Source organism: Solanum dulcamara, chromosome 4 (genome assembly GCF_947179165.1).
Source record: "Solanum dulcamara chromosome 4, daSolDulc1.2, whole genome shotgun sequence".
Lineage (NCBI taxonomy): Eukaryota > Viridiplantae > Streptophyta > Magnoliopsida > Solanales > Solanaceae > Solanum > Solanum dulcamara.
In genome coordinates this window covers 65,708,485-65,780,573 of record NC_077240.1, presented here as the reverse complement: position 1 = coordinate 65,780,573, position 72,089 = coordinate 65,708,485, and the positions used below count along the sequence as shown (strand labels likewise).

Here is a 72,089-nt window from a genome sequence, read left to right as displayed (position 1 = left end):
ATGGTTACTTATTGTATACTTTTACATTGTTCAACTGTTAGTAAACAAAGCATACTTTCAAGTACCTGCCTTTTTTTCCTAAAAAGTATTTGTTTATGATTGAATTTTATGAAAGCCTTTTCCAGTAGGTCAACTATCTTTTTATCTCTCTCGACTTCATTGATGCCATATGATATGGAGGTATCAAATCATTACCAAAATCTACTCCTCATACATACGATAATCATGGAAAATTCATAGGAAGCATATTATCTTATTTTTTCTCTAAAGGTACTTTTCCAACTAGGTGTAATATTTATCGCATGACTTACCATAGATAAGAGAATATGACATTTCTTCAACCATAGATAGGAAGCGCAACAATTTTCTTCACTGGTCGCTAAGCCGTTAAAATAAAAGATAAATATTACCCATTTCTCTAACTCCCTATATATTATTCTTCTTATTTTACAACAAATTGGGTTTATTGGTTATTTCAAACAACTATCTTCTCGAGATAATAAGTCATGAATCAAGTCCAGGGCCTAGATGTGACACGGTGAATGAGACACCCAGAAGTACCTTACCCAAACCTCTCAGCATTCATTAAGCATTTCATTGGTAATGATAAATAAATCAAGCAGAAACATAAGGGATATAGGGACTAAGGGGGTTCACAATAATAAGAGTTAAATACAATATAATATTTTTTACTATGTCCAACAATACCTTCTACATTAATACTTGGCGGAAGCTAAGACATGTCCCTATCTCACTCTCAAGATTAAGTCCAAAATACCAAACTTAATTAAAATATCTAAATATGACGTAAGCTAGATAAGATAGAAGTGTCGTTCCCAGAGCATGGGAACTCACCAAAGTGGTATCCTTCAACGATCAACTTAGCCACGGGGAGGAGAGTGTGGAGAGACGCTCGTCTCTACATGGTGATATCATGTAGGCAAAAGTATGTTTTAGTACTTTGAATGTACTAAGTATGTGAGTATCCTATGAAATAAAGAACATAAGAGAGAGACAAGTATAGTCAATATGCATAAGTGAATGCATGTATGATAAATCATCATGTGTATCCTTAAAACATTCATTTTGTGAAGAAGCGACCATAACCTACATTTAAGACCATGCAAGCTATTACATGAAATACAATATATCCCCCAACGTTGGTATGGGGAGACTACTTGCCAGGTAGAACTCTGATCAACTTTGAACATTCTTTAACCTTTTAATGTCTATTCGTGGATCCACTAGCCTAAAATAGCCGACAAAGGCCCCTATGGTGTCATATAGTTAATGCAACATGAGACTTTATATAAGGACACCTTCGATCGAGCCCCTATCAACATGCTATATTCGGTGCTAGGTCAAGTCCCATAGAATAACATTTAAATATTAATATAACATAAGCATTATATAACTTTAACATTAAAACATCAATCGGTGGAATAGCTCATTAAAACCTTTCATTTGATTCAATCCGAAAATTGTCCTTGCACATTGAAACCTTACTTTGGATAAGAAGCCCTTCATCAATCAACCATTTCATAAAGACTCCCTTCCATAAGCATTTACTTCATAACATTCATTTGGTGTTAAACTTCATTTCAAATTTGGTTTATCATAAGAAACTAGGTGGGTTCATTTCGTAAAAACCTGTCAATGCCTTTAAAGAATTTTTGCATGCATGAGGGTAATGGAAATGCATAAAATACACATTCTTAAGGCAACCCACCATATATGTCTGAAAACTCTTTTCAAGCCTTCATGTAGGCACTTTAATAACATCATAACTTCATGAAATCAAGAGTCAATATCTATCAAAATATATATAAAGAAACTTCAAATATATCATAATCTAGGCATTTAATGTTATCATGTAAAAGCCCATAAGATTTTATCATTTTGAATTGAAATGCTAGGTTGAGAAAATATTTGGGCACCATGGGTGGAAGGACCCATGGATAAAAACCCACATACCTTGAGGGAAACTAAATCCCTAAGAATACTTGAGGAAGAAATGAGACTTGAATGCCTTGAATTTGAAAACTCTACCCTTGACTTGAAGACCTTGGAAGAACTTGAGATGGGAGGATTTGTGTTGGAGAGGTTAGAGTGAAAGAAATTAGGGATTTGAAGGGTCTAGGGTCTTTAGATATGAATTTTTGCCCTCAAAACGACACCACTTTAGGTTAAAATGCAGAAAAAGATAAAAATGTCCCTTCAAAGATCTAGCCAGAAGAGACTTCACGGGGGACTTTCACAGTCCGTGGTGCTCACCATGGTCCATGGTGAGGTTCCGTGATAAGGGACTTAGAGAAATTCAGAAAAGGGCCTTGGAGGGTAGTCTCTCAAGTTTCTTCATGGACACCTTGACGGTCCATAAAATGCATCACAGCCTATGTAGGGTGACCGTGGTGTAGGTCCTGTTGGAGGGCTACTGTAGTGGCCACCATCGACCACTACACAATCTGTGCAAGTCTCCACGGCCCGTGGTGGTCGCCCATGGTTCTTGCCTTGGGAAAATTCCTGAGGACTTTGGGGAGGTCTCACCACAGAGGGCTTCAGGGCTCGTGATGATCACCATAGTCTGTGGTCCTCCATCGTGGTTCGTCCTCTAAAGACTGAGCCTCTGAATCTCTACCACAATTGCACACCATAGTCTGTGGTGCCTACCACGGTCCGTGAAGGCTTCTATGGTCAGCTTCTGGTGCCAGTTTTCTAAAATTATCTGAGAATTCATTCTCGGTTCCTTAGTTTAGGACCTTTCACATTTCCAGGGTCTTACACAATAGAAAGTAATCAGAAAAGAAAATAACCCATTCATACACAACAACGTATCAAATTGACCATATAAATACAATCTTATTAGTTATGTTACCCTTTCTCTCAACTCAAACTTGAAAAGCTTTGCATACATGTCCTGCAAAAATATATTTCCCTCAAGAATAGCAACTAGTAAAAGTATTACCCAATGTCTTAAGCATTCATATTTTCCAACTCTTTGACTCGTACTAAAATTCTTATAAAAGGATTTCTTAACTTTTGTCCTTCTCGGATAACTGATTGACTGGTCACTTATCACATTACATATTTCAAATATTAAGCAATATCAACTACCTCGGAGTAGATTAAATTCTTAATATGTAGGGTTGTTTATGAGCTAATATTTCGTTAGATAATAAGAGGGGAGAATATCTAGCTTGTCCAGAGAAATCTGAGGTTGTATATCGGCGCAATCTAACATATAAACAAATTTCATAAACTCCATACACTTTTAATTGTAAAGAAAGCTATGATCCGTAAATATTAGTGAATTGTCTCACGGCAATTTGTGTTGCTCCTGTCAGCATTCTTAATAATACTATATCGTATCATGTATTGACAAATGTCATCCTTATAAAAACTTTTATCTCCATGAAGCTCACAATGGGATGTTCCAGATCTCCTAATGCTTTAAGCATTTTCACCCAATAATATTTAATAATTCTCTGGAAGTATCAAATGTGAAGTTTTTGTAGTTTCAACCTTAGGACTTCTCAAGGATACATCCTTGTTCTCGACAATCTAAATCCATATAGGTTCCTCCGGCTGGTATTGGGACCCATTATGTTGTCAGGTTCTATCCAAATTGTCCATCAAGCAATTCTACGACTCTTTGTATGGAGAAAAATGTCTGAACAATAGCATTTTTGTCACTAACATCAGTGCTACTTTCACTATGGGTTGTATTACATGCCTTGTTATGAGTGCAACTCTTTTATAGTGGAATAATAGACCCTTTTATGTCCCTTCCTGCTACTTGTCTGATGACATTAGTTAAAAGAGACGATTACATGAAAAAGGCGACATTTAATGCCCCTTGAATCTCTGACCTATTCCTTCTATCACATCATCAAGTTTAAATCATATGGTAATAAGATGAACAAGTTAGATTCAAGTAATAGAATCCTTATCGATACACACGTATGGAGGAATAAGAAAGAAAGAAAATACACATCCTATCATGTCCTCGCAAAATCACGATTATAGAAATGACTGGCAACATAACCATAATTGAGATTCTACTACTAACGTGTGCTTCATAACTCACAGGAATAACATAAGCTCTGATATTGATTTTTTCACAACCCAATTTTAAGATTGTGATCGGCGCTAAAGGGGAGAATCCTAAAGCAAGCCTTAACAGAAATCTACAAAAAATTGGGCAGAGTTTTCTTTGCTTTTAGGACTATCCAAATTTTTTCTGTCTCGGAAATCCACAACACAACCTATAATATCTCCAATTCAGGACACAATATCCATCAATAATCTAATTTCCACGCAATAATACCAATTCATTTCTAAATATGAAAAGAAGTTTAAAACTAGTCACATGACTACAATACGAAGAAAATACTCATGATACTAATAGAGAAAATGATTAATGGAGTGACTCTAAGAGTTTTAAAACAAAAGAATAATAGCAATTCAATAAACTTCATGCCAACATGAACTAATGCGGGGCTCACCAGATGTTGTCAACTCTCATGGTCTAACTAAAGAAATCCTTGCTAATGTCACTTGCATTCTCTATAAAAATATTATCGAGGAGTGAGACGCCAGCTCAGTGAGTAATAATTTTTAACCACAACAATTTTAATGAGTGAAAAGTCTGAAAAAATCCTAGTATGATAATCAAAATCATGAAATATATAACCTTTTAGAAAAATGGTAACCATAATCAACCGTGTCTTTTTCATGTAGACAAAAATAATTTAACCATTTAGAAGTAAATCAATATGCACTTTCATAGTAAATCTTATATTTGGGAGGTTTCCAAGAATGAATCATGTAATCAGTGTGACCTCTCATAAATGAGTCAAATAGTCATTTCAGTAGATCCCTCGAGGGATATTGATAATGGTAAACTAGTTCTACCTTCTCACTAATGAGGGCTATATCGGTAATCTATAAATACAAAGTGCACCAGGTCTAATGAACCCGTTGTTAGCTACGGAATCCATAAAGATTTACTCTCATTTATACTTTTTCTTTTTAAATAATAAAAGCATTTCCAAAACAGTATAAGGCATTGAGTTCTTATTGAATCATATTATATAAAACGTTAACGAAAAACGCTTGTCAAAATACTATTTCTCAAGCAAATGTTAAATCTTTTTAATAATGGTATTTATTTCGCAATTATTAATAAAACATATCTTATAAAAGTGTGTTCATCTCAAATAACTATTTTGGTATCCTATCAAGTAAAATACTTATCCCACATGCAAATTCAAAATATTTGATAACACATTCACTTTATAAACCATGTATAAATTATGAAAGTTATAAAAAAAATACAAATTGTGGTAAGATTACTACTCATATTACACCTAGTGAAATAGCAAACTCCTCTCTTCAAGCAATCTATAATCACATCATATTGATCTTATGTCAGTCTCATTGTTTAGGCTAATTTAATAATAGCTAGTTAAATACCCAATTGTCGGAGTTAAGATTTGGCTCTCGTATGTCTGTCTTATTTATTTACCTAATAGTCCTTCAATTTAAGTAACAACGAGTCACAATTCTCTATATCCACATCTTTCTTTCACTCAACAAATTCTTGGCTATCCATTACAGTTAAGCACCAACTCAATTTTAGAATCACAATGAAACTCAACTAGTGGTACTAGAAGTATACTTGACATTAGTAGAATAAAAATCTAGTTTTATCCATGAGTATTCTCATATCTAAATTATTTGAAATTCATATTCGAGTTATCAATATCACTTTAACCTAACTATGATAATACATTTATAGACATATCAAAGAAATAAAATACCTTGAAATCCATATTTGTAATAGCAAGAGTTCCACTTCTTCTTCTCCATTCAATTATTATTTTCTCTTTTTTGAATCATCTTCGTGCTCCTTTATTGGAAGAGACGCAAAGAACACGTGAATTTTTTTCAAAAGTTGCTGGAAAAAATCTTTAACCCCAAAAATATCTTTAGCCTATTTAATTTTTTCCCTTATTACGTTTCTAATGGGCTAAGGCCCACCTATATTTCATTTTTTTTGTTTTTTTTGGTCTAATGACTAAAATATCCTTATTTAAATAAGGGATATTAAAAGGTGGTAGTTCGTGTGTTTAGGTCGAGGTCGGACATGATCCATTCTATGCTTCTACAGGCAGGCCAACAGACGAGACTCCAGGTATTCTTATATTTATGTGATTTCAATTTCTATCCTTTATTGGTTATCTTGTGTGGATTTGGGGTTTTCATACCCATATGTGCCTATATTACTTGTTATTCATCTTTTGATTGTTGTTTATCCTTATTTAAGAATATGTGTATGTGTTTTACCTCCTGTAGTTGATTTCTTTTAGTAGTGGATCGACTAGGTCGGGTTTCTATGTTTGGGAGTAGTGGTTGAGTAACTCCTCATATCCTCTAGGCTTTGTGGATTTTGTTATGATTCAATAGGTGGGCTAGTTGACCTCCCCTTTTGCCACCCTTACCATATTATTTTGTTGTGATGATGATCCTTGTTTGATAGGTGGCTAGACCAGCTTTAATCGATTTGAAATTTGTTATGATGTTGGACATAATCAGTTTAGAAGGTTACCTTCTTTGCATGCCGTCCTTTTGGATTAGTAGTTGAGAGATTGTTGGCTGTCGGAGTTGTGTGAAGGATAGTATGGCATTTTGTGGTGCTTACCGTTGTAGTCGTGATAAGTTGGCCAATACTTTCTTTTGCCTAAGTCTTATTCTCAGTTCCTGAGGTTGCAGAGTTGATATTTGTTTGACTGGTCTATTTGGTTGTCTCTTTCTGGTGGTTCTGGTGCTTGATTATGGCTATCCAGGAGTTGAAATCCTCAGTGGATGTGTTGATAGCTCCTAAAGTATGGTTGTTATTTGGAATAGAAGTGGTGGTGTTCATTGACGACTTCAGTCTTTAGCCTCTATTCGAAAATGAAAATTTACTTCGAAGGTTCATCTATAGGATAAGGGTTAAAGTAATTTATGGAATCAACAGTTATTTACTTGTTTTAGGGTACGAGGTTCTATTTTGTCACTATAGTAAACTTGTGGTGTTCATTGTTGGGAGTGGGTACCTTTTTGGGTTATTATCGACCGATTGACTACCGACTCAGTTTTCCTTGAATTGGGGTGATTGGCTCAGATTTGCAGTAGAAAAGTGATTTGTGGGCATATAATATTATTTTCTAGAAGTTTCCTTGGTAGAAGAAGGTCACTAGAGCTTGGCTCATGGCTCAATGTAGCTTCATCGTTCGCGGGACAATCGTCTTTTGGAGTAGTGTATTTATTTTCAAAAAGTTGTGTTTTAACTTGGATTGTTGGTTTGAGGAGTTGAGATTGGGTTTTGGGCTTTGCCCTAGGTTGAGTTTCTTATATTAGCGGTTGTCATTCCTCGATGTCAGGTGGAGCATGTAATTCTTTTGAAGTTTGTGCTATGTTGGCTTATAGAAGGGATTTATATGATACTAAATATGCTCAGTATGGCTAAAGTCTGGTAAGATGATCCTAATGACTAGATGATATTAGAGTTGGAGCTTAAAGCAGGTATTTTTATTTGTGAGTTGGGTTGCATCTATCATTGTCCTGTGTTTTCTAATTCGGTGGTTTCGATATGGAATTGTATACCTCAGATAAATTTGGTACTTTCGGACAAATTCAATTCAGTTGGGTTAGAGTTGAAAAGGAATTGGAGGAGTATTTGGAGTATTGAAATGGAATTGAGAATTTTCTCTCAACTTGAGTTCTGAGTTGGCATTGTCCGCTCTAAGGAGTGACTAGAGGTTTGGGGGAGCATCAGGGCCTAGTACCCTCGTATTTTCTTGCCTTCAAGCATTTTCAATCAATTGACTTTCGAGGACGAAAGTTCTTTCAATAGTCGATGTTGTAATGACCCTCCAAGTCATTTTCCCTATTTTGTAGTATTTTAGTATTTAGAGCTTTCCTGTAGCAATTTTAAGTCATTTATGACTTGTTGGGACTGATGCCACCTAGTCATTCATTTGGATTCTATGCAAGTTTTTATGTTTTGGATCTCTTAGAGTTTGAAAGGTTGACTTTGGCCAAAACATCAAGTGAACGACCTCAAAATGCAATTATGATGATTCTCTTAACTCTAAAACATCAAGTTTGGTATGGAAGAACCTTTAGTTTGGTACCCGAGGCTTTTTGTGTGAGTTTGAACACTTAGACGAGATGTTGGAAAGCTTAAAGGCCTAGAGTTGACTTTAGTCAATATTTAATAAATTAGTTGTCGTATAAGAATTCTGTCAGCACCATTAGCTTTGGAATGTAGAATTTGGTCTAGTAGGACCTTTGGTTTGGGTCTCGCGATTTTCTTTTTTATTTTAGGCACTGAGTTGCTATCTTTGTAATAGTTAAAGTCTTGACTTCAGTCAAAATGTTTAGTACACAATCTTTGATTGTTGTTTCATTAATTGAATTGAGTCTGAAATATCGTTTACAATCAAATTTTATATATGGTTTGTGTTCAAGGAGTCTTGAATGAATCTGGAGCGCCTAATCGAATATCGAAGCCTTAAATGGTTTTTTTGCTTCGCTGGTGCCTAGCATTTTGTTCATAGCTATCATGAACATTGATGTTGCGATAGTGATGAAAAAATATTAAAAACTCATTTTTTTCTTCATCGCGGTTGCAACCCACTATGCTCGCAATTGCGATGAATAATTTTCTGGCCTTTTAAGACAAGTCCCCTACGATTTTTAGCCTTTCTTCCCATTTTCAAAATGCAATTGTGAGAGATTCAGACCTTCGATTGAGGTGATTTTAGTAGATTGGTTCATAATCTTTCATGGCTACGTATTGGAGTATCTGGAGAAGTATGGAAAATGTGTATTTGAGGTAATTTATGTGCGGAAGGGGCTGCCCAAGCACTTAAATTGGTGCTTTAATGGTGATTTTCTTGCATGGGCTATTTTAGCTCATTTCCGACCTCGAATTGTGCCCATTTTTAGGTCACAAGTTCTTTTAGTTAATTAGAACCTTTTGACAAAGTCAATTTTACGATTCCCAACACGGGTCTCATAATCTCATTTTAGACTCGATTTTGAGTTTGTCACTATTTATTGCAATTATGGTGTCAAAACATTCATATTAATGTCGTGATATATATTTGATAGTATGGCGATGAGTAAATGTGATTCAGAAAGGAAAAGCTTCAGTCAAGTAGATTGGGAGCGCGCGTGTTCGGCTTCAAGGTAGGACACGGTCTACCCTTCTTGATTGTGCTCTACTAGATAATGTGTAGTAAGATTTGCATGTAAGTTGGGACCGTATTTGTCAGTTTTTTTGACTCCTTCCCTATGTTTCATTTGTCAATTCTCATAGGATCTTTCGCGTAGCCTTGAGTGGTAAGATCCTTAGCGTAGGCTAGTAGAACCTTGTTGTTAGCATGGTTGGTGTAGTAATCCTATTTCGAGTTTATGCTTGAGGCCTTAGTCAAGATTATGACTTACGTGCCTTAGAATGCGTTTTAACACCCTTGTAGCTATGTGTCGCTTCATGTGTTAATTGCTTCAATTTGATATCCTTCACTAGTGCTAGAGCCTTAGTTACTTGTGATGTGATACGTTGGCTTAGTTGTGTTTGGTTGTTGGTTAAGGAGTAAGTGTGGGTGATGCATTGATCCTTCAGTTATCTCCCATATTGATTATGCAACTTCTCTTTGATTCCTTCTTTTTTTAGTATTGGAAGCATTTTATGCTGTTATTGTGGTATATTGTAGGGCCTGAGTCCTAGGTCGATGAACAGTAGGATTCTAGGTCAGGTTTTTATGCTCCGAGAGTAGAATAGTGTTAGTAATAAACACCTGATTCATTGGATGCTATTATTTGGATGTTGGTGATGTCATACATTACATCGACACTTGATTTTCACATGTCTATGGTATGATCCCAATTCATGCATTGGATTTTCACTACTATTTTTGAGAAAGACTGATTTCACTCTTCTAATCTTTAAAACTGGTTTTAACGGGAGTTGTACCATCTGGACTACTTGATAAACTTATCTTTGAGACAAATGAGACAGAAAGTACGTGCTTAATTTTTACTTGATTAGTCATCACATCGTCATTATTTTCTGCATTGGTTTGGCTATATGTATCTCTAGAATCAGGATAGAGCATATCCCAGAGGATCGATTATATAAGTCCTAGCTCAGGACCAGGCAGTATATACAGACTTTCTGTGTCCCCTATGGGTCCTTATGGTCATATGACAAACTGAATCGGAAGATTCTGGGGTTTCTCAAGATCAAGTTCCTCTTCATCACGTCGTCATCATTTTCTGCATTGGTTTGGCTATATGTATCTTGAGAATCAGGATAGAGCATATCCCAGAGGATCGATTATATAAGTCCTAGCTCGGGACCAGGCAGTATATATAGACTTTCTGTGTCCCCTATGGGTCCCTATGGCCATATGAAAAACTGAATCAGAAGATTCTGGGGTTCTTCAAGATCAAGTTCCTCTTCAAATCACAAAGTCAAAACCTATCAAGGCATATGGGTCTTTATCCATGGTCTCTTCCACTCATGGAGCCCAAAACTTTTTTCAACTAAATCTTTTGATTTCAAGTAAGAACTTCCTAAAGGTTATTCTAAATTCTATTTAATAGCATGAATCGTGATTAAAACATTGATTATTGGTCTATTTTGATGCAATATGGTTTCAAATGCATAGATTAAAGATTGGCAAGTATTTTCCCTACTTAGTTCCTTAAAGGTTTTTAAGATTCATGGTGGGTTATTTAAAGCTTGATTTCAATTGATGTATTTTATAGTGTTTATGCATGATTTTAATTACCTACATGTTGGAGAATTGAATTGACTTGAACCCACCTAGTTTCACTCTAATTTCATTAAAGCATGATTTGAAGGTTATGGACTCCGTTTACATATTTAAGAAAGCTAATGACTATGATTATGGGAGTCTTGAATGAAATGATGAATGTTGGTGAGAGGCTTTCTCACCTAAGCTAATAGATTCTTAATGCGATAAGGACAATTCATGCATACTTGAATCACTAAAGGTTTTAAGGAGCTATTTTTTCAGATGATGATTTTATGTCCTAAATTATACGTATGACTATGTTACTATGATATACTATTAGTGGGATTTGGCTTAGCACCAAATGAGTCTTGAGGTGGGGTTCGGTTTGGAAATCCTAGTAGCAACCTCTTATTTCATTAACTATGTGCCAACATAGGATCCCTTGTAAGCTAGGTTAGTGATCCACAAATGGCCATTAAATGATAAAAAAATAAATGTTGATAGAGTTCTACCTTGGCAAATAGTCTCCCATTCCAATGTAGGAGTTTACGTTGAATTTCATATTATAGCTCACATGTTCTTAATGTTGGTTATAGTCATCTCCCACAAACGAATATTTTAAATATTATTTAATTGATATCTCATGCATGCATGCACTTATGTACTTTACTTTATAATTTTCTTATTGTTTTCCATTATATTGCCTACATACTTAGTACATTCAAAGGACTAACGCATACTCCTTGCCTACATGATATCACCATGTAGGGATCGGTGCTCCTCTTCATTCCCCTCCACCTGGATAGTTGGGATCATTGAAGGCTACTATTTAGTGAGTTCTTATTTTTTTAGAACAATATTCTTTTCATTTCTAACTTGTGTTATGTTGAGATCTTTAGATGTCTATCATGGTATTTCATTTCTATTTTGTTGAGGGTAAGCTAGGACATGTCTTAGCCCCCACCAAGTCTAAGACTAGAGGTATTTTTGGACAAATGTAAGGTGAATCTTGACTATTGAAAGGCTAAATAAATGTTAAGAGGCTTGGGTGGGGTATCTTCAGGTCCCTCATTCGCCATGTCATGTCTAGGCCCTTGACTTGGGTCATGACAAATTTGGTATTAGAACCAAGATTTTGAATGGTCCTTGAGTCCAACATACCAAGTCAAATAGGGTTTTCTTCATGGTTGTGAAATACGCCACAATTATGAATAAGAGACTATGACGTGTTTAGAAAACTTTTTCTTCTTTCATAATTCATGTCGTGCCCTAGAGATGTTCTAAGACTTCCTCTAACTAACAAATCATTTCATGTTCTCTAAATAATACCTCAAATAAGGGTACCTCCACCTAGAGCAATAAATGTTAATGAGGACCAAGATCCTTCAGTTCCTAAGGCTCCACGTGATGAGGAAGGAGTTACACATGCGAAGTTCTAGAATATCATCACCTTATTGGCCCAAGCAGTAGCCAACAAGCAAATCAAGGCATTTCTCCTCCTACGTCTCAAGTGCCTACCTACGTTTCTAGGATTCGAGACTTCAAGAGGATGAATCCAACCAAACTTTATGGGTTCAAGGTAGATGAGGACCCAATGGAGTTCATTGAGGAAGTTTATCAGATTGTGGCTATTATAGGAGTACCTCCAAATGAAAAGTCCGAGTTAACGGCCTATTAACTCAAGGTCATAGCAAGGGTTTGGTATGAGCAATGGGTTATTAAGAGGGGTGAAGATGTGGGACCCATAGAATAGGAAGAGTTTAAGGATGCCCTCTCCCAACTTATGACATATGTAGAACAAATTAAGGATGAGAAATTGAGGGAGTGGTCAAGAGGTTTTAGGAATGCTAGAGTTGATGGTGGATGGTTCACTCACCAAAAGTCCGGTTATAGTAGTGGTGGAAAGGGCCAAGGTGGGCAAAGCTTTATGGGGAAAAATCCATCAATACTTATCCTCCAAGGTTCAATAAAGACAAAAGTGACAATCCAATGGTTCCAAGGGAGAATGTGGGTGCTCAAGCTTTTCCTTCTTGCAAGAAGTTAGGAAGACTCAGAAAGGGGAATGCTTAGCCGGCTCCAATGCATGCTTCAAGTGTGATAAACTGGGTCACCAAGTTAGAGATTGTAGAAGTGGTGATAGTAGGATTCAAGGCAAAATTGCTCATGGTGGATAAGCTCAAGGGAGTGGCCAATGCACCAACCGCTTTTAGGCTTTGAATGGGAGGCAAAAAGTTGAGGAAACGCCCGATGTCTTATCGGAATGTTAAAGGTTTTTGATTTTGATATGTATGCATTATTAGACATGGGTGTCAATTTGTTTTTGGTTACTCCATTCCTTGCTAATAGGTTTGATGCATTACCCGAAATGTTATTAGAACCCTATTTGGTGTCTACCCCTGTTTGTGAGTCAGTTATTGCTAGAAAGGTCTATACGGATTTTCCCGTGTCTATCTTCCACAAAATTGTTCTTTGTGATCTTGTTGAGCTTGACATGGTAGATTTTCATGTTATTCTTTGGATGGATTGGTTGCATGCCTCATATGTTTCTATAGATTGTAGAACTCGTAGAGGCAAGTTTCAATTCCAAAGTGAGCCCATTCTCGAATAGAAGGGTCATGATTCAGTAGTTAAGGAAGGCATGTAAATTGATTTTTAAGGAGTGGTATTTATCATATTATGAGGGTTAGAGATGTCAACTCCAAAAGTCCTTATGTTGAGTCGGTCTCTGTGGTTAATGAGTTTTCTACTGTCTTTCCCGACAACTTCCCCGATGTCCCTCATGAAAGGAGAGTTGATTTGGGTATTAATTTTCTCCCCGATACCCAACCTATATCTACTCCTCCCTACCAGATGACCCCAATGGAATTAAAGGAGTTAAAGGGGAAATTAAAGGACTTATTGGAAAAGAGATTCATAATGCCAAGTATTTCACCATGGGGTGCTCCCATGTTATTTGTGAGAAAGAAAGATGGTCGCTTTGGATGTGCATATATTACCATCAATGGAACAAAGTGACCATTAAGAACAAGTATCCAATCCCTAGGATAGATGACCTATTTGAAAAATTGTAAGGAGCAAGTTATTTCTCAAAGATTGATCTCCGGTCTGGCTCCCATCAACTAAGGGTAATGGAGTGTGACATTCCCACGATGGCATTTCGAATAAGGTATGGTCACTTCGAGTTTTTGGTGATTTTGTTTGGATTAACAAATGCACCGGCGATGTTTATGAAACTTAGGAATAGGGTGTTCAAACCGTACCTTGACACATTTGTGGTGGTATTCATTGACGACATCTTGACTTAGTCTCAGGGTGAGGAAGAACATAAGTGTCATTTGAAAATTGTGTTTCAAACCTTGAGGGATAGGCAATTATTTACCAAGTTTAGTAAGTGTGAATTTTGGTTGAAAGAAGTGGCATTCCTTGGTCATGTAGTGTCCGGTAGGGAATCAAGGTTGATCCTAAGAAGATGGAGGCGGTAAGAAATTGGCCTTCTCCTTCAGACATTAGGTGTTTTTGGGTATACTCGGGTATTATAGAAGGTTTGTCGAAGGTGTCTCTTCCATTTCATCTCCTTTGATGAAATTGACCGAAAAGAAGGCAAAGTTCCTATGGATAGATGATTATGAAAAGAGTTTCCAAACTTTGAAAGATTGACTTACCTACACTCCTATTTTGACTCTACCGAAAGGAATAGAAGGGTTCGTTGTATATTGTGATGCTTTGAGGGTCGGTTTGGATTTTGTTTTTATGCAAAATGGAAAGGTTATAGACTATGCTTCTAGGAAATTAAAGGTACACCAGCGTAACTACCTTATCCATGATCTTGAGTTAGCGGTCATTTTGTTTACACGAAGTGTTGTATTATTCATTCCACAGGACCTTGGTTAAAGGTTTCTCTAAATATTTGGAGGCACTACCTCTATGGGATACATATAGATGTATTTACCGATCACAAAAGTCTCTAATATGTGATCACCAAAAAATACCTCAACCTAAGGTAAAGGAGGTGGCTTGAACTACTCAAAGATTATGACATGAATATGCATTATCATCCGGATAAGGCCAATTTCGTTGATGATGCACTTAGTAGGGTGTCAATGGGGAGTATGGATCATGTTGATGAAGGGAAGAGGGAGTTGGTAAAGGATGTTCACCGGTTGGCTAGATTAAGGGTGAAGTTGAGCAGTTCCAATGATGGTGGTGTGCTAGTGCAAAATGGGTTCGAATCGTCTTTGGTAGTGTATGTTAAGTCAAAGAAAGACCTTGATCTGTCATTGGTGGAGTTAAAGAAATTGATGGGAGAGAAGAAAGTAGAAGTTTTTTCAAACTAGGGACGTGGCTTCCATTGAAGTAAGGTAACGAAATGAGCATACAAAAGAAACGACTTGCGAAGCCGAAGAAGAAATGGAAAAGAAATATCCGTACCTATCCCCTATGCCTACAGGTAATCTACCTTCTTAAACTGATTATATGGGTTAATAAGAGGCCTATGGATGACACCCAATACAGAGAAATCTTGAAGCACTCGTAAGACCTTATGAGACTAGTTTACATTCAAGGACGAATGTTCTAAAGGGTGGAAGGATGTTATACCGCGTACCTTTGTACTTTGGAACGTCTTCTTAAGCTTCTTAAAGGTTGCCCTGTGACCCAGATTATCTATAACATTATCAAATAACTCTAAGGAAGGGAGGACGTGATGCCCCATAAGAGTGAAGGTTGAAAATAGGGCTATAAGGATTTGAAATGAGTTGGGAGCCAAAATAACAAGTCGTGGGACTTGACTTACTTGTGTAAGCTACCAACTTGGACATCTTACATACTTAAGCTACTAGTGTACATGTTGAGCTTGCGTAGCAAGGATTCCATAGGTTCTTAAAGTTAGACGAGAGTACAAACCCACAGAAAAGGCGGAAAGAAGCGTAGCACCTACTCGGAAGCAAGTAGGTGACACACCTACTTGGGGTGTGTCCCACATAGCCATGTGGCAACCTAGGAAGGGATGCATAGATATGGTGGCCCAATGAGAGTTTGACACGTGTCACCCTTAGGGGCTGACACATGTTACTTCTAAGGGAGGATATATATGTACATAAGATGACTAAGTCATCACTTTGGTTTCTTTTAACTTGGAAAAATAAGAGAGAGTTGAGAGAAACTTAAGGGAAAGAAGAAGAAGAGAGATACGGGTTTGAGGGGCTACCAAGGTAAGGCCCGATTTCACTCCGTGAATTAATTATTTAAGATATACTATGGTGATATGAAGGTGTTTAATAACAAAAAATTTCTATTAGGGGCAGCAAAAATGTGACACAAATAGTCCACTAAGTTTCAGCACGTTAAGAGGACTTCTGAGGCAAAGTTTGGCAAGTATCGGACAAGGTAAGGTCTTCCATTTCAAAGTGGAGTTAATAATAATTTTATGGAGTGTATTATATGTGTTAAATGAAGTTGAAATTAGGAAAAATGTATAAATATGTTGGACGTTGTAAGCGAACAAAATTGTAGTTGTTCTAGTCGAGTTAAAATTATTAAGTTTGTATAGCGTTGTTGTGATTGTGGCGTTTTCTTTGGAGATGGTTTTATGGAATATTGCAGGGATGGAACATGGGTCAAAATAGGTGTGGTTACTTCTGTTTTCAGCCACCAAACCCTCCGTTCCGCGTGGTTAAAGATTTTATGAATTAACGATTGAAAACTTTGTTTTGGTATCGTAGTTTTAAGCAAGTCGTTTGGAGTTTGTATTGCATAATATTGAAGTGGTTTACTTGTATACGAGATGATTATTGTTGTTTTTGGTTGGCTTTAGTGGTTGAGGATGTAATTGGAAATTTGGATAGGGCAAGTTATAGGGGAAGTGCTGCCCGATTTTCGTTAACTTCTTAGCCGATTAATAAACTACTTGAGAAAGGCACCTAGGGAAATGATTCTTATGGATGCTTAGTGATGGTTTGAGAAGCTATAAAGTTGAAGGTTATTAATGTTAGTATTACCTTTGTGTTAAATAGGTTCAGAAGGCAACAAACCAAGAGTGGTTATGATTACTTGATAAAAGGTATGTAAAGCTTATCTCTTCCTTTCTTTTGGCATGTCTTCAAGTTAAGTAATGATTGATATGATCTTGAGGTTAAATCTACTTATAAGTGCCAAGCGTAAATCAAAGTCCTTATTTACTCCTTGATGAAAGCACTCTTACAGTAATTGAACTAGGGCTTCTCAAGCCTTCCAAACGTTAGGAAGTAATGAGTATGTAAAGTTATCCTTTCTTTTTCCTGGCGTGTCTTAGTCTTAAGTATGATGTGAATATGAAATGTTGGGACAAATCTATTCATGAAGCTTTAAATAGGATTTACGACTCCTACCTACTTTTTGAAGTGAGAGCTCCTATGCTAATTGAGTTAGTGTCTCTTACTGTCTCCTAGATGATGAAAAGCAGAGGGTATGTAAGGCTTAACTCTTCTTTTCTCTTGGAATGTCTTAGCCATAAGTGGATGGTATATGTAATGTGGGGACAATTCCATTCATAGAACCCCGAGTATGGTTCATAAATCTTATTCACTTCTTGATATTAGAACTCCTACGATAGTTGAGTTATTAGCTTGTAAGCCTTTTACGTGATGAAAAGTATTACACGTGAAGCCTATCCCTCCCTTCTCTTTAAATGGTTTAATGTAAGTGAAACAATATGTGATATGAGTTAGATATAGTTCCATTTATAGATTCTGGATGTAACTCATGACTTGTAACTTATGACCTGTCCTACCACATGTAGTTGTTAACACTCTTAAAGGTTTGTAGACAAGTGTGTGGGTTGTGTATGTATGTGTGTTCGATTATGTATATATGATTTATGTTTTAGGAAGTTCCCTTTGCCATGGTAGCCTTGTCGGCTCGCGTGTATGTATATAATAGGACGACCCCACATGTTATAATAGCCTCATCGGCTTATGCATTATTCTGCCTAAATGACAAGTCGTGGTCTCTCTGGAGTTAGCCTTACTTATGGTTTACAGGTGTATACACGAGTGTCCATATCGGGCACCTGGTCACGTCCCATGGGGTTAGGTCTTGACAGAAGTGGTATAAGAGCAGTTCATCCTAGGAGTGTATATAGACCATGTCTAGTAGAGTCTTCTCCAATTAGCTCAAATATGCAAATTCGACAGAGACAATGTGAAAGTGGTGGCACTGGAGCTCCAGCGAACCAATTATTGCAAGACCAATGTCAAAATATCCCTAAGGGTGTTGTGAAGCTTCCCAGCCAAAGCAGGTACCTCGAATCATCACCAAATAGTTCAAATTCAAAAAGTCGTCAAGGCAACTGTGAAGGTGATGAACACAGTTACTATCACACCCTGATCTCCACAGGGTGTGATGGGCACCCGACCCCGTGCTCGGAGCCGAGCGAACCCGCTAACTCATAGTACATACTCAATCTCTTTAAAATTTTGCATCAAAAAGAAATGAAAAACATAGCTACGCTTTCCGAATCTTGCTATCCAAAATCTATCATCTCATAAACTCATGACATACGACATAATAACATATCGGCTGGTGACACCGCTTACAAAGCTGACACTCTATACCCACGACTCTGTCTGCAAAGTCTCTAACTTCGAATGAAACATCATAGCACATATACTCTGACTCGGCAGCACTCCAGGAACAAGTGGAGTTGCTAACCCTGCTGCAACATCTTCTATGGTAACTTCTACTTGTCTGGGTGTACCTGCGTGGCATGAAACGCAGCCTCCAAAGAAAAGGGGGTCAGTACGAGTAATGTACCGAGTATGTAAGGCATGAAAATCAGCATAATAAAGAACATAAGGTATGAACAACCATATCGTAGAATCATAGACATATAGTGAGTTAAGAGAGTAACCTGTACATATGAGTGCCCTTTTAGGCCAGATGCCATGCATGCTTGTCTTATCATAAAAAAACATTTCTTGTTCATATTCATAGAAAATAGAAGTCATATCACCGAACAACGTCGGCGTGCCCACATATGTCCCGCGTCCGGGCATCCCGCGTCCAGGATGAAAATTACTCCAACTGATCAGGTGGGAATGCGTCTATAGCGCCACATATACACCTCCCCATATCCCCCATATACATATACATATACATATAGACAGCATGCAGGAGAGCTCAACGAAAGTCATGTATCTATCGGAGTGACGGAAGGTCGGTAACCTCCGATTATCTTATGAATTAATCACGGTCGCTTTGTCTCACCTTGAAGGAACAATTATTATAGGATGAGACTATCAACGAAAGATAATATTAAGAGAACGTAGAATAAGGTCACAATCTTATAAGGCGTCAAATCGTATACATATCCACATAGGACCAATTTCCAAGACTCGTAGAATAATCGGAATGAGCTATGATTCAAAAATCAGGATAATAGTCATGTCAAGTACCTTTCGAAAATTTCCATGGATTATCTCAAAATAAAACTTTTGGAATCATATACACGTATCTAAGCACGAGAAAAATATCCTTTGGAAACTCAAGAAAATGGGCCATCCTAGTGGCTCTACGAATAGGACTTCCTTGAAATTGTACAAAATGACATATACTTGTTTCATAAAAATCATGCCAAAAGAAAGTGTAGATACTTGTGTCAAAACATGCCAAGAGAAAGAAGAGTAAAAATTACATACATGAAGCCATTCTTATCTTAGCCATCATAGACATATTCTCATCCTCGACATCATCAATGTCGTTATAAAACATATCCATCGTTATTGTCATAAAAGCTTGTAATACTGTAAACCTTTATTTTGGGAAATTATAGATATTTTGGAAATATTGACGGGTTATAGAAAAAAAACAAATATTCATTCCCCTGGGACCATTGACACCCAACTTTTGGAAACAAAGAAAATATGGAAGCACTTATAAACCATGACATCGGAATCATGCCTTAAAAGGAAAGGGTAAGCCTTACATACTTATGTCAAAGACATGCCAAAAGAAAAGAAAGGATAGACGTTACATACCTTGTCCGCTTCCTTAGTCACCACACCTAACTCTTGGCCTTTCCAAAATCTATAACAAGATTAATGAATGCCAACATTAGCTATAGGTATCCAAGAACCTCATTCTAAACTAGCATTTTTTCTACCGAAATTTCGACAGCACTTCTCCTGTAAATACACCATCCCCGAGAATCTAACTCGGCCAATTTACCAACAATCATACCAAATCAATATACTACTTTCTCCAAGACCTTCCAATTCCAATAAGAACAATAACAATCTAATCCCTTCTTTCAAATTCAATTACCACAACCCAATAATTTACACACTAACCACATCATACTAACAATATTAGCTTCCATATATGCAAGAACATTATATTAGATTTACAAACTTCTAAAACAAGTCTCCAACTACTACAACTTTATAAGGATCCTTAAGCTTTTCTTAGCAACATAGAATCCATAACAATAACTAAAATACTAAATAGAATCAATTCACCATAACTTGCCAAACCACCCCCATATTCGGCCACAACAACTATATGCATATTTTCATGAATTTTTCCATCCATTCCTATACCTTGCAACAACAACCACATACTACATAAAATTAATCTATTCTTTCCACACAACATCACATACACGGCCAACACCCACATACATATTTTCATGTACTTCATCCATTTCTTCACTCTACAACATATACCAACCATCCATAACATATAGAGAAAATTGAAACCTTACCTTTTCCACTTAGTTCTTCAACTTGCTAGAATTGTGCCTTGCAAGAATGAATAGTCTTCTTGTTCCAAAAATCTCTCTATGTTGGTTAGGGCCTTCAACTTGCTTGGAATATTAGAAGAATTAATTTTGGAACAAGATTTCAAGGGATAAAATCCCTAGCTATGCCAATTTTCCTCTCTTATTTTTTTCCCCTCTTTTCTCCAACTTTCTTGAAAGTTCTAGGAATGGAAAATAAGATGACTACTAAGTCATCTTTGGACTTATCTACTTCTTTTTCTCCCTTTTTTTCTTTTTCTTGAAGCTTCTAGAAAAATAAAAACCAAGATGACTAATAAGTCATCTTTTGGGCCTTTTTCTCTTCTTGAAGTTTCTAGCAACTAGATATATATATAAATAGATAGTAAATGGGTAATGGGCCTTCCTAATTAATGAACTCAATTTCCAAAATTTGGGCCATTTCTTGATTTGGGCCTCAACTCTTTTATCATTATTCCTTTGTAGCCCAAACTTATGTATCTCACTTTTGTAATTCCCAAACTAATTTCCAAAAATTCCACATAAATTTTTCCCTCGGCCTTCCTCCGTAATTTCACCTCAACGTTCTCTTTAACATTACACCGGTATTAAATAAAATAACTCATAACCTCTTTCCTTGCAAGTCAATTTTTGTTTTCCATATTTCCACCTCCAAAATTGCATAACCAACTTATGTATCAAACAAGACCAAAACGTAGCATTATCCTTCACTTGCTACAATTATCCCAAATGTCCAAATGTACAAAAATACGGGTTGTAACAGTTACAGTGCTTTTCAAGCTGAGGCTAGAACACCTGATAAAATAAAGGAAAAAGAGGGGAAAAACTTGTACCACTGCATCGTCTTCAAAAGTTCTTGAACACCAATTTTATAGTCTAAATCTTGGGAATGTGAGATACTTGGATAGACATTCTCCCACAAGCCTTATGGTTCAAGGGTTGTGGATTTCCTCTTGAGTTCTCAGAAAGCAGAAGATGGCTTTTGTCAGTTATGAAAAAAGAAGCACAGAAAAAACCCAAATGAAGACGTTCAAAACCAAGCGACATTTCGAAATTCAAAAAAAAAAATCACCAATTTAAAAGAAAAAGGGTAAAAATCTTAGAAAAGGAGTAAGTGGAATCGTTAGTTGGGGTGTTGTCATGTAGGCGGGTCTAGGATCCTCTTCTATCTATACATAAGATAAGATGGTAACTAAACGTAACTAAACTCAATGGTGAATTTTCTACACTGATTAAAATGTCGAACATCTCAACATTAACTAAAGTTGCATCTATTATATTGGTTGCTTAAGAATGACTAATTCCATACATATTTCCAAATCAACAACCCTAGAATACATCTACTTAGGTGTAAAGTGCATGAATCTAATTACATATGTTGCAATACCCAATTCTCAAAAACCTCATGAAATAACTTTATGAACCTCGTTACCAAACTCCAGACCCAGAGTGGAGGAATTTTTCAAAAATGGAAAACGTGAAAAAATTATCTTGCAAAATAAAAAGAGAATTGAAAAATCTGATAAAATTTGCATACCCTTGCCAAGTATAAAGATGATTCTCGCTAAGTCTATTCGGGTTAGTAAAGTTATGGCTGGCGGTCAGAGTCATTACCAGACCCAAGAGCAGGAGACACTGAATGGAGGATATATGGTAGAGAAACTTCGTCTGCGATCTAAGGTTATTGTTTGCTATTTCTATGTCTTCCAACAACACTTACAATTTTCTTATTTGAATTCACATAACGTACTGGGATTTGGGATAATAGTTAGTGGTTAGTGATTTAGTGAAGTGCAGAGGCAGAGGAGTGTTTGAGGATGCCAACTAGAAATACTACTGGAGGAAGAATTAGAGAGGGAACAAGGGAATAGGCACAGTTATAACCGACGGCATCACCAAAGCGGTGCTTTTCTCTAAAAGTGCCACATATATATTGGTTGATTTGGTGTTTTCGATTACTTTTTTATTTAAAATTAAAATCAAATTAAATTTTATTAATTTTTAATACTAAATATCAAACCTAAGAAGTATCAAAACAATTATGGTTTGGTTCGACTTCTTGATTTTTCTTGAACACTCCTATAATTTAAGGACCAAACTACATATTTAAGTTAATTAAAAGTAAAATTTGCATATTTAAATAGTATAGGGATCAAAATCATAATAACGTCACAACTCATGGACCATTATTGCTATTTCCCCAAACAAAAACCATGGGTTCCTTTGCTAAGGCCACCTTGTGGACTCATGCTCAACACATGGTTCAAGCAAACAATTTCTTTTTGTCATATAAGTGGTAAATATTGCTTGTCCTTAAACTCCTAACACTCTATTTGGACGTCATCTTGACAACTTTTTACGCTTGTTTCTATATAAGTATTTATGTAGCTACTCGACTTCTCCACCCCTTGTTTTTCCTTTTAGAGTTTTGTTCCCTTTTTGTCCTTTTTTTTTTATTTCTCGCTCAATATTTGTTGGATTTCGATAAAATTTAAATTTATAGTAAAAAGTTTCATATCAAAGGTAAAGTGCTCTTAGTTATTGAGATTTTATATTTATTATTCAAACTTAAAATCTTTAATTAAAAATAAATATATATTTATTTCGTCCGCCAAAAATTTTATTGGTTTGTTTCCCTTTTTGTTACCATCTTCTTTCGTAGTCTCAAATTGGTTCATGTATTTACGTTTTTGCCTCTTTAACCTTCTTTTTTATTTTCTCCTCTTTGTTGTTGTAAACAATAAAAATAGGATGATAATTGCCTATATCATATATATCCCATAAACACATGAAAATTAAATTAGGGCCTTTAAATGGTAATCAATTAACGCTAGCATTTAATAATTAATAGAAAAAAATTGAGTTACAAGAGTTTATTAATTGTTATCATTAATATATGTGTCTCCGTTATATGCGGTAATTTTAATACCTTTTCACTTATTTTCCGTTTTTCCTTTTCCTTTTTAATTTCAATCCTTTTTCTTCTCATTTTTCTTGAATCTAACTTGCCATTATATACCCCTCTCAATTTTATTTTCATGCTCCATCTTGTTATTTCTTTTTTATTATTATTTATCAACTCTATCTCTCCTTTTTTTTCTTTGTTTTTATTCACATATAATGACTATTCTTTTGCTTTTGACTAACTCTAGAAATTTTGTAGTTAAGAGTGATAGCTAGTGAAGTATAGTGAGGTAAAAAAAATCTCTTTCAATTGTCAACTCTGGTCATAAATTTATTGTTATCCAACTTTTTAAATAAAAATCTCTGAGATTACATGAATCTTCAAAGAGTACTTAGCAGTATTTATATTAAGATTTATTTATCACTAGTTCCATATTGATTTAGAGTTGAAAAACCAAAGAGAAAAGAAGCATTTTTTCTTGTTCAAACAAGGATGAAAATGCCACCTTTTTCACTTGATTTCTTGTCAACAAAAAGATCAAATCTTCAGAGTTTTCTTCAATCGGTTACACCCCTTGTCCCTTCAAAACCTCTACCAAAGGTGACTATCTTTTTTCTTTTTTTTTGGGTGTAAAAAATTATTTGTGCTTTAGTTTATGTAAGTCCGCCATCCTCAATTTTTTTATTTTTTTGGGGGGGTTTAAGGACATTTGATTTGTCAAGAATTCACAATTCTGCTTCTTTTTTTAAAAAAGAGTATATATAGAGTTGTTACCAATTTTAAATTGAATCTTGAAATATTTGTTTGTTCATTTTCCTTCTTTTGAGTCTGGTGAATTTTCCAATGATACAATCTCTGGTCAACATCCTTTTTCTTATCAAAAAAAACATCAACATTATTTTATTTTCTAAATCTGCACAATGGTCTCAAGATTTTTTTTCCTATTAAGGCCACAATCTCTTAAAGTCTTAAAAAAAATTCCATAAATGATTCCTTGTTTATTTCATTTGTCGAGGAGAAGAATAGGCTAAAATGTGACAAAATTTGAACATGTGACATATATATATATATATATATATATATATAAGAAGGTTTTATTAAATTGTGTTTCATTCCTTTCAATTGGTTTATAATAGTGACATTTTCTTGTACATTACTATTTTTTTAATTTCTCATTGTATCTCTTATTTCCCTTTTTTTATTCTTATTATTTTTTGTTTGATTGTGCTAATTAATATTGTAGAGTAACATGGATGATCAAAATAGCATGTGGAATCCAAATGGTGATGAATATTTCACCCTTAGAGATTTGTGGGATTGTTATGAAGAGTGGAGTGCATATGGTGTTGGTGCTCCTATTTGTTTGAAACATGATAATGAGGATGTTGTTCAATATTATGCTCCTTACTTATCAGCAATCCAAATTTACACAATCAAATCAGCTTCCTCACTAATGAGGTATGAATGGAAATACATTTATTATTCTTTTCTTGTTTTTTTTTTCAAGTAAGACAAATACAAAGGCTCGTTTTCATAAAAAGTCTAAAACAAGTCTTTGTATTTTGCAATTTGCACCTCTAATTTTCTTGCAGTTTATTCCTTCATATCATCAGCTTCTTCCTTCACTGCATTTTGAAATTCTAACCTGATTTGTTAAATTTTTGATTTAATCATTATGTTGTCTTATTTATTTAGCAGAATAGTTAGGGAGATCATTGTACTTGTCCCAATTTGTCAACCCTGTCTCTATGTTACATGAAGTTTCATCTAAATATTTAAACCTATTCAAAACTAATATTTTGAATATCTCTCATCATTGACTCGACTTATATGGCGTTTATTTTACTAGGTAGGATAAAGTGTGTGATTTCACACCTTTAAAATTGAATAGATACAATAATATACATTTTAAAAATATTAAAATCATAAGGAAAAAAATAACAATAAAAAAAATCTCCAACTTCTTCTTCTTCTCTCCCCTCACCGCTCTTCTCATCTTCACTCGAACTCAGGGAGAACTTTTTTCTTGTCTCCAAATCTCTCTTTTGGCTTTTGAAACTTCGATTTGTTTTTGAAGGTAATCAAAAAGATTCGACAAAAACTTCGGACCGAAAGCACGACACGAATGACTCATTCTTTCCTCGAGAATGACTTCTTGCTGAGTCTACTGGTACCCAAGCCAAAATAAAAAGAAGAGAAGCATGCAACTATCTAATCAGTCTTCCCCTTCTTCATTTTTTATCGTGACCCCTCTCCCCACCCCTCTTCCCACCTCCCTTTTCCCTTTTGATCTTTCATTTTTATTATTATATCCACCATCATTAAATAATCACATAATAAGGAGTTTAATAGCAAAGTACCCAAATCTTTTCTATACCAAAATACCTGAAATTTAACAAACAAAAACATTCAATTTTTTTCTAAGGTTAAAGAATATATAATAAAGGAGTGGAGGTGGGTTTATTATCCTTTGTGATGGGTCTTAGTGGGATTGGGGAGATAGAGTATCATTGTTCATAATGGAAATCCATGAGAGATGCTGGAGGAATAGCCATGGGAGCTTCTGCATACCCTCTTTCACTTCACCTTTTATTTTTTTTCTTTAAGAAGGTAAATAATATATGATAAGAACTTTCGATAGATAGAATATAAAAGAATAACATGATAAATAATGTGGATCGTCATTTATGTCAAGCAAGTGAGAAACACACATGATTGAAGGTGTCTAAATTGAACAAACTCTGATATTTAGATACAACTCCATGAAATAAAGGAATCAGGATGACAAGCTGAAATAAATACAAGATTCTTGCAGATTATTTCGCCTATTTTGTGTTGCTAATTTTGTTTACCTCTATCCTTACCTATTTATTTAAAATTTTCTTTGTATAGTCAGATTTGTAGAACAAATGGGATGCACACAGATTTAAAATTTTGTTTACCTCTATCCTTATCTATTTATTTAAAATTTTCTTTGTCTAGTCAGATTTGTAGAACAAATGGGATGCACAGAGATATAATTAATAAAAAAGACACTCATTCCGAACATAAGTATAGATTTAGAGATCCTGTGAGTGAAGTTTAGAATAGGAGATATATTCACGATCCTACCCTGATCAATGAAGTCCCTAACAATAAATAAGACAATACCTACTACAATTTAAAAGAAAGTAATCATTATCATGTCTTAGAACTACGCTAAGAAACTAGCTATTAGAAACTAAAAAAATGTATAGATAAAATTTTAAAGGAACAAGTTCTTTGTTGCAACAACAATTTCTTTTTCGAGACTCTTCGAGCAGAACTAGGAACACTCTGAAGATGTTGTCTTTGGGTGTGGTCAAACTCAAAAGGTTGGTTGATATGTTGTTTACATAGGAGTAAGTCACCGCCTTCCAGTTTTTCAATCCAAATTAAATTTGGTTCAAAGTCTTGTCAAGAAAGTCGATCCTAATTTTACTTGGTCTTCCTCTTATTGATTCACATTGGGCTTCTTTTAATTTGTACAAATAGCTAGATTTGCATGACTAAACAAGAATTGTAATCCTACTTAATCAAATTTATGACTAACCTTCCATTCATCATAGTCTGTTAGATGGCCAGGTTAGAGAACCTAATCATAATCTTATGTCTCTTCAAATAAATATATATTCTCCCTTATGTCCTTATCAAAAACATTCAACTTCTGCATAATGACTAGGTTCTTCAGATACATCTTTTCTTCAAGTGCTTAGTTGTATGGTACATCGACAATTTTCTTCTCTATGACCCTTTTTTGAATAATCTTTTCTCAAGACATTTTTCTTCGATCTTTAATATATCCATTACTTCTAAATAGAATCAGGTTTTTTTATAAACAAAAACTTGTTTCTTTAAAAGTTAATCCTATAGCATATGAGTGCATTCGGTTAATCTGAAATTGGAACTAAATCATACATATTTTGAATAGAACAACAGATGAAAAACATTTCCTTTTGGCATCATCAAAAAGTGGTAGTTCTATGTAGCAGTCTTTTGTGAGCACGACAATGTAGATTTTCAACTCAAGAACTCACCAAGTCTAAATAGAAGATGTGTAGACTCATCCTTTTTAATTCGGAAAGATCAAATTAAGTAGAAAATCACATTTACTTGCATCATCATTATGGTAAGATTTAGTATAATTTTAGCATACAAAGAGGTGGATCAAAAATAAGTTCTAATTATTAAGAAGGAAGGGTTTTTGTCTCTCTTCAAAGAAAGCATTGACATCTTTTTAATTCCCTCTTTCCTATTTTCTGCTACTTTTTGCTCACCCGGTGAAAGACATAGTAAATAAAAAGGCTATTGGTTCCTTTACTTCCTTATCATCATCCTTCTGATTTTTCCACATACTCCTCACATCAACATTTAGGATTTTTTCATTTTTGAATCGTCAGTGGATATGTTATTGTTATTGTTGTAATTAACAAAATACATAGACTGATTTAGGTAATATGTCCACTATTATTTACTAAGGCAGCCCAAAAATTGATGTTTGTTTTAGTAATACACACTAACATTTACATTCGTAATACTTTAGTAAGAGTGTACCAGGTTGAAAAAACATTTGAACAACTGATGATCCCTTTTATGTGTTGTGTAGAAACTCATCTTCTGGAGATCATGATGTGGATTTTGAGATTGAATCTTGGAGTGATGCAAGTGACAGTAGTGAGAAGTTGTCAAGAACTATAAGTAACAACTCCATTTCTGCAGATTCATGTTTTGAGTTGGATGCTTCAAGAGATCGCCTTGGCTGTCTCTATTTTCAGTATTCTGAGACATGCTCTCCTTTTTGGAGAATTCCCTTTTCAGATAAGGTACATATATTTAACTGATTACTCTTGCAATTTCACATCTAATGTACTCATTGATTATAAAGTTTTGTTATTTTTGGTGTTATACAATTATTTCAAAAGAACAAAGTTTATAGGCTACTTCTCAACCCTATAGTCACGGAGTTTTAAATTTCACGTGTCAAATTTCAGAATGACATCATTAAGTTTCACTTGTGGAATTTGAAAACTCCATGACATAGCTAATTTTTAATTATAGAAATTAAAGTGTCTACATAAGAATTTTACCTCAATTATTCTATTGCATAAGCATTATACCTATTATTTTATTTTATTTTTAACGGCAACTTTAGACTCTCCCCCCTCACCATTGTTATTAAGAAAAAGGATAGAGGTACTTGCGGTGGAAGAAGAAGAGGAGGGAGGGTGTAAATTGGGTTGGGAGAATTGATGTGGCGTGTCATGTGATGTCCATCTCATCAAAATATTAATATCATGTCAGATTGGGTGTTCATCTCGGACATCCCTAATGGATGAGGAGTATATTTGAGTTACTTGAAAAACGGTAGGCATATATTGATACTAAAAGTATATAATAAATGATAAAAAATAATCCTTTTCATATAATAAAGGATTCAAATTTGACCATTTTCCACCAACCCTTGGGGCTTTCTCCTTAGGCATGGTCCTGATAGAGGCAAAAATCTCCTTATTTTGTTACCTCCTAGTTAAATTCTCTTTGTTGTTGAACTTTTAAACAAGTTCGTGCCTTAAATACCATAGATTTTAAGAAAGGTAATTATATAACACAGTCCTCCATTAGACTAGAGAATACAAAAATGAATTCATCTTCAATTTGGTGTGGGTCAGGAAGCTTGACATCAACCTCAGTATATAGAGGTAATAGAATTATGAATGAATTCTTCCATTAGGCATGAAAATACCTGAAATTTGAATCGCCACACTCAATCCAAGTAGCCTTGGATTTGTGTCTAAGAGTCTTCTCTTCTATGTTACTTCATTTCTCTATTTTCGGTATCAATTTGTCTCTCTTGATCAAACAACTTTTGACATAACAGTTGCCCTTGAAGTTGTCTTTGTATGATGTCAAGTTTCTCTTTAGATAAGCATAGCTTTTGTTTATAAGAAGCCATGTCCACATTGATGTATTTCAGTTGTGTCTTGAGCTTTTTCAATTTCCAATGAATGTTCTCCATAGAGTGCTCACCCTCATCCTGTGTCTACACATGCTGAAGGATAGTTTTAAAATTAGAATGTTCCATAACATTGGGATAGAACATGAAAGGTCTTAGATGTAGATTAACATGTTAGCAACATTTAACAAGCATAAGAGAGTGATCAGATACCTAAGGATTAAGAAATTTGGTTCCACATGTCCAAATTGCTGAATCCACTGAAATCTCCCAAAGCCAGTCAATCTTGCTATAGACTTTATTCTAAACATCTTGTTTATTACACCAGGTATAGTTCCATACTTTACACCTTATATGTGTAGGTTTCATAGTATCAACCATCCATTGGAATCCCTGGATTTTGAATTTGAGTGCCAGATAATCCTATCTTGTCCTTTGATGCTATAATACTATTGAAGTCCTCATAAAGAATTCAAGGAACCTGTTGCTGCAACTTAATCTAAGTCATTCTACAATCTCAACCTGTGTTGGCATTCATTCATTGCATAGACAACTGTGAGGTAGATAGTAACCTGGGTAACCGAATCCTCAATTGCATAGTCTATTAATTGCTTCTTCACCTTAAGAATGATAGTTTTTTGAGATGAGGCTTCTAAACAAGTCAAATTGGAGCATTTGGGACTTCAGCATAATTGTGACAGGCATTCCAACTCTGAGCCATATTTTCAGAATCCTCTGTTCTCTTAGTTCACCTCTGTTTCAAGACATCCACACACCTCAATTTTATTCTTAGCAAGAAAGAGCTCAACTCTTTTTGCTTATAGGCCTGGTTAAGGCCCTTAATATTCCAGGTAGAGATGATCATAGAGGGTTGAATGGCATGGAGTTGCCAACACTATCATAAAACACTTGTTTCCTTACTTCATTATTTATTCCAGGAGTGTGTTCAACCACAATCTATTTGTCATTCCTCTAATGTGGTTGTGTTTCACTCTGATTGACAACTTGAATTGTAGTAGTGTTGTCCCCAGTACTAACATGTCCTGAAATTGTGACAGTTACAACAGTAATAGTCTGGGATACTAGAGCTTCCCTTGAATCTCTTGAAAGAGACATGAATATAGGATCCACAGCTACACTCCTTTTTGCAAGACTTCTATTTCATGTTCCTCTTTTTCTTTTGTATAGGCGCTGGTGCTTCATCCTCCTGAAAGTTACCCTTCTCGGTTTCTCTTTGATGACAACACTCTATATCATCATGCCCATATCTGAAGCACTCATTGCAGTACTTGGGCCTCCAATCATCGTCTACTCTCTGCTCCTATGGTCCTGATAGGGCCTCAAATTGAATAACCTCGGGCAAGGGTTATGATACATCCACTTCATTCAGAATTCTTGCATAGGAGAATTTCCCAGAGTTGGTTGTAAAGCTATGTATGTATAAAGCCCTCCCCACTATACTCGCCACTATGCTCAGAGCTTCAGTAGACCAATATCCCATAGGCAACCCAAGTAACTTCACCCATAGTGGGATCAGACTTAATATGTCTTGATCAAAATCATAATCCAGTTCTCATTGTTTGAGTATGACAAGCTTATTATTATAGTAATATGGTGCAAATTTAAGTACCTTTTCCTTATCCTTATCAGACTTAAATGCGAATATATAATAACCCTCATCATGCAATAAAATCAGAGGTTTTGGTACAAAATTCCATACTCGAGATGCATAGTTTTCCATTTGTTCCTCATAAAGTGTACCCCCTATAACATAGAAAATCAAAGCAGACTCCCAATCAATTGTGCTTTACTATCATCTTCCTAAATCATGGCAGTTAATACCCCATCTCGCATAATCAGAGGAACATATATAACTTACCATCACTACGATTTGTTCGCACAGTTTTAGAATTAGGTGTAGAATGGTTGGAGGTTCCATCATTGGAAAATTGTAGCTGTCGTATCGCTAGTTCCCTACTCTCCGCCTTGACGGATTGTAGGTGAACCTCCTCAAGATTGTTAGTATAACTATCCTCAGGTATCACTTGAAACCCTGGTGGTAGAAAGCTCCCAAAGGTTAACAGTGGAAGCCGTTGTGGAATTTCGATTGCCGGAGTAATAAGTGTGTGAGTTGGTGGAGCTGGCGTCGTTGATCGGTGCCAGGTTATCGTCATTCCACAAGCACAATTGAAGCCACGCTATTGTGCACTGATAGAAAAAGGCTTGGCGCCTAACATGTGCCCTGTAGCACACATCTTAAACCCCACAAAATGGCCCACCTTAATAGGGACACTGCTCTTTTTAATATAAAAGCCGCTAGCTAGGTAAATAATTTCTTCCATATACTTAGGATTTGGAGGAGAAAGATATCTAGTATCTGTTTTGTTGAAAGATAACAAGTATCGAATGGAATAGTGAAACGACACTTACGTTAAATAGGATTTGATCAATAGTATCATTTCACAACTTTTTATGAAGCTGATATATGTTTGGGCTGCTATAGATCCTTGAATTTACTCAGAACTATCCTGGACTCGCGACGCTAAAGAGCACTGACTTGTCTGCTGCAAGTTGGATGGCTGTTGCTTGGTACATCTCTATTAATCTTCTTAGTCTTTATGTTTTTCCTTTGATAACTCTAGTGAAAGATGATACAGAAATGCTTTTTCTCTCTCATGTTTAGTCAGTTTATTTACAAATCTAAGTTTATTTGCTTTACATCATTATTAGGTATCCAATCTACCATGTTCCAATGAAAGGACTTACTAAAAATGTTTCTGCAAGCTTTCTTACCTACCATACATTGTCATCAACTTTCCAAGGTATGTATTTTAATCAGTTGAACCTAAACTCTCTATATTTGATTCGAGTTATACACACTGACAATGTAAGGCTTTCTCAGTATCACTTTACTTTAACCGACCATTTTTTTACATTTGCCGTTATCAACGTCTTTTTTACTCATCATCATACCTTCATCATAATCTAGTAATTATAACTAAAAGTTCCCAAAGTAGCTTCTTCTTTTTTTCAAATTTACAAGGAATGAACTTGTGATTAAACATGTAACTAGCTATCTTTAGTTCCACCTACTTGACTGAGTGATTTGCCTTTTGTTTTCAGATGCTGTAGAAGAGAAAACTGATGGAGAAAGGAAGGGTGATACCAGAATTCCTCTTAGTCCTTTCGGTTTAGCTGCATACAGGATGCAAAATAATGTATGGCTAAACACTCATACACAAAAGGACTATGAAAAACTATGTGATCTTCAAAGTGCTGCAGATTCATGGCTGAAGCAGCTTTCCTTTAGTCACCATGACTTCAATTTCTTCACTGCACATTCTAACATGGAGCATGCAGGTTACTCATTATGAACTCATTCACAGCCTCCACCAACATTCTTGTTATGTTTTTAAGATGGTTTTCTCCAAGAAACAGAAAAATTGGTGTACCCCTTTCCTCCAAGAAACTGAAATTGATGTACACTCTTTCAATTCATTTGATGGCGGAAGATTGTTAGATTGTCTCAGACATATCTTCCTTTGTGATTTGGGAGAATTTGAGTTTTATACCAAAACAGTTCTAAAACTTTGGGCCTAGGCCTTGGTTTAACCAACCAATTTAAACTTAGGCATTTGCTCAACTTACTGCACAGTTGCTATCATTGCTATCTCTCAACAAGTTGTCACATGTTTCATCATGTTGACGTTCAAGCCCAAACAAATTAAGTCCAACTTGTATAGACTTCAATCTTCTTCTTTTTTATAATCTAGAAATCCTGAAGCACGGTTCAGAACTCAGAATAACGGGTCCATACCTCAATTCTTTGGCTTTTATCCATAACATGTTATGATGCCGACACGTCATGCGATGTGTTCTTATCACTGTACCAAAGCCTTGTGGTTGTTTATAGTTCAATATTATTTCCAAAAGTAAAATTCCCACTTAGAAGTATTGGTTGCCAAAAGTCTCCCCAGATACATATAATATCTCCACCCACACCCCCACCCCCACCCTCCCCAACCCCCTTTTCTCTTTCCTAACCCCCTTTCCGCTAGCTCTCAACTTTATTCCCTTCAGCCAAACTAAAAAATCTTTTGGAAACTGATGACGATAGGAAAGATCTATGTGTGTTCAGTACGGAAATATTTAATAGAAAATGTTTTCCAATTTTTTCATGGTCCATTGGTCAAAATTTTTAGGAAAATAACGTTTCTGGTGGAAGTAAAGAAAATAAGTTCTACAAGTAGCATTTCATATTGATTGTATCCTCCCTGCTCTCTAGCACACCTCATCTTCACCTCACCCTATAGTCCCCATTTTCACCACCTCACACCCCTACCCACCTTTCATAGTATTTATCTAGATTATATACAAATATTTTTAGAATAATATTTTTTTTATTTACATATCGAACACAAGAAAATAAGTAATAAACTCATTTTTCATGAAAAAATATTTTCGTTCGTACCAAAGACACTCCTAAAGAACAAATGTTTTATCATGAACAGAACTAAAACCAAAAGGCTTTTAAGTCGCACAAACGTTTCAATACTATCAAAAAGAATTCACGGAACCTTCAATTCCACAATCCGTTTACTTTGAATACCAGTAGTAACTAAAAACTCAGATATTGAGCTACCAAACTAGCATTACAATTCCATTTCACCTTCCATCTCTCATCTATCTTTCATATATACCAAACTAGCATTACAATCCAAGAAAGTTTGAAGATCAATTGGTATCATCGTCAATCAAAACTAAAACAAAGGATAATCAACATCCAATCCCAACCAAAAAATCCTTCATAACTTAATCTAAACATTTGAGCCCCGACTCACCACTTAAAGTCGGAGAAAATTATAGCAGGTATGTTATTATACAGACATGAAATTGCAGGCACAACGGGTTATTATCATACTTTCAGTTTTAACTTGTAGAACCCCTATATTATTAATAGTTTATTTCATGATAAGTTACAACTTAGACTTCCTCTATTGCCACTTCAAGCCAAAGTTATACAAACGGTTGTTACCTCATTTCCTTTGTCAAATTATTTTTAGAGAACCCATAAAATTTCAATACACTGATCTTTATAGAGAAAGAATTGCAAATCTGGCCATTAGCAAAAAAATGAAGCAAGAATTGCATCTCAACGCTCTAAATCTCTCATATTGGCTTACAAAATGCACGCACACACAAAAAAAGGTTAAGGGTAGGGGTATACATGGACCGGGTTGGTTCGGATTTTTTACAAACCAAACCAAACCATTTGTGTCGGGTTATTAAATCTATAAACCAAACCAAACCAATAAAAGTTGGATTTTTCGATATCAATTTTTCTCGGGTTTCTCGGGTTTTTTGGTTTTTTTCGGGTTTCTCATAGTATGAAATAAAAAGCACAGAGCAGTGTTTTTTAAAAAGAGTTCTAGTACAAAATATCAACATATAAGATGGAGGCACAACATTGTTTGAAGTTTTAACTTTATAATATAACTTTATAAGATAAGTTTTTTTTGTATATTATTTAGATGAGCTACTCAAGTCCAAATCTAAATGTAAGAAAGAAAACAAAAATTATGAAAAAATTTTAAAAAATATTTATAAATTACATTTTAATAAATATTTTTATGTATAACATAATTTAAAAGTAGTATATCTATAATCGGGTCGGTTTGGGTTCGGTTTGACTTTTTTTAGTTAAAACCAAACCAACCCTATAATGGTCGGGTTTTTTTTTCAAACACCAAACCAAGTCAAACCAAACCACTAGTCGGGTTTTTTTTCCGATTTGGTTCGGTTTGTCGGTTTGATGCGGTTTATCGGTTTGTCTTGTACAGCCCTAGTTAAGGGCATAAATGATTTGTATACCAGGGAAGACTAGAAAAGCAAAAAACTTCAGATAGATATCAAGAAATCATGTTAATAAAGTTGGAAACTCTATTATACCTCCAAAAAGAAAAGACGTGGAAGAGAATTGATGTTATCTTTAACCACACTCAACGACATATATTTTGATAAAAGTTGTTTTGAGGTTTTGGTTTTTCTGTGATGATAACATAAACCTAAAATCAGTATGGACTCATCCTAGGGATACAATTGCTAGAATGTCAAAAGGAGACCAAAGGTTTTCACATTTTTCAACTAAGAAAAATAATAAAGAAGCTAACAACCATATCACCGAGTAGAACTTGAGAAAATCGTTCAATACCAACATACCAAGGAACCACAAACCATGGAAATGCAAAAGGACAGAAAGGGGTGATGATAGATAGCTGTCACTTACTAAACCCGAGTCAATGTCTTATTAAACTCAGTTCCCATCATTCTCCATCGACTCCTCAAAGGCGCAAATAAGTTTGGAAGACTAACCCAGGAACTTATAACAGTCACAGTACATTGTAACAAAAATTCGTCTCCCCGCATTTCTTTTTCTTTTAGATAATGCAAAATTAATTTCATTAACAAAGTGCAAAGGAGGTGCTGCAAAAATACATACAGCAGATAACAAAGATCAATCTATTTCTCCGCTACAGAGAATCCTTTCACTCTTAAAACAAGAATTAGACCACTATGCCAGCTAAAATCTTAAAAGTCATCACCATAAAACTTCACGGATGGAGACATTAAAACTACGCAGAAACAACTTTTACATAGAAGAATATTGCGTAATTTTTTAATTTGGTAACAAACATTTTCACATGCTAGAAGAAGAATTACATGTCAAATAGAAAAGCTCAACATTAAATCCCTTCTGAGATAGATTTTGCTTGTCTATTCTACTCACTTTTTCATTACCTAATAATATCCCTTTCAGCTATTAGATTTAAAAGTAAAAAAGTGTCCGGGAGATATAGTTACATTCAGAATTAGGATAACCACAAAATTCTGTAAGCTAAAATTTATGGCCTTTTCGATCTTATCATCATTCCCAAGAGTTCCTGATTATCAGGGAGGCAACTCAACGTTTGGGATTCAAGTAACCTACTCAATATCACTTCTTATATGCCAATACAGATAGCAGATTTAAGAGGTTTACTCTTTTTGTTCCAACTCTTTAAGACATTATAATTTCCTAAAATATCATTCATTCATTTGAACATGCTCATTTACTTGAAAGTAGTAATACAATGGTAAGCTCATATTATTTGTGGTAGAGTCACACTAGAGAATCGAACAAATAGTCTCACTTCAACATTGATTGTTTCTTCATTTTGGTATCTCATTCTATACAACAACAACATACCCAGTGCAGTTCCACAATATGGGGTTTGGGAGAGTAGAATGCTAACACACCTTAACCCTACCACAAAGGTAGATACAACTTTGATAGACCCTTGGCTCAAGGAAAAACAGTGCAAAACAGTCCAGAAAAAGAAAGTAACAGAAATACAAGAAAAATCAGATAATAACAAAAATAGTACTCGAATTTCAAGATTCAAACAAGTGTATCTTTGAATGTAATTTATTTATATATCTTTTAAATATTTTGAATTGTCAATTATTGTGACATATAATACTTTTTATGGAGTTTTCAAATATATATATTTTATTTCAAAAAACTTAAAAGATTTCATGCCTAAATTCACAGTCAAACTTAAACTGTTTGACTCTCAAAATTCGAACAGTGCCACAGAAATTGTGAGAACAGATAGTAACAAAATAATATGATAATTGAGATGCAAGAAATTAACAAATAGTGAGAAATCGAAGGACAAGAAACTATTGAGGCCATATAAACATTGGGTAAAAAAGGGGCACCCAAAAGGGTTCTATAAAAGGTTTTGACGTAGTCCGGATTGGACACTCAAATTTCATAGAAATACATTCTTGCCCTAATAAATTGAGGAACATCAGCATACAAAATTAATAAGAAGATAAAAATAAAATTCATTGGATTTGAGATTTGGGTTTACAAATAGGAAAAGGAGGCAACCGCAACAGAGCTTCTTCTGTCTCAATTGGGTCTGATCTCAGTATCTACACATAAAAAAACAAAGCAAAGATGGTTAATTGGGAAGAAAGGTAGCAGAGAAGTTGTTGAATGAAATGGAGAATCGCTTACTGGGTCTTGAAGAAGTGGCTTTGTGTCATCTTTGGCAGGCCTGAAAGGGGGTTTCGTCACCTTCACTTCGCTTTTCCCATTCTTGTTAGTAGTACTATTACTGCTCATGCTTGGTTCCTCGCCTCCCTTCATATCGTTTTACTTTCCAAATTCCAAACAAAGACCTTGTTAAGCTGTTTTCAAGGTACATTAAGACCTATTTAATGGTTTTAAAATAACAAAAATAAACACACTTAAGTAATTAAGATTTATACATTGAAAATAAATAAATTTAATAATTGATATTTAAATGACTAAAATTAATCATTAAGTGTGCATAAATGAAAGTCTGAGCTTAGCATCTTGTAAGCTTTGTGAACACCCTTGTCAAGCTAATACTCTCTATTGTTTCAAAATGCTATTTATACTTATATAAAGTAAGTTTGAGGTTATCTATAACTTCCTCCATTTCATATTAAGTGAATTTGTGAGGCAATATACACATATTAAAAAAAGAATTCAATGACATAATTTGAATAATACTTTCCACTATTGCCTTTTATAAAATCATGAATATAACTTTGCAAGTAAAGTGATTTATCTTCTAGAAAATATAAAACTAACAAATATGGAAAAAGTTTAAAATATCTATTTTGAATTTTGAACAATTCAATTATTTTGAACAATGAAAAATCTCTCAAAAACTCACTTAATATGGAATGGAGGGAATATAATATAATTTTTCAACGAAGGATGATCGGCTAACCATCATGACATGTAGCTTCGCCTCTACCCTTACTATTATTTAACTCCCCCCCCCCCCCCAAAAAAAAATATGATTTTCTATATTTTTTTAGTCAATTTTTGTATTTTTTTTAATCAATCATAAATTAGTGTGCAAAAATAAAACATGGTTAATGAAGCGTAATGACCCTCCAGGTCATTTTTGCATTCATTTCATCGCTTAGAGCATTCCTGTAACGACCCCAAGTCATTTATGACTTGCTGGCACTGATTGTTTGGTCGCTTGGTCATTCATTTGGATTTTAGGCTCATTTCCCTGTTTTGGAGCTTTTATAATTTGAAAAATTGACTTCGGTCATAACCTTAGGTAAACGACCTCGGAATGGGATTTTGACGGTTTTATCAGCTCCAGAATGGCCAAATTAGGCTAGTAGCATGGTAGCACGAGTATCGAGGTAATCGGTACGAGTTTGGAGCCATTTGACACTTTTGCCTTTGAAAGTTAGCATATGGTTGACTTTGGTCAGCATTCCGGAAAAACGTCCTCAGATGAAAATTCTGACAGCGCGGTTAGTTCCAAAATATTGAGTTTGGTCTAAAACAACCCTTCGTTCACTTTTCGAGGCTTCCGGTTTAATCTCGAGGCCCGTTGTGAAATTTGGCTTAAAATGACACTTGGATGTGGGATCTACTTTTCGTTAAAATGACCTCGTATGAGAATTTTGAATATGTCATTAAGTTCAGAATGTTGAATTTAGTGGTGTAATATATCTAGTTTGTGCGCACGAGGTTTCGAACGAAAATATCGAGCACCCTGTCAGATATTTTTGGACTATGCCAAAACTAGGGTTGCAGCAGCAGTGTTGGTGAGATCGAAAACTCATTTGGGGCATTCTATTGATGTAAAATCTCAATTTTAGTTATTGCACAGGTAATTTTCAGAGTGAATATTTGAAGAACTAAGGAAATTTTATGAAGACTTCGTTACTGAGCTCAGAATCTTGAGGGAAGGCATTGTGTGAGTTAAAATCATGGGTTTAGCTATTATTTTTAACATTTTCGAGTTAAGATTGCTATGAATTTTGGAGTTCTATTTCGTGATCGTTTTAGCTCCATTTTCAACTATTCTTGGGGCTAAGTTGTGGGGTTTTCTGCAAGGAACATCGTGGCGTAAATTGTTTTGATCATGGGGGCTTCACTTTTGGTAATTCGTTGTCCCTAAACGCTGTCCTTTCTTGCTTTTAGCCTAAAACCTGGGATTTTGATGCATGTTTGGATTGTAGCTAATTTTGTATGTAAATTGTGTTCCTTTTTGGAACATAAGTTGGGGGTAGTATTTAGAACTTACTTTTAGGGTCAATTTCGAAACTCCAAATCCTGGTCCCATATTTTCTATTTTGGACTCCGAAATTAGCCCGTCTCCAAAAATTATGAATTTAGTGTCATAACGATCGTATTGACGTTGTGATTCCATTGTTGGTAGTGTGGCGGAGTTTGGAGACCGTTCGGAAGGGAAGAGCTCTAATTTCGTGAGTGGGATTGCGCGATAGGCCTACAGGTAGGCTACAATTTTTTTCTCTTTAGACTGAGCATATTTAGGCATTTGTATACTGGATTGTATGAGTTTGGAGGGGTTTGGGTATCAAGCATGGTAAATTCCTAGATTCATGCCCTAGGTGTTATATTCGGGGCATTGTCAGACTGTTAAAGCATGTCTTCGGTTATCGTTAATCATTCATAGCTTGTGGTGTGTGTTGTGCCTTTGGCTTATGCATTTGAAAGTAGGTTTTGCCTTAGTCTAGATCTAGACTAGTGTTGCCTTAGACTTGCGTGACTTTGGTGCCATTGGGCCTTAAAACTTCTCCGATGTCATTTCGGACAGCTTAGCTCCCTGTAGGCTGATATAGAAGACTTGAGTCTGATAGTCTCAGCTTTAGCTAAGCAGTAACACAGCTTTGGAACCTTATATCCATAATGTCCTATTATTCTATCGGTCATCACTTGGTTCTTGGTTTTAGAAGTCTATTCATCGATTCTAGTTAGATGTGGTTCGGCTGGAGTGATTTATTAATGGCACTTGGATTGGGGGTACTCCATGTGATGCCCAGTTGGCCGTTGACCTTGATTCTGACTGAATCGCCTCTGTTGTGATTTGAGTCTCCAATTTACTCCACCGAGCGGGGTTTACGTCCTTGCCTTGGTATTATTTCCTCGTCTCGAGTACCTAGCCTTACTTAGCCGTGGTTCAAGTCCACTGTAAACATCAGCTTTGGTTCAAGTACATCGCTCCTTATTAGCTTTCGTTCGAGTCCTTAGCTACCATTACTAGGTTCGAATCTGTGGTCTTTTTTTGTACGTGGTTCGAGTCCACGATTATCTATTATCGGGATTCGAGTCCTTGGTCTCTTTTGTATGTGGTTTGAGTCCACGATTATCTACACCTGGGTTCAAGTCCTTGGTTATTATCAAATCTAGGTTCAAGTCCCTGATGCTCTTATGATTCTTCGGTTCAAGTCCTTAACTCTTTTCAGCTTTGGGTTAAAGCTTCAGGCTTATGGAATGGTATGGTTCAAGTTCGCCGAAAATTATGGCATTGTGGGAACTTTATCAAATTCTTTCGTTTTACTTCAAAGATCCTTGCTCTTGTCGGTCTTATGGAAGTCCGTTCAGGTGGTTACTTTTGGACTTATGCATGAGCGTATCCTTCGAGTTTATGGGAGCCCGGAAGATTTAGCTAGTTTCTCTTTATTTGTGTTTTGAGTACGCTCATGTACATAATTACCTTGATTTCTTCTTCTGTCTTTAGTTGTGATTAGTTTCTCACATTTCTATTTACTTTTGCTTATCTTGCTCTGTCGGCCTATGATGCCTACTGGGTACCTATTGTTTTGGTACTCATACTACATTTTGCTTCTATTTTTGTGATGCAAGTCCGAGTACTAGTTATTGGCACTGATTTGAGCCAACTGTAGGCTTGATCGGAGACTAGGGTGAGCACATAGCATTCTAGATTTATACGTCTCCCTCTGTACATATATTTTTCCTGTGTTTTGCTTTTTGAGACAACCTTGTTTTTGTGGTCCACTTTTGGGACTTGTACTTATTTTGTAGTAGCTCGTTACATGTGACTTCTAGGTTCTGGGAGGGATCTTTTGGTTTGTGTATATTTTGGTTTGCTTCCGCTGTTCATTTGTGTTCCTGTTATTTCATTAATGTTTGTAGTTTGAATTGTTGGACTTCTACCCTGACATCCCATTACTCACCGTTTTGGGCTATGGATCAACTTGCCCACTGGTGGGCCATAGGAGGAGCCATCATGATCTGAGAAATCGGGTCGTGACAAGTTGATAGCAGAGTTTCAGGTTCATCAGTCTCACGTGTACAGAGCAAACTTCTAGTAGAGTCCCATGGATCGGTGCGGAGACATACGTGACTTGTCTTCAGGAGGCTATAAGATGTCTTTAGGAACTTGTCTCTTTTGTATCACTGTCGTGCATGGTGTGTCTTATTAGTTTTTTGAAATCTCACTTGCTCCACTATTTTATAGGATGGTTCGGACGCATGGTAGGGCCCCAGCTCAGGGTAGAGACCGACCTCGAGGTTGGGCCAGGGCTACAGCTCCAGTCCGAGATAGAGAGTAGACTCTGGAACCAGAGGTGGAGCCACCAGTAGCTCCAGCACATCAGTAGCCGGTGGGCCCGGGACCAGCCCAGCCACTACCCTCTCCAGTTACAACTCTGAACCTACAGGTGATGTTCGCTTAGCTGCAATTGGAGGTATGCAGTAGATGCCAACTCCAGCTGCTCCATCACCGTAAGGCAAACCTGTGCCAAAGGCACCAGACATTTAGTCACCACAATACCTGTTGTTCAGCCTGATGATTTGGAGGGCGTCATGCCACTTTAGGAGCAGAATATGATTGGGGTGTTCCTTAGACTATCATCGCCGAAGTTTTCTGAGGCTGTGGGTGAGGATACCCACGAATTTCTACTTTTTTGCCTTGAGCGACTGCAGATTTTGGGTTTAGTAGAGTCTAGAAGAGCTGACTTCACTGATTATCAACTAGAAGGCCCTTCTTGATAGTAGTGGCATTTATATTTAGAGACCAGGCTAGTTGGGTCTCCATTGGTATTGTGAGCTGAGTTTTCAAAGGCCTTCTTGGACTGGTTTATACCTAGGAGAGTCATAGATCAGCTCTGAGATCAGTTTTCATGGTTGGAGCAGGGCTCTATGACCATATCGGAGTACGAGGCCCAATTCTACGAGCTCTCCAGGCATGCAACCATGATCTTACCTACTAAAGAGGATAGAGTTCGGTGCTTTGTCAGAGGGTTGAGACTCTAGTTATAGATTTAGACTCAATCTTTAGTCTCAGTGAGCCGCTCATTTTTGGATGTGGTGGACCATGCCCGTAAGCTTGAGCAGCTCCATTGCATGGCCCAAGGAGGCAGCGGTAAGAGAACTAGGTAGGAGGATAGCCAGAGTAGGCACCGCTTTAGGCCTAGGGAGTTATATGACCGATCCCTCCAAAGATTCCACCAGGGCCATTCCAGTCATCTGTTCCAGGTCTCACTACATACCTTAGAGGGTGAGCAGCACTGTCAGGGTAGCTCTAGTGTCAGTCTGAGTCAGAGCCGAGGTGGTGGATCTCTAGTTGTGAGCTGACATCCACAGGGGTGCTTTGATTGTGGAGGGTTAGATCGTTAGTCTTGCGAGTACCCTATCCGTAGGTTAGCCACACCAGCTCCATAGATAGATAGATTTGTGCTAACAGCAGCACCTCTAGTTAGAGGCGGAGGCCAGGGCCAGGATCATGGGGGTGGTCATCAGAGTACACGGGGAGGTCTCTGAGGAGGCAGGACATGAGGTCGAGTTGATGCACAGGAAAGAGAAGCTCAGGCCAACTTTTATGCAACTCCAGCTAGAGTAGAGGCAGAGGCCTCAGACGATGTGATCATAGGTACGATTCTATTATATCATCAGCCCGCATCTACTTTATTTGAGTCAGGCTCCACCTATTCTTATATATTTGTATATTGTACCCGTCGATTGAGTATGAGTACAGAGCCCTTAGTTGAGTTGTTGTGTGTTTCGACCCCGATAGGTAATTCTTTAGTAATGGATCAGGTCTTTAGATCCTGTGTGGTGACTATTCAGGGAGAGACACTAGGGATGACCTCATTTACTTAATATGGTAGATTTTGATTTAATTTTGGGCATGGACTGGTTATCCCTCACTGCGCAATCTTGGATTGCTATGCCAAGACCGTGATATTAGCCATGCCTAGTATTCTGCCAGTGGTGTGGCAGGGCTCTTGTAGTTGTACGCTAGTCGGAGTCATTTCTTTTATTCGAGCTCAAAGATTAGTGGATAGCTGGTGTTTGGCATATTTGGCTTGTGTTAGAGATGTTAGCAGGGAGGGCCCTATGGTTGATTCAGTGCCTATAATCCGAGAGTTTGTAGATGTGTTTCCTGCCGACATGTCTGGCCTTCCTTCAGATTGCGACATTAACTTCGCCATTGATTTAGAGCAGATTACTCATCCTATTACCATCCCACCGTATCGTATGTCTCCCATATTTCTTAAGGAGCTCAGTGTTCAGCTTTAGAATCTCTTGGGTAAGGGATTCATTCGACCTAGCCTATCGCCTTAGGGTGCCCTAGTCCTGTTTAGGAAGGTACTATGAGGATGTGTATTGATTACAGGGAGTTGAATAATGTGACGGTGAAGAACCGTTACGTTATGCCTAGGATTGATGACTTATTTGACCAAATTTAGGGTGTTGTGGTATTTTCTAAGATTGATTTGAGATCCGGCTATCACTAGTTGAGGATTAGGGATGCTGACATCCTTAAGACCGCATTTAGGACTCGTTACAGCCACTATGAGTTTCTAGTTATGTCTTTTGAGTTGACTAATGTCCTTGCTGCTTTTATGGACTTGATGACTTGGGTATTGAGACCATACTTGGACTCATTTGTCATAGTTTTCATCGATGATATTTTGGTATACTCGTGGAGTCGAGAGGAGTATGAGCAGTATTTAAGGGTAGTGCTATAGACTTTGAGAGATCAGCGGCTTTATGCTAAGTTCTCAAAGTACAAGTTTTGGCTTGAGTCTGTAGCATTCCTGGGGCATGTGGTGTCTAAGGATGGCATTATGGTAGATCCTTCAAAGATTGATTCTATTCGTGATTGGACCAGGCCCACCTCTGTGACTGAGATTCGTAGCTTTATCAGATTGGCAGGGTACTACAGGCATTTTGTTGGGGAATTTTCTACCATAGAAACACCTTTTACTCGGTTGACTCGCCAAGGTATTCCATTTGTATGGTCGGAGGAGTATGAGAGGAGCTTTTTGAGACTCAAAAAGTTGCTCACCGCTGCTCCTATATTGACTCTTTCAGTTGAGGGCGAGGGATTCACCATTTATTGTGATACATTCAGCTTTGGTTTGGGTTGTGTACTAATGCAACATGGATGGGTTATTGCTTATGCGTTGAGGCAGCTTAAGTTGTATCAGCGAAACTACCCCACTCATGACTTAGAGTTAGTGGTGATAGTTTTTGCACTTAAGATTTGGAGACACTACCTGTATGGAGTTCAATGCGAGATCTACACTGATCACAAGAGCCTTCAGTATATTATGAGTTAGAGGGATCTTAATTTGAGGCAACGCTGTTAGATTGAGCTCCTGAAGGACTACGACCTCTCTATTCTCTACTATTCGGGCAAGGCGAATGTAGTAGCAGACGCCTTGAATCAGAAGGCAGTATGGGTAGTCTAGCCTTTCTTTCTACTATGGAGTGACCTTTAGCTTTGAACATCCAGTCCTTAGCTAACCGGATTATTCGACTTGACATCTCTAATTCCCGTTGTGTTTTAGCCTATGTGAGGGCTTAGTCATCTCCATTGGATTGGATTTGCAACTGTTAGTTTGAGGAAGAGGATTTAGTTACACTTCGAGATCGGGTTTTGGGAGATGACGCCAGCCTGACTACTTTAGATTCAGATAGGGTATTGAGGTTTGGTGGTCTTTTTTGTGTTTCGAAAGTTGGGGACTTGATTCAGTTGATCCTTAGCGAGGCCCATGATTCCAGATATTTTATTCATCCGGGCACCACTAAGATGAATCGTGACTTGAGGCAATATTACTGGTGAAACGGCATGAGGAGAGATATTACAGACTATGTGTGGCATTGTTTGAGTTGTCAACAGGTTAAGGCCGAGCATTTGAGGCCTAGTGGAGAGATTTAGAGATTACCCATTCCTAAGTGGAAGTGGGAGCGTATCACCATGGACTTCATTGTGGTGTTTCCTGGCACTTACTGAGGTATTAATAATATTTGGGTCATCTTGGATCGATTGACCAAGTCAGCACACTTCCTTCCCGTTCATACTTCCTACAGTGCTGAGAGGTTGGCTCGTACTACACTCGGGAGATGGTTTGCATTCATGGTGTACCTATTTCTATCATTTCATACCAAGGCTTACAGTTCACATCCAGCTTTTGGAGGACTTTTCAGGAGGAGTTAGGTACCCGTGTCGACCTTAGCATAACTTTCCACCCGCAGATTGATAGCCAGTCAGAGCACACTATTCAAGTTCTTGAGGATATATCGTGGGCTTGTGTTATGGATTTTGGAGGTTAGTAGGACTAGTTTTTGCCTTTGGCGGAGTTTGTATACAACAACAATGACCACTCCAGTATTCAGATGGCCCCATTCGAGGCCTTATATGGTAGGCATTGTCTCTCTCCAGTTGGTTGGTTTGAGTCTACGGAGTAGCCCAAGTTGTGTGGTACAGACTTGATGTAGGAGGCCTTAGATCATGTGAGGGTGATTCAGGATAGGCTCAGGACAGCTTAGAGTAGACACTAGAGTTATGTGGATTGTAGGCATCGGCCGTTGAGATTTGCCATTGGTGATAAAGTATTCCTCTGTGTATCGCCGATGAAGGGCGTAATGAGATTTGGGAGGCGGGGCAAGCTTAGCCGTAGGTATATTGTCCCTTTTGAGATATTGAGGACAGTTGGTGAGGTTGCATATAAGTTAGCTCTGCTTTCGACCGTTTCAGCTATTTCTCTAGTTTTTCATGTTTTGATGTTGCACCGGTATGTTCCAGAAGAGTTACATATGCTCCAGTATGATACAGTTGAGTTGGATGATCGTCTGAGTTATATTGAGGATCTAGATGCTATTTCGGCTAGAGATGTCACACAGTTGCGATGCAGAGCCATTCTTGTGGTTAAGGTCTGTTGGATGCATTGTCTAGTCAAGGAGGATACCTAGTAGACCGAGTAGGAGATGCGGACACAGTTCCCCCAACTTATTTGAGCCTTCAGGTACTTCTTGACCTTACTTTCGTAGACAAAAGTTCTTTTTGTAGTAGATGTTGTAATAACGCTCCAGGTAATTTTTGAAATAAAATAATCATTTCGTCGTTCAGAGCATTCCTATAGCGATCTAAGTCATTTATGACTTTCTGGCACTGACTGTTTGGTCGCTTGGTCGCTCGTTTGTGTTTTAGGCCCGTTTTCCTATTTTGGAGCTTTTATAACTTAAAAAATTAACTCCGGTCATAACTTTATGTAAACGACCTCGGAATGGGATTCTGATGGTTCCATCAGCTCTGAAATGGCAAATTAGGCTAGTAGCATGGTCAGCATGAGTATCGAGGCAATCGATATGAGTTTGGGGTCATTTGGTGCTTTTGCCTTTAAAAGTTGGCATATGGTTGACTTTGGTCAGCATTCTGGGAAAACCTCCTCGGATGAAAATTCTAACAGCGTGGTTAGTTCTAAAATGTCAATTTTATTCTAGAATGACTCTTCGTTCACTTTTCAAGGCTTCTAATCTAATATCAAGGTCCTTGTAGAATATGGCTTAAAATGACACTTGAGTGTGGACTCACTTTTCATTAAAATAACCTCGTATGGGAATTTTGAATGTACTATTGAGTTCAGAATGTTGAATTTAGTATGGTAGCATATCTCATTTGTGCACACAAGGTTCTGAATGAATCTCGAGCACCCTATCGGAGATTTTTGGACTATGCCAAAAATAGGGTTGCTGCAGCAGTGATGGTGCCCCTATTTAGGTATTTTCTCTAACTTCTAAGCCATAACTTGAGTTCTAGAGCTCCAAATTTGGTGGTTCAGACAAACTTGTGAGATTTTTCGATGAGAATGTGTTGGCAAGCTTGGAAACTAATTTGGCGCATTCAATTGAGGTAAAATGTTGATTTTAGCTACTGCACTGGGTATTTTTGGAGTGAATTTTTGAAGAACTTTGGAAATTAATTTCTTGGTCTATATAAACCCAATTTTGGTGATTCAAGAGTCTAACTTCAAGGAATTTCATGAAGAATTCATTGGTGAGCTCGAAATCTTGAGAGGGAGGCTTTGTGTGAGGTAAAATAAGGGGTTTAGCTGTTGTTTTTAACATTTACGAGTTTGGAGTTCTATTTCGTGATCATTTTAGCTTCATTTTCAGTGATTCTTGGAGCTAAGTTGTGGAGTTTTCTACAAGGAATATCGTGGCATAAATGTTTTTGATTGTGGGGGCTTTAGTTTTGGTAATTCGCTATTCCTAAATGCTGTCCTTTCTTGTTGTTAGCCTAAAACTTTGAATTTTATGCATGTTTGGATTGTAGCTGATTTTGTTTGTGAATTGTGTTCCTTTTTGGAACATAAGTTGGGAGTAGTATTTAGAACATACTTTTCGGGTGAATTCTAAAATTCTGAATGTGGATCCCAAATTTCTCGTTTTGAACCCTGAAATTGGCCCGTCTTCAAAAATTGCCAATTTAGTGTCATAACGACCGTATTGACATTGTGATTCCATTCTTGGTAGTGTGGCAATATTTGGAGACCATTCGAAAGGGAAAAGCTCTGGTTTCGTGAGTGGGATTCGACACGATCATCCTACAGGTAGGCTACGATTTCCCCCTCTTTAGATTGAGCATGTTTAGGCATTTGTATGCTAAATTGTATGAGTTTGGAGGGGTTTGGGTGTCGACCATGCTAAATTCCTAGATTTCCTTCCCTAGGTATTATTTTCGGGGGTATTGTCGGACTGTTAAAGCATGTCTCCAGTTATTATTGATCATTCATATCTTGTGGTATGTGTTGCACCTTTGGTTTATGTATTTGGAAGTAGGTTTTGCTTTAGTCTAGGCTTAGACTAGTGTTGCCTTAGATTTACGTGATTTTGGTGCCGTTGGTCCTTAGAACTTTTCCAACATCGTTTCAAACAGCTTAGATTCCTATAGACTGATATAGCCGACTTGCGTCTGATAGTCTAAACTTTATCTAGGCAGTAACACAGCTTTGGAACCTTATATCCATAATGTCCTATTATTCAATAGGTTCCGCATCACTTGGTTCTTGGTTTCAGAAGTCTATTCATCGATTCTGGTTAGATATGGTTCAACTGGAGTGATCTATTAATGGCAGTCGAATTAGGGGTAATCCTTGTGACGCGCGGTTGGTCGTTGACCCTGATTTTGACCAATTCACCTCTGTCATAGTTCAAGTCCCCAATTCACTTAACCAGGTAGGGTTTAAGTTCTTTCCTTGGTATTATTGCATCGGTTCGAGTCTCTGGCCTTACTTAGCCGTGGTTCAAGTCCTCCACCGACATCAGCCTTGGTTCAAGTCCATCGCTCCTTACTAGCTTTGGTTAGAGTCCTTAGCTACCATTACCTGGTTTGAGTCTGTGGTCTTTTTTTGTATGTGGTTCAAGTCCACTATTATCTATTATTGGGGTTTGAGTCCATGGTCTCTTTTGTATGTGGTTCGATTCCATGATTATCTACACATGGGTTCAAGTCCTTGGTTATTATCAAATCTCGATTCAAGTCCCTAATACTCTTATGATTCTTCGGTTCAAGTCCTTAACTCTTTTCAGCTTTGGGTTAGAACTACAGGCTTATGGAATGGTTTGGTTCAAGTCCGCGAAAAATTGTGGCATTGGTGGAACTTCATCAGATTATCTCATTTTACTTCAAATATCGTTGCTCCTATCAGGCTTATGAAAGTCCATTCAGGTTATTACTTTTGGACTTATGCACAAGCGTACATGTCTGGTTTATGGGAGCCCCTACATATTTAACTAGTTTCTCTCTATTTGTTTCTTGAGTACGCTCGTGTACATAACTATCTTGATTTCTTATTCTGTGTTTAGTTCTGAGTAGTTTCTTGCATTTATGTTTACTTTTGCTTATCTTGCTCAGTCAGCCTATGATGCCTACTGGGTATCTGTTGTTTTGGCACTCATACTACACTCTGTATCTATTTTCATGATACAGGTTGGAGTAGTAGCTATCAGAGCTGATTCAAGCCAACTGTAGTCTTGATCAGAGACGAGGGTGAGCAATAGCGTTCTAGATGTACTCGTCTCCCTCTGTATATATATTTTGCCTGTCTTTTGCTTTTTGAGACAACCTTATTTTTATGGTCCACTTTTGGGGCTTGTACTCATTTTGTAGTAGCTCTATACACGTGACTTCCAGGTTCTGAAGGGATCTTTTGGTTTGTGTATGTTTTGGTTTGCTTCTGCCGTTCATTTGTGTTCCTGTTATTTCAATATTGTTTGTAGTTTGAATTATTGAACTTCTACCCTAACATCTCATTACTTACCGTTCTGGGATATGGGTCAGCTTGAGTACTGGTGGGTAATAATAGGCGCTATCATGACTCAAGAAATCAGATCGTGACATGAAGAGACAAAGGTTAAATGTTGGGAACGGGGGTGAACAACCGTTGGCATTTCATTTTAATATGTCTAACAAATAAATATATTTAAAGGAGATATTAATAAAATAATGATAACTAGTTAAAAGAGCATGATCTGATGAAGGGTAAATCAGTTCAAATATATTATTTTTAAAAAAAAAATTGGCAATTAAACTAGCATTTTCTAACCAAAGTGGTAGATCTGTACAAACTTCAAAAAAGCTGTGATCATATGACATTCACACAACGGCTAACCAAATAACTAGACATCAACACCTATGTGCTAGTGGTAATTTATAGTTAACTATGGGTAGAAATTAAGGCCATTTAGTCTTCTCACAAGGTTTTTTTTGAGTGATCCTTTGTAAATTATGTCGTGCACAATTCTCCTAACCACCATCTTAGGTTCACAAAGTTTGGCCTAAAATATCTTATACTCCCTTCGTTCCTATTTATTTATCAAGTATTTCCTAATTTAATTTTTCTTTTTACTTGTCATTTTTGACAAATCAAGGAAGGATATTTTTTTTCCTTCCTATTATACCTCAATTTATTATCATGAAATTAATGTCTTTAAAAATATAGTGATTAAATATGTTTAAAACTCTATCAATTAATAGGGATAAAATGATAAACTCATATACCAATTGTTGTTTTCTTAATATGAGTGTCAAGTCAAAATTTGACAAGTAAAAAAAACAGAGGAAGTAATTTCTTTCTATTCACACTAAATACACTGTTGCAGTAAGGATCATCCTAAATATGGTTGTTGTTGGACCATTTCTATTGGCATTAGTGCATGCCCAGTTAAGTTCATTCCTCCAGTCCACGACCACTCTATTGATGCCCGGCTATTAAAGTAGCCTAGATTAGATTTCACGAGAGTAGTCATAGCTAAAGAAAAGGTGCTCAATGGTCTCATTCTCCTTGTAGCATAACTCACACTGTTGTTCATCAACTACACCCCATTGTAGCAATGTCTTTTGTATGTAGTCTTCTAAGTCTTCTAAGGGCAATCAATCTAAGAATAAAAAACTATTTTGGACAGTCTGGATTATTGCAAATAATTCTACTCCACTATACTTTTTGGAACTCACCCCTCAACACGACACACATCTTCCTAATGGAAAAGATGTGCATATTTTGATTTATTAGCTTTTTTCTTTGCGCAAGCTATGGCCCCCTTGAACCAACGTCCTTTACGCGTAGCTTCATCTTCAAAAATTTCTGGATAACCCAAGATGCTTGTGTTGGGTTGGACTCCCATACTGGCCTTTCTTTTATATAATAATAAAGCACCCATCTAATTCATAAAGTATCTTTATCATAATATTGTAAATGCGAGAAAAAATCTGTAAAACGAAGCAAAGCGCAAAGGGATGTGTCCGAAATTTGTTGGGTTTTAAAGGTTTGAATGGGAAATGAAAGATTGTGACCTTTTCGAAAAGTTGTGATTTTCCGAAAGGTTGTGACTTTTCCAAAAAGTTGTGACTTTTTAAAAAGATTTGCTATTTTTCTGAACGGTTATGTCTGTTCCGATAAGCCATAATAAAAACATGTTCACACTACCCTTTGTTGTCTATAAATAGATAATTTTTCTCTCATTTTTAAAAATTAATTTTCTCCTTCTTCTACATATATATTTTTTTTCAAACAAAGTTAAGTCTTTGTGTGATTTTGTTGCTGGCTTTTGAGTACGCTGAAATTATTGAAGTTTGAGGTACCGCTACTTCTTTAATAGTTTATCCATTTTATCTTAGGAGAAAATAATCCATAACCTCGGATACAGTGAGGGGATTAAATTCTTTAAGGATACACAGTGAATTCTGTGGACTCGAATACTATTTTTTATTTTTATCTTTATAGTTTCTAGTTTGCTAACCTTAATACAGCAGGAGTAACAAACTTAAAGAATTTAATTTTTTTTTCTGTATCTGATATTTTTGGATTGGGGCACGATAGATCTTAGAAGTCGTTACCATGGTATCTATATGATTCTGCTATGTCTAAGTAAGTACATTATTAAGGAATCTTAGACTTGATACTACAAAGTAGTATTTTTTTTCTTACCATAACCTTGGTCAAATTAAAGATGATTAAGTTAAATAATGTGTTATTGTCTTAATAGTTTTCACAAACTATTTTCAAAGGTTTATTATCTGTTGTGATAAAATTGGGTAGAGAAATAATTTTGTGTGTATTACATCCAATATTAGATGCATCTTTCAAGGATCTTAATCCAAGAACGTAGATAGCAAGATATTTTTTTTTCAGAAAAGAAGAAGAAAAGAAAAGTTTAATATTCGATTTGAAGAATATAAAAAACTTCATCAAATATTAAATTTATTCCATAAAAGAAAACACTATTTGGTCTGACTACGTGGAAGCTCTATAGAATTTATCATTCATAGATTTAAAGTCAGTCTAACAAACTTGATAATGAAGAAAAGTTTTTTGAAAAGAAAATCATATCCTTATGATTTTCTAATTTTGTTTTGGAGACTAAAACTTGTGTAGTTTTCTACTCTGTATGAAATTCGATTGTGTCTAATGTTTGGAAACTAATATCCTTTGATTTTCTACTCCTTTGGTTTGAAGAATATAAAAACTTCACCAAATAAATCAGACTATGCATTTGGTTTGAAACATATAAAAATTTCACCAATTTATCAAACACTGTGTTTGAATGAATATTCTGACTTAAAGAGTATAAAAACTTCGTCAAGAATATAAAGGGTAAACGATTTGAAGAATGTAAAAACTTCATGTTAACTAGAAACAGTATTGTATTTTTGGTTTTTGGAGATTAAAACCTCTTGGTTTTGTGCTCTTTCTGAATTTGAAATTGATTTGAAGTCATAAAAACTTCATCAGCATTCAAAGTTCATTCAGTTGACGATTTGAAGAATATAAAAACTTCATTATTAAGTAGAAACAAGTCGTACAAAGATGCAATAATTAGTGTTAGTATTTTCAATATTAAGTGGTCTGTCTAATTATGACAAAAGAAAAAAAAACATACTAGTGACATAAAATTAATGATTTTGTGTCTGCAATGGATGCTTCTGTGAATTAAAATTTGACAATATGCAAAGATTGTTAGAGGAAATGGAAGCGCTATAATTTTTTTTTAGAATATTATCTTTAAAAGAGGTTTATGCTGTCAATATGTATTTTGATAGTATACATTTGAAAGCATGAGAAAACAAATATGTGGAAAATTATTTTCAAATACTTGAAAAAAAATTGAGCTCATATTGAAAATATGGGGGTTCTTTGCTTGTGATAAAGATAAAATTAGCCTTGGTGTCTAATTTAAATGTGGAAGCACAAGATATGAAATTGAATGACATTCTTGTATTATGTTACACCCACAAAATTCTTGAAGTGTATATTTTGGTTGTTGAGTTTCTCTTTTACTAGTATATAATATGATATGAATAGTATGAAATTATCAAATTAAATATATATATATATATATATATATATATATATATATATATATATACTTATTCAAAAGAGTCGTGTTCTCTTATGAAAAAGTGTCACTTAAAATATTGTGATCTTTCATGAAAATACATGTCTATTAAAATACATTCGGTTAATATGCTCTTATTGGACCCAATGAGACTATGTTCATGGGTAATTCTGCAACAATCAAAATTGAAGGTTATGAAAATGTCCTCTTGAAAAGGATAACTATCAAGGTATTGACTTTAAACAATGGTTGTATTTGACAAAGTTGAAATAAATAAGAACAAAATATTTGTAGGAAAAGATTAATCTCACGGAGGGTCTTTTCAAACTCAATACTTTTGGTCATTCTTACTTGCTTGAGTCAAATTATTTATGGCATGAACGTTTGGGAAATGTCAATTACAAAACCTTGTGAGAACTAATCAACTTAGAAGTTTTAACTAATTTTGAGTACAATAAATTAAAATGTCAGGTTTGTGTTGAATCTAAGTATACTAAGCATCCTTGTAAATCTATTGAAAGGAATGATCCCTTAGAATTGATTCACACTGAAATTTTTGATATGAAGTCAACATCATCTCGTGGTGGAAAAAAGTATTTCATAACTTTTATTGACAATTGCACTATTGTTATGTCTATTTGCTGAGTGGTAATGATGAAACAATAGAAGTATTTAGGTAATACAAAATTGAAGTTGAAAATCAGTTAGGTATAAAGATAAAAAGGATAAGAAGTGATAGAGGTGAAGAGTATGAATCTCCTTTTGCAGAAATATGTTTGGAAAATGGAATCATCCATCAAACTACGGCCCCTTACTCACCTCAATCAAATGAAATTGTAGAAAGGAAAAATCAAACTTTAAAGAAAATGATGAATGCCTTACTTATAAGTTCAGGTTTACCACAAAACTTGTGGGGGGAAGCCATCCTTATAGAAAATCAAATACTCAATAGAGTTCCCCACAACAAACACAGTCTATTTCATATGAGAAATGAAAAGGAAGAAAATCAAACTTAAAATATTTCAAAGTGTGGGGATGTTTAGCCAAAGTCCAAGTTCCTAAACCTAAGAAGGTCACAATAGGACCTAAGACTGTGGGTTGTGTTTTCATTGGATATGCTACAAATAGTAAAGCATATCGTTTTTTGATTCATAAGTTCGAACATTTGGATATTCATGACAATACGGTAATAGAATCAGATAATGCTGATTTTTTTAAATATATTTATCCGTATAAAACTAGATTTGAAGTATCTAATGAAGGGTATAAATGACCTCGAGAAGAACCAAAGGAGAATGTACCTAATAAAGAGAATCCAAGGCACAGTAAACATCAAAGGACATCTATTTCATTTGGATCTGATTTTGTAACATTTCTTCTTGAACATGAGCCTCAAACATTCAAAGAAGCTATGTTCGATGCGGACTCATCTTTTTGAAAAGATGTTGTCAATAGTGAGATTGATTCAATATTGAGCAACCATACTTGGGAATTGGTTGATCTTCCTCCAGGAAACAAACCTTTGGGTTTAAAATGAATTTTCAAAAGAAAAATGAAAGCTGATGGAACTATTGACAAATATAAGGCAAGACTTGTCGTCAAAGGATTTAGATAGAAAGAAGGCCTTGATTATTTTGATACATACTCACATATAACTAGGATTACATCTATTTGGATGTTAATTGTACTAGCTGCAATATATGGCCTTGAAATGCATCAAATGGATGTAAAAACAACTTTTTTAAACGAAAAATTGGAGGAAAAAATTTACATGAAATAGCTCGAGGGCTTTGTGATTTCTGATAAATAAAATAAAGTTTGCAAACTTGTTAAGTGACTTTATGGACTAAAACAAGCATCCAAACAATGTTGACAAATGAATTTAAGATTAATGAGTCTGATAAATGTGTTTACATTAAACACACTCTAAACAAAGTTGTTATTGTTTGCTTATATGTGGATGATATGTTAATAATGAGTAACGACATTGCAAACATAAATGGTACTAAGAGTATGCTTTCTAGTATATTTGATATAAACATTGTAGGAGTTGTCGATTTGATACTGGAATTAAAATTCCCAAAACTTCTCAAGGTCTAGCATTATCTCAAACTCATTATATCCAAAAGGTACTTAAAAAATACAAGTACTTAAAATTCAAAAGTGCAAAAATACCAATTGATGTGAACCTTGATCTTGTTAAGAATAAAGGTGAAAGTCAAGCCCAATTGTATTATGCAATAGTGTTGGAAAGTTTGTTGTACATCATGAACTGTACACAGCCAGACATAGCTTGTGCTATAAGTAAATTGAGTCGATACACAAGTAATCCCAACCAAAATCATTAGATGGCAATAAAACGAGTTTTGAGGTATTTAGAACATACTCAAAACTTTGCTTCACATTACAATAAGTATCCAGTAGTTGTTGAAGGATATAGTGATGCAAATTGGATTATTGGGTCAACTGAAACTAAGTCCACAAGTGGATAAGTTTTGACCATTGGTGAAGGAGTGATATCTTGGAAATCATCCAAACAAACTGTATATCTCGCTCTACAATGGAGTCTGAGTTTATAGCCTTAGACAAGGTCAGTGAAGAAGCGGAATGACTTCGGAATTTCTTAGAAGATATTTCATTTTGGCCCAAACCAATGGCTCCTATATGCATACATTGTGATAGTCAACCTGCAATAGGAAGAGCTAGGAGCGTTATGTATAACTGTAAGTCTCGTCACATATGATGAAAACATAATACCGTTAGGCAACTACTCTCTAGTGGAATTATCACAATTGACTATGTAAAGCTAAAGGATAATGTGTCAGATCCATTTACAAAAGGCCTAACTAGAGAGGGAGTTCATTTTTCTACATCTCCTCGGAGAACTTACTCTTGAAAGCTAAGCATATTGCTACTAGAGGGCAAAGGAATTAGCTTATGATGATAGGACTGCGACCTAACTATGACCTAACTATATCGGTCGAAAAGCAGCTAGCAATCATCAAAGAGAATGGGATTATGGCCGAGGACAAATTATCATGGCGGTAACTCTACCTAGAAGACTGGAGATTCCAAGATATAGGTTCAAGGAGATTAAACAAAGTCATTGATGAGGGTTCAACATTGTCAAAATAATTTTTATGATCCATTCTTATAATGCGATAATGTTTAGTAACAAGGATAAGGCATTAAGACCTTTTAATGATATCTAAGTTTGATACAGGGCATATCAAATGGTGTTTCTATGGGATAACACATCTAGATATCACCTATGTAAGTGTGAAGTGTAAGCCGCTTTAAGGAGAATTCGGTAAGGCCAGTTTTCTACGCACTTATGAATCAAGAAGTGTTCATGGCTGAAACGAACAAAACAATGAGAACCAAAAACAGTTAAAGGGTTGATTGTGTGACTTATGTTGTCTAGGTATACACTAAAGCTCGACGGTTCAAAGATATCAAATCTATCGATTGATCGAGTATATCCGATATATGTTCACTACGAAAAGTTCAAAGAAAAATCTACTTATCCAGATACAATTAATTCTTACTTAAAAATCACACAATTTTTATGCATATGTTTTAACAATAGTCATTTCCCCATTCATGTGGGGAAGTGTTGGGTTTTAAAGGTGTGAATGAGAAATAAAAGGTTGTGACCTTTTCGAAAAGTTATGACTTTCCGAAAGGTTGTGACTTTTCTAAAAAGTTGTGACTTTTTAAAAAAAGTTGCGACTTTTCTGAAAGGTTGTGTCTTTTGAGAAGAGTTGTGTCTGTTCCGATAAACCACAATAAGTACTTGTTTACACTACTCTTTGTTGTCTATAAATAGATGATTTTTCTCTCATTTTTAAAAATCAAATTTCTCCTTTTTCTGCATATATATTTTCTTTCAAACAAAATTGAGTCTTTGTGTGATTTTGTTGCTGGCTTTTGAGTTCGCTGAAATTATTGAAGTTTGAGGTACTGCTACTTCTTTAATAGTTTATCCGTTTTATTTTGGGAGGAAATAATCCATAACCTTGGGTACAGTGAGGGGGTTAAATTCTTTAAGGATATATAATGAATTCTGTAGACTCGGATACTATTTTTTATTTTCATGTTTATTGTTTCTGGTTTACTAACCAAGTAGGAGGAGTAACAAAATTTTCTTAAATATTCAAGAAGTTGTTACTGAAAATTGGTTTGGTGGCAAATCATCCGCCATTATTGCCTTTTCCTTCCCTTCGTTTCCACACTAGACTGCCCTAGATAAAAAGTTTTTGCAATAATAACTAGAATGCTTGGAAATGATTTCCCACCAAATTGAGGCACTTTTCCAACGTTCTAAAACAACCATCCATCTTCTCCAACTTCATTCTCTAATCATCAAAACAGCCCTTCATCACGACGAGTATCGTTTCTCCCAGTTCATATCATTCTCTTCTTCAATATCACTCCAATTCACCCGTACGATTTTTCATAATTCTCCCATTATTCCATCAATCTTCGCATGGAACACGATGATGAGAGCATATTCCGTAAGCTCCTCTGAAGTAGAGTCTCTAAAGCTCTTTAACCAGTTTCGAGAAATTGGATTAAAACCAGATAAATTCACGTTCCCTGTTGTGCTAAAGGTTTGTGGGCATTGTTTGATGATTGGAACTGGTGGGTCGTTGCATTCAATGGCTGTCAAGTCAGGTTTCGGATCAGATTTACATGTGAACAATACCCTTTTGAGAATGTATGCTGGATTTGGTGCCATCAGCTTTGCAAGACTAGTGTTTGATGAAATGCTTGAGAGGGATATAGTTTCTTGGAGTTCTATGATGGCTGCTTACGTTCATTGGTATGCATATTTATTTAATGGTCAAAAACACATCTCAGCTATCACTTTTTGTTGCAAATTTCACACCACAACTATCAGCTGTCACATTTTTCTACTTGAACTATATATCGCCATCAATGTATTAAAACACACCTTGAAGCTGATTAAGTCAAGTGTAAGTTGTTCCCTTTTCCTATGTAAACTATTACTATCTAGTCAACTAAGTGTGGTGATAGTTCAAGTAGGAAAAGAGATCAACTGATAGTGTGTGAAACTAATGAAAAAGTGTTGTTAAGGTATGTTTTTGTCCATGATCTCTATTTATTTCAGTACGATGGTCTTTTTTATTTTTATTATTTATTTATTAGGGATCGTATAGCTGACTTTAACTACTTTGTGATTCAAGTATGATAGTAGTAATTGTTGTCTTATTATTTTCAATTTCTTCTCCTTCTAAAAGATATTTCATGTATCTATGTATTACTCTGGAATCAGTAGATTATTTATGATTTGTGAACCCAATAAACGTGTGAAGGTTGTGAGTTGCTATAGCATCATGCGGAAGTTGTTGAAGATGATTATTATAATGGGAGTGAATAGAAGCACCAAACTCTTAAGTAGATTTTCGAGCACGACAAGTTTACTACTTTGTGGAAACTAGTTCAAGTATCATTCTGTGAGGAACTTCTAAGGGTTAAACGTCTTTTGATAGGTCTGACACATAATATGTCTCAGTTTTTATGAACAACGCAAGCTTGAAACCTTGTTTGTTATCTTTCAGAAATTTGGTGCCAAGGTATTTATGGTTTTCTTGAACAGATATCAGTTATCTTGTATTTCTGCTGAACTTTTTAAAATTTGTCCCAGATGTCGATTGTGCAAACTTATTTTGTTCTATAAGAAGAAACCGGTAATACTATTACTAGGATATATTTGCTTGAATAAGGAGTTCCAAGCTTGTTCACTAGTCTCACTTTTTCTCTTTTTCATTCTTGCTGCAATAGATTGTTAAAAGATATATCTGAAAGGATCAGTAGGTGTTGGGCCTTTAAAATGGCGAAGGGTGCATACACTCCTAAAAGATCAGGGATTAACAATGACAGAAATTTTCGCATTGAAATTTTTTCTCTTAAATTGTAAAGGAGCATGTACTCCTAAAAAATAAGGGACTAGAAGTGAAGAAAAATTTCATGGTTGAGATTTCGGTATTCATCTAGGAAAGGTCCCATATACACTCTTTAAAATGGAGAAAACTTTCATGGTTGAGATGCGTGCAACACTCCCAGCCTCTTGTATTTAAGTGTTCTGGTCTCACTGCTGTGTTTGTTAACTTTTGCATACAACAGAGTATGCTGGTTTTTTTTATTTTGGAATCTCATGTACATTCATGTCCAATAAAACATGGAGCTTTGAAACCCAATTTCTGCAAACCAATCTTTGGACTTTTTACCTACAAAACTTTTGGAAATAGGAAGCAATTTCGTGGCTCCAATGGTCATGAGTATTCTAAAACTAACGCGCTCCTGTTTAGTTGTCCGGATTGCATGTGGTGGATTCCCATGTCAAATTCTATCTGCAGTTTAGGCCTGAAAAATAAAGAGAAATCCAAAAATTAAGTTTCTTTTGAGATAAACTTTGAATTGAACATTGAAAGGACAACAACTTTATAATGATACTATGGTCAGTTTGGCTTTTCCGTGGGAGAGTATCGGGGGTGTTACATTTATAAATAGGGAATAGGAAGACAATAGAGAAAATATTAGCAGGCTTGACTTTCTCCTGATGAAGTCTCCAAACATTTGGCTATTGCTCCTCATAGTTAAAGTAATGAATACTATTCAACTTGATCTGTCTGCAGGGGTCTCCAATTGTTTGTCAGTACTTTTTGGTCTTATTGGATTTCATTTGATATCATAAAAGTGTGATTCAGGATGTCACCTAAGTGAATTCTATAAATTCCTTAAGCCAAGTTCCGCTACATGTGAGCAACATGCTATGTTCATTATTGTCATACAGTGGATCAGTTCTACTTTTATAGACGTAGAAGTAGTTGAATTATTTTTTGTACTTGATCATATAGTGGACCATTTTAATGGGCTTCTATGTTCGTTTTTCATCCCTTGTTGGCATGCAAATGAATATTTGCTACCTTGACCTCTCTTTTTGTGTAGGGGGTGTGATAATATGATAGTCTTTCCTGCTTTCTTTTCCTGTTAAACTTTTACTGTGACGTACTTCCTTTCTGTCTGGCTTTTCAAAGTTAAAATAGTCAATGTTTTCTTGGATATCTCAGTAACTTGCCTTCAGATGCTCTGCTCCTGCTCCAATACATGAAGGTAGCAAATGAAAAACCGAATTATGTCACTTTGGTTAGCTTGCTGGGGGCATGTACTCGTATCCTGAATATCAGATTAGGTAAATGTATTCACTCACACATTGTTACCAGTGGTATTGAACTACATGTTGAATTGGAAACAGCCCTCCTGGACATGTATGCAAAATGTGGCCATATACAGCAGGCTTTCCGCATATTCAATTCAATGGGTGATAAAAATCTGCAGACCTGGACCATCATGATTTCTGGTCTTGCTGATCATGGTCATGGAGAAGAAGCTGTGTCCTTGTTTGCCAGAATGGAAGAATCTGGCTTTAGGCCGGACAGCTTATCATTTTCTGCAATCTTATGTGCTTGTAGTCATATTGGCCTTGTTGATGCGGGTCGTGAATATTTTGAAAAAATGGTAAGTATTTATAACATCAGGCCAACTATGGAACATTACGGATGCATGGTGGACATGTTTGGACGTGCTGGAGAGTTAGAAGAAGCTTATGATATTATAAGGAGCATGCCTATAGGGCCTAATTCTGTGATATTGAGAAGTTTCATTAGTGCTTGTAAGCATCATGGTCGTATTCCTTGCACAGAAGAAAACATAAGAGATATTCTCCTCAAAATAGAGCCTGATCTTGGATCAAACTATGTACTTGCATCCAGTTTGTCTTATCTTTCTGGTTATTGCAGTGATGCGAACAGCCTAAGATCGGTTATGAAAGCGAAAGGGATAAAGAAATTTCCTGGCAGCAGTTGGGTGCAGTAGCTTGGTAGTTCTGCAGAAGAAAGTAATTGAAGGATCTGGCAGTAATGTTTCTGTTTATGCCAATAGAAGAGCAATTCAGATCACAGGAATGAAGCCACTGTTACATTCCAAAGACAAGAAAGAGCACTATCAATGGTGGAGGAAAATGAATTCCTTCTGTTTGGGTAATGCCACCAGGCTGAGGTGCAAGTTTAGGGGAGCTGTTGCTTTGACCATTGGAATAGGGTCATACTGAAATTCTCTAACATTCGCATAATATGAAATCACTTGAAAAATGAAGATTACATTGAGCAGTGATTTTGATCTTATCTCTTGGGATATGACATTTGAGAGGAACTCCACAAATTGGTACACTTCTGGAAGAGGAAAAGTCGTGCTCTGTGTACTCTGTATCTGTCAATACTCCATGCCCTTCACATTCTATGATTTTGGTATGATTAAGCTTTTCTTAGAACACTTAAAGTGAGGTAATCTTTGGATATTTATCACAATGGAAGAGAACCGCTTGACTGAAATCCATATTCAGTATTCAATTAATGTTCTTCTTGTCTCATCTGCTTAGACTTAAGGATCCATTCATTTGTATAATGCTGTTAGTGACAATGTCAGATGAACCTATCTCAGTGGAAACCTCTTCGCTGTGTATTAGATCACTTGGATATGAAAAAGAGCTTCCTATTCATGGTTCAAGAACAATATGCAGTTCTGGATGCTAATGTATTTCATCTGAGATTATTCAGCACTTAAAATTATTGGAAGCAGCTGGCCTGCGATCTCAAGCTGGTCCTGTCTTGTTCTCAATCATTTGAAGACTTTTCCTCTTTCGAATGGTGATGATCCTTATATGAGGTGAGACATGCAAAGTTATTTATGCATGTTAGAAGGGTTGAGCTAGATGGGACGTGGAGAAACTGATCTATCAACATGGAGAACCTGACATCTGATGCAGCGGCGTGAAGAAATTGGAGAATCGCTACAAGGTAACTCTATATGTTAGAATGGAGTTCTATCCAGAAGTAAAAACAATCAGCAAATTTCTGACCAAACATTATCATTGTTTAGCATGGCATAAATTCAGTTCTCCTACTATTGATATGCTGTAATATTGTTTTTGTCCTTTGGAGGCATGCATGGCATAAGTCGGATTGAAGCATATTCTTACTCATTAAATTATCGCTGGTTGGAAGGATACTATTTGAAGATCTCCAAACAAAATTCAACTCCTTAGGAGGCATCTTCAATTTCCAGTTTTTGCGCCACATTCAAGTTAGGTTCAGTAGCATTATGCAACGCCGAATACCCACTCTTAACGGTGCAGCGTCCTTGACTGTCAAGTTTCCACCTCCATTGATCATCTGGGAGGGTAAACCCAATGGAATCCGCTTAATGCAATCTACCTTATCAGCGGAGAAAAGTGTCTCCAACTTGTGTTTTATCAACTTGTGTTTTATTATATGTTCTTGTGTCCCAATCAATGATATCTGTCACATGCAAGTCTAGCAAGTCTTCATCATAGGTACTGGTAATAAACATGGATTATTAAAAATCCTAATATCAAGGCCATTACCAATGCATTTTACGCACACTTTCTGAAGAAGGTATTTTGGACCAAGAGACCGCCATATGAAGCTGGGACTTGAACATGTTACTATGGTTAAGGGTTAGATTGGATTAATTTAGTAAACACTTTACTATGGTGAACTTGAGATTGAATTAATTTAGTAAACATGTTATTATGGTTAACGGTTTAATTTGGGAAATCATTCTCTAAAAAACATTTTCACAAATTTAGGAATCCACTAGATCAATTATATATATCTTTTAGATCTAGCTATAAAATTTATCTTAATCAAATGAGTAACCATAGGAATATATCTCCCACATTTAATATTTTGCAACATATCTCCGTAATTTTAAATTAAAACATAGTTAAGGATCAATTACTAGTTCAAATGCAAACTAAAAAGCGATTTATTTCTAAAATAAGATGGGACAAAAATCAATTGCCCCAGTATGATGTGTGTATATATATTTTATATTATAAACTATTCATTATATTCTTACAACCTATAAAAGAAATAGTAAAAAAAAAAACGATTGTAAATGTGCGCTGACTTTTTACAATAAATTTTGGGTCTAGATGTCCGTCGTTATTGTCTGTTCATCTAATTGTAAATTACAAAAGAAGGGATATTGACCAAACTTCCAACCCACAAAGAGGACTAGATACAATCTAACCAAAAAGCTGTGGATGTACACGTGAGCAAAAGTCCACATCAACAAAGAAGTAACAAATCAACTAACAAAGAAATTTGATTTATCACATCTTTTCTAATACTAGGGAGTTGCATTTTTCAAGTTTAACCATAGTAAAATGTTTGAAGTTCCATCTGAATTACATTTAAATCTGAACATTTTTTACTTTGAGACTGTAGCTTTCTAGGAAAATAACTGTCTATTTTCGAGCAGTTGGGATATTTTCTAGTCAGGGAAATTTGTCCCTAGCAAACATGGAGAGATTCTAGTTTGTTTCATAGATATCCCTCCTTCTAGACATTTTCCCCATACACAATTGAGTGTTTTCCCATTTCCAAATTTTCCAAAGTATGAAAGTTGGGGCTATCTGAAGCAGAGGCTTCATCTTAGGTTCACAATCTTCCTCCCACCATTTAGAAATGGTTTGGTTGACCTGCACAAAAGGACCTAATATACCTACAACACTAGCAAAGGGAACCCAAATACCCCTGAAAAATTATCGTGTAAGAAATAGGTGATTTGTTTTTTTAGCTAAGGAAGGTCACAATAACAACATTTATGGTTATGCCATATCTAGCCACTACCTCATCAATTGAGATCTTTTGCTTCCAAAGCCTCCATGGGAAGAAATTGATCTCATATTGAATCTCTTTAGTTCAGATCTTGATGAAGCACCATTGCTCTAGTTCTTTCCGTATCATCAATTTCCAAGTACTTTTCTCTGTGAATTTGTTTGATTTAATTTTGTGGTTGTCCACTAAGGATGATCCCACATGTTTTCTGAGTTTACTATAACTAGGATGGAATAAACATACTCAACAATGTCATTAGGGAGATGTTGGTGAATTAAAGAATTGTTCCGACTCCCATTCTCCATGAAGTAACGTAAGCTCTCAATTCTTTCATCAAATTGAAAGTTTTCAGGTAAAGCTTGATAAAGTGGGTCGAGCATTGTCCAATTATCAAACCATAGATTAGATGAGCCAGTCTTAGGTTCCCACTACAGTTCCCTTTTAACATTATCTTTGACCTCCAACATTCCTTTCCACAACTGATAGACTTCTCTCCACTAGACTAATACTGGAATGTATTTTTTTTATAATACTAGTTCCACATGAAATTTATCCAAAAAAAGTTCTTATGGTTCTAAATTTCCACCAGAACTTAGCAAAAAGGGCCCTTCAAAACATTAAATAGGATCTAAAATCTAGGCCCCCTTATGATTTAAGATAACAAACCTTCAACCATGCTTCCTAGTTTTACTTATTACTTTGATAGAATCTTGCAAAGATTTGGTGCGGCTCATTAATTGTGTACTTTATGGGGTCTAAAGCTGATAAGACGTAAATTATATAGTCAGGTATAATTATGAAATTCTAGTCAGGTATAATTATGAAATTCTATTTTTTTTAACTTTACCCAAATATTATAAAAGTGACTAAAAACTATTTTAGCTTAAAAACATTTGAAAAAGCCAATTCCAACCGGCTCTGTCATCTTTGCTAATTTCGTTCTTTATATTTGGGTTGGGTAGGAAAGGAAAATCCAAATTGTTTATAAGATTTTCTTTTGAAAGACTTAACTAGTACTAGTATATTATGACGTGGGAGATGTATTTTGTTTATTAAGTTTTAATTTAATGAATAGTCACTATAGCGGTTGTTGGTAACCTCACTCCATTATTCTTACACGTTTTGTTCTTTCACCAAATGGTCCAAATCACCTACCTATCCAAGTACAATTTTTGGTTGATAATGTCTCCAAGTTAAAGAGATATGGATATGAGATACCCCAAGAGAATGAAATCCATTTTAACAAGCGAAAGTGACATACGTACGTACATTAAGGAAATTTCCACAACATGTAATGTTGGATAACCATACCAAAGATGACATTTTCTTGTAAGCTGCAACTTTTATTTTTATAAACCTCCACACAAAAGGCATGTCTTGTCACTACAATTATGAGAGTCTTCTCAGTGATACACAAGCCATGCTACTATTATTTTGTAAGTATCTTGTTTGATGCACTTTTCCGATCTATATATAATTAATGCAAATATTTATTATATACTTTTTTTGGTATTATGGTATGCATAACTACTACATGAAAATCCACGTGTTAGTAATGCAAGGAGTTTTAATGCATGCATTAACATGTTCACTATATTTGTGGAGGGTATTTTTGTAAATAAATTATTATATTTTTAGAAAACATTTTGCAATGCATATTATTTTTAATACACCAAATATAATAATGCATAAGAAATAATTTCTACATAACTAATGCCAACTATTACTAATACAAGTATTACTAATACATTGTACTCAACATTATTCTTGTACGTCCTACCGAATGATCCCCAAAAATTCCAGGCCTATAATAAATTAAAGTGCTTTGAGGGTTGAGTTCACATGCAACAGTTTAACATTTCGTGGCGCCATTTCTCAGAGTCCGGAAAAAAGGGGTTGAAGACTGGGAAACATATATTTAGTTTTCAAGTTAGTTGAGTTCAATCAGTAAAAACCGAGGCATTCTAACTTAAATTTACGCAACACTTTTGTTTTTGGTCGATTAACTGAAATTGTATTCAAGTATTCAACCAAGTGTATAGCGTTTGGACTCTCGAACTAGATTAGCAGCCACTAGTTACATAGAAGTATCAATATGCATCTGTTATCACTCCTGTATTAAGGTTAGCAAACCAGAAACAATAAATATGAAAATAAAATATAATATCCGAGTCCACAGAATTCACTGTGTGTCCTTAAGGAATTTAATCCCCTCACTGTATCCGAGGTTAGGGATTATTTCCTCCCAAAATAAAACGGATAAACTATTAAAGAAGTAGCGGTACCTCAAACTTCAATAATTTCAGCGAACTCAAAAGCCAGCAACAAAATCACACAAAGACTCAACTTTGTTTGTAAGAAAATATATGCAGAAGAGGGAGAATTCAATGAATTAAAAATGAGAGAAAAATTCTCTATTTATAGACAATAAAGGGTAGTGTGAACATGTGTTTATTGTGGCTTATCGAAAAAGTCACAATCCTTCACAAAAGTCACAACCTTTCAAAAAAGTCGTAGCTCTTTAAAAAAGTCACAATTTTTTGGAAAAGTCACAACCTTTCGAAAAGATGACAACCTTTCATTTTTCATTCACACCTTTAAAATCCAAAAATTCCCCACATGAATGGGGAAATGACTATTGTTAAAACATATGCATAAAAAACTGTGTGATTTGTAAGTAAGAATTAATTGCATCTGGATAAGTAGGTTTTCCTTTGAGCTTTCCGTAGTGAACATATATCGGATATACTCGGTCAATCGATAGATTTGATATCTTTGAACCGTCGAGCTTTGGTGTATACCTAGACAACATAAGTCACACAATCAACCCTTTAACTGTTTTTGGTTCTCATTATTTTGTTCATTTCAGCCATGAACACTTCTTGGTTCATAAGTGCGTAGAGAACTGGCCTTACCGGATTCTCCTTGAAGCGGCTTACACTTCAAACTTACATAGGTGATATCTAAATGTGTTATCCCATAGAAACACCATTTGATATACCCTGTATCAAACTTAGATATCATTAAAAGGTCCTAATGCCTTATCCTTGTTACTGAACATTGTCGCATCATGAGAATGAATCATAAAAATTATTTTGACAATGTTGAACCATCATCAATGACTTTGTTTGATCTCCTTAAACCTAGATCTTGGGATCTCCAGTCTTCTAGGTAGAGTTACCGCCACGATGATTTGTCCTCGGCCATAATCCCATTCCATTTGATGATCGCTCAACTCCCTCTCTAGTTTGGCCTTTTGTATGTGGATCCGAGACATTGTCTTTTGACTTTACATAGTCAATTGTGATAATTCCACTAGAGAGTAGTTGCCTAACGGTATTATGTCTTCGTTGTATGTGATGAGACTTATCGTTATACATAACGCTCCCAACTCTTTCTATTGCAACTTGACTATAACAATGTATGCATATAGGAGCCATTGGTTTGGGCCAAAATGGAATATCTTCTAAGAAATTCCGGAGCCATTCTGCTTCTTCACCGGCCTTGTCTAAGGATATAAACTCAGATTCCATTATAGAGCGAGCTATACATGCTTGTTTGGAAGATTTCCAAGATACCGCTCCTCCACCAATGGTGAAAACGTATCCACTAGTGGACTTAGTTTCAGTTGACCCAGTAATCCAATTTGCATCAATATATCCTTCAATAACTGTTGGATACTTATTGTAATTCAAAACAAAGTTTTGAGTATATTCTAAATAACCCAAAACTCGTTTCATTGCCATCCAATGATTTTGGTTGGGATTACTCGTGTATCGAATTAATTTACTTATAGAACAAGCTATGTATGGCTGTGTACCGTTCATAATGTACATCAAACTTTCCAACACTCTTGAATAATCCAACTAAGCTTGACTTTCACCTTTATTTTTAGCAAGATCAAGGTTCACATCAATTGGTATTTTTGCACTTTTGAAGTTTAAGTACTTGTATTTTTCAAGTACCTTTTGGATATAATGAGTTTGAGACAATGCTAGACCTTGAGGAGTTTTGTGAATTTTAATTCCCAATATCAAATCGGCAACTCCTAGATCTTTCATATCAAATTTACTAGAAAGCATACGCTTAGTACTATTTATGTTTGCCATGTCGTTACTCATTATTAGCACATCATCCACATATAAACAAACAATGACAACTTTGTTTGGAGTATTTTTAATATAAACACATTTATCACACTCATTAATCTTAAATCCATTTGTCAGCATGGTTTGGTCAAACTTCGGGTGCTTGTTTTAGTCCATAAAATGACTTAACAAGTTTGCAAACATTATTTTATTTACCAGGAACCACAAAGCCCTCGGGCTGTTCCATGTAAATTTCTTCCTCCAATTCTCTGTTTAAAAAAGCTGTTTTTACTTCCATTTGATGAATTTCAAGGCCATATACTGCAGCTAGTGCAATTAACATACGAATAGATGTAATCCTATTTACAGGTGAGTATGTATCAAAATAATCAAGGCCTTCTTTCTATCTAAATCCTTTGATGACAAGTGTTGCCTTATATTTGTCAATAGTTCCATCAACTTTCATTTTTTCTTTTGAAAATCCATTTTGAACCCAAAGGTTTGTTTTCTGGAGGAAGATCAACCAATTCCCAAGTATGGTTGCTCAATATTGAATCAATCTCACTATTTATAGCCTCTCTTAAAAAAGATGAATCCGTAGCAGACATAGCTTCTTTGAATGTTTGAGGCTCATGTTCAAGAAGAAATATTACAAAATCAGATCCAAATAAAATAGATGTCCTTTGATGTTTACTGCACCTTGAATTCTCTTTATTAGGTACATTCTCCTTTGATTTTTCTCGAGGCCGTTTAGACCCTTCACTAGATACTTCAAATCTAGTTTTATAAAGATAGATATGTTCAAAAAATTCAGCATTATCTGATTTTATTATCGACTTACTCATGTACGCCACCGACTTGGACGTCTTACATAATTAAGCTACTTGAGTACACATTGAGCTTAAGTAGCAAGGAATATATAAGCTCTTAAAGTAAGATGAGATTATGAACCCACGAAAATAAAGCAAGCAGGTGACAAGTAGGTGACGCACCTACTTGGACCAAGTAGGTGACTCACCTGCTTGGGGTGGACCCCACCTGCCATGTGGCGGCTTGGGATTGGTTGCATGATATGACGCTGCCTAAGGGCTTGACACGTGTCACCCTTAGGGGCTTCCATGTGTCACCCTCTAAGGAAGGTTATATATTAGTCATCTTATGACTAAGGGTCTTATTTTCAGCATCTTTACACTTGGAAAAATTGGAGAAAAACTTAGAGAACATGGAGAGAGAGTTACGGATTTGGTCAAGCAAGGTAAGCCCTCCGATTTTTTTCCGTGAACTAATTATTCAAGGTATCCCACGGCTACATAAAAGTGTTTAATAGCATAAAATCTCATTTTGGGGTAGCAAGGAAGAGATACAAATAGTCCGTTAATTTTCAGCGTGTTAAGAGAACTTTTGAGATAAGTTTTAGCAAGGTATGACTTCTCTTCTCCCACATTTTGTTATGGATTTGGACATGATATGAAGGTGTTAAAAATTTAAATTTCCTATTTGTAGCAGCATCAAAAGGGTAACAAGCAGCCACGACGTTTCAGCCGCGCTGGAAGAACTTTCGAGGCGAATTTTGGCAAGCTTTGGCCAATTTCGGGTAAGGTAAGGGTTTTCCTTTCAATTTGGAGTTTATGGTGTGGTTATGGAGTTTATTATACATCTTATACGGGGCTGGAACTATAAAAATTGCACAAGAATGCTTGAAGTTAGAAACAAACTAAACTAAGGCCGTCATAGTTAAATCGAATATCGAGTAGGGTGTTGTGACTGTTGTGCTGGGATTTCAGATGATTTTATTGTATGTTTCAGGGATGAAACACATTAAAAAAGGTGTGTGGGAGCTTTTGGTTTCATCCACTTTACCCTACATTCCGTACGGTTAAAGATTTTATGAAATAGCGACTAAAAACCCTATTTTGGTCTCATAATTTTAAATGAGTTGTTGGAAGCTTGTATTGCATAATGTTTCCATATTTTAATTGCATATGAGCTGATGATTGTTATTTTTGGTTGGCTTCTATGGTTTTGGGATTAAATTGAAAGTTCGGATAGGGAAAGTTATAGAGGAGACGCTGCCCGATTTTCACCAACTCCTTAACTAACTAAAAGACTAGTCAAGACTAGTCGAGCAAGGCGGATAAGGAATTGATTCCTTTGGGTACTTAGTTGTGGATTTAGAAACTGGAAAGTTAAAGGTCATTAATATTAGTATTACTTTTTTATTAAATAGGTTCAGAGGATGATGCGACAAGCCGGGTTAAAAGCAATCGATAAGAGGTATGTGAAGCTACCTTCTTTCTCTTGGCATATTTTTGGCATAAGTACGTAAAGCTATTCTTCTCTCTTTTGGCATGTCTTAGATATAAGTTATGAATGATTTTTCTATGAAACTTGGGGATAATTCTATTCGTAAAGCTCCGAGTAGAATTCATAATTCGTATCCACTTCGTGATGATAAAATTTCTGTAATAGTTGAGCTATTGCCTTTTTAAGGCTTCTATATGATAAAAGGTAATATATGTAGAGCCTGTTGCTCCTTTATTTTGGGTTGTCTTAAATGTAAATGAAATGAGATATGATATGAGTGTGGAGGTAGTTCCAGTTGTAAGTTTCGAGTATAACACGTGACTCGTGTTCACTTCTAAATGCTAAGGCTCTTAAGGTAGTTGAGCTATCACCTTCTAGCCTTCTATATGTGAAATAGTAATTGAATGTATGAGCTCCTGTGCCTAAAGACTCTATAATGACAAGTGTCTCTGATTTCATAAGCCATTTGGCAGTGTATTAATATAAGTCTATGATTCCTGAATCTCCGTTTAATATGGCCCCTAATGACATTTAGAGGATACTTGGGATGATGATCATTTTGACCCTCAAATGATAGTTCATGATGATTTTTATACCGAGTCTCAGATGATGAGCTAATTGTATATGGTTACTCGCTGCTCTACTTGTGCATGCTGTTAATACATCTTCCACGAGTCTCATAAAGGGATGGGTATGATCGAGTCCCATAAAAGGCCGGGTACGATATATGATGACATGATTATTCACTGAGTCCCATAAAGGGCCGGGTATGACTGAGTACCATAAAGGTCCGGGTACGATATATGATGATATGAATATTTACCGAGTCCCATAAAAGGCCGGGTATGTACGAGTCCTATAAAGGGTCGGGTATGACATATGATGGTATGGCTATTATGATAGTATGATTATTGATTGAGTCCCTCGCAGAGGACCAGGTACGACACATGTATGCATATGATGACCTTATAAAACATTTCTGACACCGAGTCCCATGATGGTCCGGATACTTTATGTAGGCATGCATATGAAAATATAGGAATACATTTGTGACCCCGAGTCCTACAGTGAACCGGGTATACTATGATGACATATGAGATTATGCCATATACGATGATATGATGCCGTATATGATGACATGATGAAATAATATACATGATGATATGACGACACGCGATTATGATGAAATGATTATGATACTGAGTTCACTAGAGGGTTGGGTCCAAGGTATGATAAGGTATATGACTGCATGTCCTAAGCTGTAGGTACTATAATTTGTTAACTGTTATGCATGTTTCATGTATCCCCATTTCAGTTGTTGTTTCAGTTATGATATGTTATGCTTTATATACTCAGTACATATGTCGTACTGACACCCCATTCTCTGAGGGGGATGCATTTCATGACCGCAGGTACAAATATTCATTTTGGAGATCCGTCAGCTTAGGATTTCCTCTCGGCTATGTTGGAAGTGCTCCACTGTTCCGGAGCCTAACTTTTG

General features: G+C 35.9%; 2 protein-coding genes and 1 long non-coding RNA gene across 4 annotated transcripts; 2 read left to right on the top strand and 1 right to left on the bottom strand.

Annotated features, from left to right (window-relative positions):
• Positions 1–18,005: 18,005 nt before the first annotated feature.
• On the bottom strand, positions 18,006–20,743 carry LOC129885051 (uncharacterized). The gene is made up of 3 exons (XR_008766038.1): positions 20,551–20,743; positions 19,826–19,874; positions 18,006–18,546 (listed from the first exon to the last, which is right to left on the bottom strand). It is a non-coding gene; the product is annotated as an uncharacterized LOC129885051 (long non-coding RNA).
• Positions 20,744–23,989: 3,246 nt separating this feature from the next.
• Positions 23,990–33,177, top strand: LOC129885049 (uncharacterized). Its single transcript, XM_055959276.1, has 6 exons — positions 23,990–24,091; positions 24,735–24,949; positions 28,116–28,332; positions 31,966–32,051; positions 32,193–32,284; positions 32,586–33,177. The coding sequence occupies exons 1-6, from the start codon at positions 23,990–23,992 to the stop codon at positions 32,834–32,836; spliced, it is 963 nt and encodes a 320-aa protein (XP_055815251.1). The 3' UTR covers positions 32,837–33,177.
• A 24,484-nt stretch (positions 33,178–57,661) lies between these two features.
• On the top strand, positions 57,662–62,521 carry LOC129887497 (pentatricopeptide repeat-containing protein At2g36730-like). Of its 2 annotated transcripts, XR_008766409.1 has the most exons (3): positions 57,662–58,291; positions 60,564–62,348; positions 62,493–62,521. XR_008766409.1 is itself a non-coding variant. In XM_055962615.1 (2 exons), exons 1-2 carry the CDS (start codon positions 57,753–57,755, stop codon positions 61,366–61,368), a joined length of 1,344 nt encoding a protein of 447 aa, XP_055818590.1. In that variant the 5' UTR covers positions 57,662–57,752; the 3' UTR covers positions 61,369–62,521. The 2 variants fall into 2 exon arrangements, 1 of the variants encoding a protein (XP_055818590.1); XM_055962615.1 differs by having other exon boundaries at positions 60,564–62,521.
• The last annotated feature ends 9,568 nt before the right edge of the window (positions 62,522–72,089 follow it).

Excerpts from the sequence above, each read along its gene's own strand:
- LOC129887497 (XM_055962615.1), top strand. The coding sequence starts at position 57,753 with ATGATTTCCCACCAAATTGAGGCACTTTTCCAACGTTCTAAAACAACC. Across the intron at positions 58,292-60,563 it reads ATGGCTGCTTACGTTCATTG|TAACTTGCCTTCAGATGCTC; the intron begins GTATGCATATTT and ends TGGATATCTCAG.
- LOC129885049 (XM_055959276.1), top strand. The coding sequence starts at position 23,990 with ATGCCACCTTTTTCACTTGATTTCTTGTCAACAAAAAGATCAAATCTT. Across the intron at positions 24,092-24,734 it reads CTTCAAAACCTCTACCAAAG|AGTAACATGGATGATCAAAA; the intron begins GTGACTATCTTT and ends TTAATATTGTAG. Across the intron at positions 32,285-32,585 it reads ATTGTCATCAACTTTCCAAG|ATGCTGTAGAAGAGAAAACT; the intron begins GTATGTATTTTA and ends TTTTGTTTTCAG.